The sequence below is a fragment of the Oncorhynchus tshawytscha genome, linkage group LG06 (assembly GCF_018296145.1).
Source record: "Oncorhynchus tshawytscha isolate Ot180627B linkage group LG06, Otsh_v2.0, whole genome shotgun sequence".
NCBI classification, from domain to species: domain Eukaryota; kingdom Metazoa; phylum Chordata; class Actinopteri; order Salmoniformes; family Salmonidae; genus Oncorhynchus; species Oncorhynchus tshawytscha.
The window spans coordinates 61,195,989-61,267,888 of NC_056434.1; the positions used below are offsets into that span (position 1 = coordinate 61,195,989).

Below are 71,900 nucleotides of genomic sequence, written 5' to 3' on the forward strand. Positions count from 1 at the left end.
GTCTTGCCAACTCTTATGGTCATTGTCACAAACAGACCTGGGACCAGGCGTCTTTTGACTAATCAATATAGCTCAATGTCTCAAGTATCAGTCTGTCTTACTTGTATTTGATAGAACCGCTTTCCAATCACAATTTCACAGCTAGAAATGTAAAGTTTTTAAATGAAAAGTTTAAATGAGTTTAGACTGTTTTCATCCCCAGTTTTTTACTGTGCAGTTTGTTACCAACCGCCATAGTAGCAGTTTAGCAGCAGACACTACAACTTTCCTAAGGCTTCATATACCCAGGCATGCTTGAGAGGCTGTGTGCTGAGATAATAAAAGCCCTCCAAAATTGAGATAAATTTTTTTTTAAATATCAACATGCCTCTTCATTGCCAAGGAGCATATTGATATTTGTGCTTTAAATATAAAAACAACATTCCTTTCCCACAAGGTTGCCAATGGACTGAATGTCATTATTGGTCCCCTTTTCAAAACAGGGTTACAAACACAATGACTGAATCACCCACTATCATTCAGGATCTCCTCAATGCCTGCCTAGCCAGGAGATTCATTTCTCTAACCTCATGTACATTTTTTTTGTCCTCATTTCTCTATACAGAGGCTAAATGTCAAGCTTGCCTGACTCCTTCTAGTGACACATCCATTCCAGCAGATAATTACCAAAAGGAAAGTGATGCTTTAGTGTGCCGAGGGGAATTGAATTTACTCTGAAATAAAGAGTTTTTCACTTTCCAATTGACGTTTTAGATACATGTGACTATTTAATTTGATTACCGGTCTTGAACATCTTTGACTTATTAAGGTGTTGAAACCAATTAAGGGCTACATGCTGTTCGTGCTTCCCGATTATAAACTGTGAATACTGCTTAAAGATCCATGAAATAAGAAACAGGCTGAATGTTTTGTTCATTAGTCTGTTGGCCACATAGAGATGCTGTTATTATGAGGCAATCCAGGTAATGATGTTTAATTACAGCAAAAGGCTTTACAAAACGTTGAAGAACCTAAAGCAGTGTAGGATTGTGTTTGGTGTATGTTGTCTGGTCTATGATGATCATGTATGTTAATGAAAGCCACTGTGTGAAATAAAACATTGCTATGAATCAGGGTTTCCCATTTGGCAGCACATGGTCCAAATTTGGCCCTTGGGTGATTTTATTTGGCCCTCCAAGTTTTCTGAGCAAAAAAAAATATATATTTTTTTTTTACATCGTTGTACACCAACAAATCAGCTCCAAGTGATTTTAATTTGTAAATATTTTCCCATGGATAATAGAGAGATACTGTATATGTGATTGTATACAAATGTAAACAAGGTTTGAAATGATTGTGTTTTAGTGAAATATTATAACTGTTTGGGCTTCTTGCGGCCAATTTGCAGTCTAAACATTTTTTTTGTAATTATGTTCCTGGCCACTGACCATCAGCGCAAGAAAAAATCATATTGTCACGTTCTGACCTTAGTTCCTTTTGTTTTGTCTTTATGTTATGTGTGTGCGTTTTAGGTAGAGGTGTGTCTTTTCTGGACTTGGCACCCTGTGTTTTGGGTGGTCACTTTTACTGTCCGCGCCCTGTGTTGTTGGGCTTGTCTAATTTTGTGTGCCTTATGAAAGAGCACTTTTTTCCCAGTGGAACTCTCTGCGCCTGACTCCTTCCTCACCCACCTAGTCCCGTGTGACACATAAGGTGTAGAAAATGTTTAACTGACTGAAAAGGGCTTTTATCCAGTCAGGATCAAAACATTTTGTTTAAATACCCATGTTTATTCAATGTCTTTACAATGCATTATAACCCCATCAAAACGCATTCTACCTGTTGGCTTTATTAATGTTACTGAAAGTTTCAAAAATAGTGGTGGTCAAAAACAAAACTGTACCACCTGCAAACATTGTGACACAAACATTGGATTCAACCTCTCTTTAAACTAGACTGTGTCCTTGTGTCCTGGTGTAAGCCCCACACACGTTGAGTGAGAAGATCTGCTGTGTCACTGGGATAGGTTGGTATCTCTACGGCTGGGAAGACCATGCTCCTCTGCTGGTTATGATTGGAGCGTGCGTTGTCATGGGTCACGCTTCTGATCCAGGATTCCCTCTGTCTGGCCTCAGGTCAGGAGTTGGGCTATGGGGGGGCCTTTAACGCCATGACACAACTATTAACATTGGCTTCTCACTCACAGTAAGTTCCTTACTTGACCTGTACTGTAGCTGAAGATACTTTTATAGAGGCTGGATCAATATAACTCTTTTGGAGACTGTTGTAATCCATACTGACATGTGGAAACAGCAGACCAAAAAACACACACTCCTGTGAAAAGTTCCTCTTTTGCACCATGACCAGACCAACTGCCTGTGAATGTTATGCTGTTTTGTAGATAAGGGCTGCCTTCCACTGTAGGTGACTCAGCTATCCAGAACACGCTGCATCTCCACAGATAATACCACTCAGAAAGGTCAGAAAATAATGGGATAATGGGGAACAACTGTCACTTTTCTCCTAGCATACTTGCAGCAAAGATTCCCTGTCCCCGAAACGTCATTTAAGATATTATAATGACAAAACATGGCAGACAAAATGAGCCCACTTGTTTGAATAAAATAAGAGGTATATTACTCATTATTTATTGACAATTTATATAATTATTAATCCACAAAAGATTTGGCTTTGAATAATTTGAGGCAATATCCTATACGTGCATTCAACACTGTAATAAACCAATGTTCTGAACATGTCAGTTTAAAAAATATATACATTTGACAAACTACTATGAATTCTGAGAAAAAGAAGAAAAGTTCATGGGCCCTAAACTATGTTGGCTGAAATGTTTCTACTATGTTGGCTGAAATGTTTCTACTATGTTGGCTGAAATGTTTCTACTATGTTGGCTGAAATGTTTCTACTATGTTGGCTGAAATGTTTCTACTATGTTGGCTGAAATGTTTCTACTATGTTGGCTGAAATGTTTCTACTATGTTGGCAGAATATGAATTCAATGCACTAGAAACAAAAAAAATGCAATTATAGAGCGAAGAGAAAGGCAGTACTTCAACAATTCATTCACCCTTGTGCACAGTCTGCCTGTGCAGGGACATGCCGAGGTATCCCTCAACAAGGATGCGGCTGATTTACAGAGACACAGTATCATTGCGTCAATGGGATGCTTGTCTTTATGAGTCTGTTTAAATTCTAATGAGGTGTTTTCGCACGTTACTTTTCTTCCCGTTATTCCAATGGCAGTGCTGCTTGGAAATAAATCATGTCAAACGACACTTCTAGAACAGATCATTGTCCTCAAAACTCATCGCCTGATCTTGGCAGAGCTCCCTTTTCTCCCTTTTCCCTATTTTACCTCAAAGGCATCTGTCCTACTGAAAGGATGTACACAACGTGAAAACTTGGGTGATAGCCTTTTTAGGCCTATAGGCCTATTAGCTTACATTCCCGAAATGTCATTAAATTGTGCATTTTTTAAATAATGAAATAAGTGTTCAAATAGTATACACGTATAGGTAAGTATATGAGACTGTATTCATTTGTTGATACATAAGCAAAAGGAAGGACGCAACTTTCTACAATGATTGTCGGCTGTTGTCAATGTAAGCAGTCACAACAGTTGTTCGAATATAATCGGGAAACCAACACAGTTTGTTATTTTAATCGCACTGTGGCTATTATAGCATGCCAGAACAGGTGACTGAAGGGGCGCTGCCAATGCAAGTGAGGAGTCCCCATCCTTCTCTACGAAGTAAATAAATAAACAATGAATCGTCCAGTCTCCTGTGCGCCCAGCCTGGTGCGCCTCATCCCATCTCATGCATGGCTGCCAGTAATGGTCTACTGGGTGTCAGCTTTTATTTGCAGGACACAAAGCAAGTGCCAAGGGCTGCTGCATCGACTCCCCGAGCAGACTCGGCCTCTGGATAAAAGCAAGCAAAATGCTTCAGTCGAGCACAGAAACATAGAAATGTTAGGCTGGAAAGAGGAAGTACAGTGGAGAGGGGAGGGACCGAGGGCAGAGTTCCATGGGGCTGCCGCAGCGCTTCGAACTTCTGCACATGGAGCGGGGGGGAGTTGGAAGAACTTCATATTGCAAACTCAAGGAATAGCAGGTAGAGTAACTTTCACGATGCTTTGTTTAAGTTCAATGTCATTTAAAGTGTTTATTCGTATTTCTAAATGGTAAGAAATGAAATATCGTTACTCTTTAAAAAACGAACTATGTTAAACAGATTGGAAAACATTGTCCTGACGTCTGGGGCAGGTGCGTGAGTGTGAGCGTCTGAAATCCTGTGACGCGAGTGGTGAATGTAACCGAGTTGACTAAATGAAGGAACATTTTAATGTTACATGAATGTTATACAGTTTTGATACGCATTATAATTAATATCGAATGTATTTTCTTTGGAAAATAATGGAATAATGGAATATTTTCCTCCTTTCCCAAACATATTTTAGGAGATCACAGGAATTGCTCACAATTATCTCAACCATATCGAAGCAGTAGGCTATATGTCTTGCCATTGACAATTAATCCTATTATAATTAGGATAAACATAAAAACAAAAAAATACATTTCCTTGGTTTCAAAGTTTCCTATAGACTCGTTTCACGTTTCGTGCCAGATTGCCACCTGTTGCAACTGTGCGCATCCAGAATGAATATCTGAAGTCTACCAACCATTTTACATCATGACATTCAAGCTGGAGTTCTTATTTCAGAAGTCCACTTTCCATTATTACAAATGAAACCAAGTCAATTTAAATAGCATGTATAAAATTGATCTGAACAGTCCTCAATGAAAGCGACAGGAAATAGGCTATAACTGCGTTGCCGAGAGTATGAAAAATGTAATCTGTTTCTATGCCCTTTTCAAAGTTACATGAAAAAGACACACACTTCAAAATTCCTTTTCAAGATACCCAAGACGGTCTGAATTATTGGTTGATCTGATCCGAACCTGACATGTGTGTTGATAGTATTGGTGGGCAGGGCTCAAGTATAGCCTACTGTTAACATGTTGTGAAACTGACATTCAACAAGATCACCATAGAATATTAATTGTAAGAGAAATAATGAGGAAACAACTCCATAATACTTTCCTCACACATTTGTGCGCTGGGACAACATTTTACAAGCTTCAACATGTATGATATGTTATTATTGTTATGTAGAACTATAACCATAAACAATGAAAAAGCCTACTCAAGTCGGCTAATTAAATTTGGATAATATGGAATAATAAGATATCATATTTTCATTACTGCATTGTCTAGATTGTCCTCACAAAACTTCAAAAGCAATGTTGATCTTGTTTTAACTTGATTTTAATTTGTTGTTAACAATGGTATTTCCATTTTGTTGACAGTCCAAACTGCCCTACAAAGGCCAAACGCAGTAACTACGTTTTTTATTTATTTTTTACTGCAAATCTGATTTCAAAATCTTTTTATGTCTAGACAGACAGCAGTTTCTGATATTCCATGATATATTTTAATCAACTGGCTTGTTCTTGTGTCAGGAAACTATACACCACATGAATCAGAAAACACCCTTGGCCATTTCTGAACAACTCAACATTTATGACCAAATTCGTAGTTACTGCGTTTTGCCTTTATAGGGCAGCATAGCCTACCTCCTCATTCAGCATTGACATTTGACAAGGTTAGGCTACTCACCTTTTTTTTTTTTTTAGGGCAGCCAAACACTTGCATTTCAATTTGATAGCAAGGTTTGCTCTTTTCAAGCAAACCACTGCCACCTCAAAGGTTTCTGTTCTACGGAAAAGATGAGAAAACAATGTGAAAACTTGGGCGATGGCCTTATTATGGTAGGAATTTGCTGAGTTACTTTTTGAATGAAACGTTCATTTTAAAAACGAATCCAAAATTAAAAACACAGCAACCTGTACAAATGGACTCACCCTCAAGAAAAAAAAAAGATATATTTCAATTACTATTAGTAAATTAAGCAATGAATTGCAACCCACCCCTTAGCACAATGACATTTGATGTATCTGCTTCTTCCTATTGAGGAGGGTTGGAATGCTGCAAATACACGTTTGTGGACACATCAGCATCCTTGTTATTAGCATACTGAGGAAGGAGACGGAGAAAGAAAGGCTGTTATTAAAATGATTCTCACTGAATACCGGTGTAATGAAGTGTGTCAGATGCAAATGAGGACAATAAGGAAACTCCTTTCAATGCCCCTATACTGTAGCCCCTCTAACCCACAATAGGTGCCAAAACATCAGCTTAGTACGATTATCATCTTTCAATTTATGGCTGCACGTTTCATTAATTGCTAATGAGTATTCTCTCTATAATTTTCAGATTTAAAAAAAAATGAAAACGATGACTGTTTTGAGTGTTATGTTACGTGGTATAATGTAGTAGGGCATGGTTCCCCAAATGGTGGTTTGGGACCCACAGGTGGGTCGTTGCTAAGGCATGAGTGAGTTGTGGCACAAATACTGTTTTGTTTCACACTGGAATGAATGAGGTGGGTCTCAATACACAAAAAGTAATTCATATTCATTTTTACATCTCAGTATCAAAATATATGAAATGAATCAAGCTGATTACATTATTTTTGGGGGGATAAATTAGCAACAACAGTCACTGTTCTTAATTTGTTGTCCAAATGAATGATTTTCTGGAGAAACAAATTATGATTTTCAAGTACCGTCTTTAATCACACTTCTCACAGAAGCAGCATATACTTATAATAGTTTGAGGGGGGAAAAAACATTTCAATAATGATACCTGATATGATATAATTCTTGTTTGACTTTACTTTGAAAAAAAGTTATTAGAAACTCAGCCTAATGTTCTATATCACCCCTCAGATTGTATTGATTTTCATATGAATGTTTTATTCATTCACATAGAGCCCATATTATTCACATATGTTTTATGTTGATATTCCTGACATTTAAGGAGAAATATGTGTTGCCAAATTATAGTTTACATTATAAAATCCTGTCAGTCGGTTTTTACTTCCTCACAGTATCCAAAGTTTGCTGTTGTTGTGCACTTTGGCTGTTTAACGGTTTGACTGTTTCAGTCTCCACCCTGCTCCCTGTCGTGTGTTCGCACCCTCCTCGGCACAGCCCTTCCACCCCACCCGCCATCCATCACACACACACACACACACACACACACACACACACACACACACACACACACACACACACACACACACAAACACACACACACACACACACACACACACACTCCCTTGAGTTAGGACTGGGGGTGTTGTGAACCCACAGCCCTCATCCTGCCTCTCCTCCCCTTACTGAGCGCACTCAGACCCACTGCCATGACTCGTCCTGCCCTTTGTGAGGCACTTTCAGAAAGCAGGTGTTGTCCTTAGTGCCTTGTTTTGTCATATTTGACTAAGGTGGTGTCATTCTGAAATAATGTCTGAATGAAACCATCCACAAAACACAAAATATATTGAGAATTGTCAACAAGAAATGAACTACAACATAACATATCATTAAGATATTCAACTAATTGGGTTTTGTCACAAACACCTGTGGTTTATAATGAACCAGGAAACAAAACGATGATAAAACAAATAAAATAAAATGAATGTAATCTAGCATAACTAAAAGGAATAACAGTGTTACTTTGGGTGAATATACAGCTTCCTGAATGCCTTAACAACTGTGTTGTGGTTAAACATGGGAATGCATTTCTCACTTCTGTGAAAGTCCCCCACCAACACCATCAGTATTTCCCTTCGCACCATCCGCCCAGAAAAAAAGGCACATGAGAATACCACCCCCTCCCGACCTCCAAACTCCAGATGCTAAAGAATGATGGTGCCGGCAGGGCCTCCTAGTCCTGGTATCGACACACCAGCATCTAACACCCACTGTGCTCGCTGCGCCAGCATCTTCTGCACCAATGACCTCTGCCCTTCCTACCCCCTCCCCAACCCACCACCACCTCCCCCACTTGGGTCCTGGGTGTTCGTGGGTTGTCGAACCTCTGACTTGACTCGCCTGTCCGCTGAACATTGGGCGTTGCGACCGCAGCAGGGGCTGCTTGGTGGCTTCCCACTATTTGTTCCAAATGTGTGGAGCCATCTGTCAGTAAAACAGGAAGGCCTAGGTTCCCCTTCTCCCTCGGGCTCGCTTCGCTATTTTAGGGAGCTTCACTTCTCCCTGTGTGGCTGGCTGGGCCGGGAAAGCGGCTCCACCAAGGGCCTTCTTGAAGTGGCGGAGCCGAGGCTGAGGCTGTTGTGCCCATCTGCTGCAGGCTTGAGGTGGATGCATTATTAATGGGGCCACGCGCACTGGTGACTCCTCAGATATGCAGCAGGCCCCTGGCCAGGGGATGTGCTCTTCTTCACTAAATTCCCTCCTCTTGTGCGAAAGAAACTTACTTAGGTGCCCCTTGGCCTTCTCCTTCCTCTATCTCTCTCTCTGTCCCCTGGTTCTCTCTCTTTACTTTCGCTCTCTGATACACTCCCTGTCTGTCTTGGTTCCCTCCCCTCTCTATCTCTGTATCCCCCCTCTCTCCATCTCTGTCTCTATCTCTCTCTCACGGTCCCTCTCTTTATTATCTTTCTCTCTCTCCTCTCTCTTTGTTTCTGATGGTTGCACCTCTCGCACACGTCTTTGCTCGGGTAGTGGCGCGCTCAGCGGTGCATGCTCAGTAAATTAGAGTGAACATGAGCGTCGATCAGCTGGGCACGACAAACAGCCGTATCCTCAGTGACCTTGGGCCACTGAATTTTCTGCTTAATTTTGCAGCAGTCAGTATGCGTTTTTGGATGATTAGGTGGCAGGAAATTAACAATAAATAACAAATGTGGTCTGAAAGCTCCTCATCACCATAGCCCGTCATGCAGGGCCAAGCCACTCTCCCAGCCCATCCTCTCTGTCAGACATGTAATGAAAATGTCTGTAATTCGTTGTAATGTAATGGGACAGCGGTGTGTCTTTCGGTGTGACAAAAGGGATCTTGCCAGGGTGACAGAGTTGTAAAGAGAGAGGTCATAGCTTTCGTCAGTTGTGGCTTTTTATAATGTTGTCTTTTTCAGCCCTGCTGTGCCGTTGATACAATTTAAACACATCTACATCTCTGTCTCTCTCTATCCCATTAGAGTACCTGCACCGAATGGAGACGGAGGAGGCACAGGAGATGTCTCAGACGCCAGGTAAAAGGCACTGTTTTCAGACCTCAGAGTGAGATGCACAGAGCCCAAGTCGAGTGGCACAATTCACAGCACATATAATGGATTATAGATGATTACGGTTCTACCATATGAGCAATAACGAACCATGTTCTGGTGACTAATGGGTGTTTTCTGGTGTTTATCCATGCAGGCAGGGACAGCCCCCCTCCCAATGATGTGTCTGAGGACCAAGACGAGGCCATGCCCGTCCCAGAGGACCTGTCTGCCAGCTCCAATTTACAGCACAACAATAGGGGTGACAAAGGAGGCATGGGTGAGTGACAGTTCCTATAAGTCTGTGCCACATATGTTTAAATGTGCCACTCCCACATCAGTAGGCCTATAACCAGTTATTACACCTAGACCAGTATAGCCATCAAACCTTCACCCGTGTGCTCCAAAACCTAGCAGTTTCCATAGGAACTTCAGAAATATGTATACCGTCACAAGGACAAAAGCAGTAGTATGGTCCATACTACTCATAATGAAAATAAAAAGAACAATTATCATAATATATTAATAAATGCCATATGATGAATACATCTACAATAATTACATGCCTGTTACAGCTGCCTGCACTAGATATACAACAGCAAAAGTTCCACCCTCTTATTCTTTTTTAATGGTAAAATAAACCAAAACTACATTTCATAAAAACAAATGTGTCGGTAACTTAACTATTTTGTGTTAGTAAAATAACAATTTTGTAACGGTATCCCAACCAGTAGTTAGCACATGAACAACAAATCCCTTAGTTCCACTCATTAGTTGCAATCTAGCGCTTAATCGAGCTTAGTCCTTTTGAACATGTAGTCTTGATGCATTTAGGTCATTGGCAGGAACGGTTGGACATTTCTCTCATCCGTCACATGATGTGCAAAACCTTAAGGAATGGCTAATGTGGCCTTGATATGAGGATGTAACTAAATTAAGCCAGGGAATACCATTATCTGATCTACAAGTTAATTGAAACTCGGGACATGACTGGCATGTCAGGGGACACCAGGCAGCATTTACCAGATGAAGTTCTGGAATTCAATTTTTTTGCTTCATGAGAACATCTGTGAACCCCCCATATCATGTTGTATACGTAAAAGTACAACATCTCATACAACCAATATCTATGGTAGGTTTATGGGACGTGTTAGTAGTTGTGATAACTGGGGTACACGATAAGTGTTACTATAATTTGTGGTGTAAAAATGGAACGTCCTTTCATATTAGCTTCCAGATAGCTGTGTGGTGTAGTTTACCCTTGTGCGTCAAGGCTGCATTTAGTCAGAAACAACATGTCGGAGCAGAGGAAACTGAAATAGGATGTGCAAGAGTTTCCTAAGAAGAACTTGCCATCAGGCAGTTTCAACACTCCAGGAGATAAAGACTTCAGGAGCAGAGCCAAGATCGGAGATCAGCATTGCACATCACCAGTGCATCTCACCACCACACAGCCAGCGCACCTGCAAACACACTCACCACTTTCACTTCAACTGTCAAGCTTTTAACTCAGCAGCACACATAAGGAACTCCAACTCTCGCCAGCATGCCATAGTTTACGACATGCGCCAGGAATCTTTTGTAACTGCCCTGCTGACCATGAAGTGCACATTTATCCTCATCAAAAGTCACTTAGTCAATGTGACAACGTCTGTCAGCATTGAGGTGAAATCAGCGTAAAATATTTTGAGGCTTTCACCTCCTGCAGCTGCAGTTCCAAGGTTTATCCATGAGCCACCAATTGATTGACTTTCTGAAGCATTACATGGACTATACTTATTTTGTTTATCATAAATGCTCCTTTTTTAGGGCTTTGTGCAAGTTTGCAGTTGAGCTAGCGCTGGAAGAGGAGGCCATAGGTTCAGTCCAGTCAGGCTGTTCTTTCTCCATATGACTGTCTTTGTGGTTAGCCTATGATTAGTCATTTCACTAGCCGGATTTGACATAACTAGGGAAAACTGCTCAAATGACAAAAATGTTCACTGATGCACAATGGGGACCATGCCATAGGAATTTCAGTCAGACAGTCAACATTTTTTACATACCTAAGAAAAATGAATGACAATTGTCAATCAATTTGGGATTGTGGTTACAGACATTATTCCATATTCCATCAGAAATAAAATGTTATAGTGTCTTCTTTGGCGAGTTAGTTTTTTAAGGATGTGTTGTGTGATTCCTAACCTCTTTATCTGGTCTTATAGTATTTTGAAACACAGGAAGAGGTCCTGAATCAGGAGAGAGGTCTGCAGAAACATAGACAACACTGTGTGTGTGTGTGTGTGTGTGTGTGTGTGTGTGTGTGTGTGTGTGTGTGTGTGTGTGTGTGTGTGTGTGTGTGTGTGTGTGTGTGTGTGTGTGTGTGTGCGTGTGTGCGTGTGTGCGTGTTTGTTTGTAAGTGTTTGTCTTTGAGTGTGGGTGAGTGTAAGTGTTTTTGAGTATGTGTTGCTCTGCACTCCCTAAAGATCTAATCACCACTGTGAGAGGAAGTGGCTGTTATGCTGTATCTATGCAATGCATCACTGGCTCTCTGATAAACCCCAAATGCATCAGGGAGTTATTATTATCTGTTAGGATCATGTGGTACAAAGGCTATTGGCCTGAAGTGCAGGACGCAAGCAGGACTGTGTAACTGAGACAAGGAGGCTGCAACTATAACGGAAGCTCAAGACCTCAAAGCCAGGTTGTTTGTTGCAGTTTTCCATTCACTTTCCAATGCTAACATACTGTAGGTTTGTCCTACACAGCTTCTCTAGTTTCATCCTACACAGCCTTCATCATACGATTCAAAAAGCCCCAAAAGGATTTCCCTTGTGTGGGAAGGACAAGACACATTGTCACAAAAGGTTGCCTGACTGAATGAAATTGTCTGAAAATATTTTTTGTCAGTACAGTCACACAGACACCTAGTTTCCTAAATTGGGGTCGCAAATGACATGTCACAGTATGCCTGTCCGGTGACACAATTTCTCTTTCAGTAGGTATGAGTAATTAGGGCTATCCAGTCTTCACTACAATCCTGTCTATTTCAGACTGAAGTGGTAAGCTTTTGAGTTCCCGAAAAGGCTAGGTTAGAGTTTCGAAAGAGTGGGCAAAAGTACACTTTGTTTTTGGGGCTCCTTATCGAAACCGACACACCCAATGGAATTGTGTTCAGTATGGCGTCTACGTGGATTTACACACATGTGGTTGGTCCCACAGCGGAGTTAGCACACACTGGGCTATTTTCATCAGACACTGAGAAAAGCCGCTCTGTTGCAGGAACCTCCAACAGGCTCTTTTTAACTTCCACACTGCATAACTGAGCCATCATCAATGGCTTGTTATCAGTTACCTGTGTTTCCTTTTTTTGTTGTTGCTAGTTCTGTCAGAGTAGATTGTGCGTTTCAGTGGGTGGTCTCTTTTGTACCTGTGAATCCAATCAATGACACTGGAGCTGTCACTAAGTATATGGTAGCCTACAATGTTGAAAATGATGTCTTTAGTTAAACTTTTTATTTATTTTATTTTTTTGACTTCCAAGCAAAGTAAATAAGCCTAGGGTTTTGTCACAGAAGGTCTCTGGAAAGATACTTCAGTTTCAGTGGTCTACACCAACCCTCATGTTGTCATTCTGGCCCCTCTTTAACCCACCTCCTCATAGCTGAGCTAGACAGCGTTGACATCGGCAAGGCCGAGGGAACGACTGCTGCTGTGCTGCAACTTCTCAGGGACATATGGGGAAGTTGTGACTAAATTGGAGATGGGAAGAAGGGCTTGTACTTTATATCATGCTTGTCACACATCCTGATTTACTCGTTTTGGGAAGCAAGTGTCAAATCTCACAGGAAAGGACCAAACAAAGAGATAGAGCAATAAACCAACAACAGTGAATCACTTAGATCCGACTCTCGATTTCAACGCCAGACATTTAAGTCGAATGAACGATGCATTTTTTACTATGAATAATATCGAACCAAAAGGCAACAGAAAGTCTCAGTGAGATTCTAAAGGGTAATACCACTGCAACAAGAGTACTTTCTGTGAGTGAAATCTTTTTTCTCTCTCATTACCGTAATCACATAGACGTTTAAAAAGAAAATGGTTGTGTTCATGTTGTAGCCAAACAACCCAGTAATCCTCAGGTCTATGATTCTGGCTGACCAGTAGGCCTAACATGCTTGGGGAGATGCAGGCCTTAACTCAGCACCTGTGGTTAGTGATAATATGCTCTTTAAGGTTATCAGTGCCCGGGGTGTTCTCTCTATGTCAGTAGTAATCTGTGCCTTTTCTGCTTTCATCTAGCTAACTTCCTTTGTGCCGGGTGTGAGATTTCTATAAGCATATGGTTTGTGTTTCCCTCATCTCGCCTGCTCGGCAGAAAGACATGTCGTGGTCTATGTGTCCACTCGCAAAGAAAAGTCGCAACAGGCAAACAGACAAAATGTTGTGTGGTGAGGGAGGAGCAGTTTTTTTTTCACAAGCCTGCCCTGGACCTAGAGTATTTCAGCAGTTAGCATAACGTAACTAATTCTAACGTTATTTTGGTCTTTGGTCTGTCCACTATCACCAAGGTGGCGCGTATTATTTGAGTAGTTAGCGTAGTACTGTATACCAAAGGCTGATTTTATCCAGTATCACCAAGATGGTATTCAGTTAATACTGAAGTATCATCTGAGAGCAAAAAAAAGAGTTCACCCAAGTTGCCTTTCCTATCTCACTGGATGAATCATGCATTACGGGAGCTTGTTCCCTAGGAGTGTCAGTGAAAACAAGAGTCCCCACAAAAGACGGTTTCAGTTACACTGTTTTACAATTCCTTGTCTGCGCTTCCCTTTCTGTCACTTCACCATAATGATTGGTATTTCAGTTAGGTAGGCCCTGTGTCTGAAGCTTCTCCTTTTTCCCTATAGATTCCTATATTTCATTATTTCCACTCCTTCCTCTTCGGGTGTACAAACAAGTTAGACACATGAGGAAATCAACCAACATGACATGCAAATCACAGGCTAATAGTTGAGGGATTGTCGAGGCTTTAAGTGGTTAAAAGTAAAGTCCAACAAATTGAGGAACCAGTCACTTGACCTGATATCCCTCCAATACTCAATCAGATGCCTGTCGTCACATTTCCTTTACATCCGCTACTTTTTATAGTTGTGCTTATTGAGATGATAGATGTTGATTAAATTATGGTTAAACAAAATATTTGTTCAAATGGATTGTCATGCCATAGTCTGGTTACAAAGTTAGTGAAAAGAACAGTTCCCACTGGACAGAAAAACTGGTTGAATCAATGTTGTTTCCACATAATTTCAACAAAAAATTGAACGTGAGGATATTGAATCAATGTGGGAAACGAATTGAATTCGCAAGACGTTAGCAGCATAAGGGCATTTCATCTTTTTTTCACCCAACTTTTAACCTAAATCCAATGACATGGTGAATTTCTTTGTTGATTTCACAGTGAATTCATGTTAGTTGACAATTAAACCAAATGTTAATCAAAACTAGATGTTGAACTGACGTCTGTGCCCAGTGGGTGTTACACTTGATGGTGTTACACTTAGAATGCAAGCATTTTTGGATTATCACTGACATTTTTTACATTTACTATTTCTCCCTTACTTGTTTGGTGTGCGAGTGTTAGTGTGTGTGTGTTTGTTTACCGTAGTTTGTTGGACTAGTTTACACCGCTGCCGTCCCTCGTTTCACACAACTTCCTGTGTCTCTGTTTCCTGTTTATCTTGCTGTCATTTTCACAGTGTGTGATGATGAGAGATGCAGTATGAGTTTCCCTATTTCCTTTAGCAAAAAGGTTTTAAAAAATATATATTTATATATTATCCATCTGTTATGTTTGATCTGGAGCACTGATCACAAGAACCCACTGCATGAGTTCACCAAATTTGTTTCAAGGTTTTGCCCTAGTGTGCTCAGCCAATCAAGTTGAATTGAGGATAGCTGCACAGAAAGTGCTGATTTACATGCTCTCACTCTGCAATGAACTTTTGCTATCAGTAAGTTCATTGGAGGTGAGGCATACCACCACAGATACATATTCATAGACTAAAACAACCATTCAAGTAGAGAAACAGACACATGCCCTTAAACTAATAGTCACATATTGACCCATAGACAGTCAAAGATATACATGTACTCCAATAGTAACATAGTAATGTACTCATATTTCTACACAGTAATGTAGGCTATAGTCCCCCAGAAACATGCTCCTATTCTAAACAGTGGCCCACTGCCCTCTTTTCCAGCCTGTAACATTAAAGTTGAGGCTCGCAGTGACGAGGAGAATGGGCTCGCCTTTGACATGATGATGAATGGCGAGGAGGAGGAGGAGGAGTGTGCGGAAGACTTGCGCGTGCTCGATGCCTCGGGGGCCAAAGTGAACGGCTCCCATGCAGGCGGCCCCGACAGCAAGGGCCCCTACTCCTCGGCCGGGGGTATTCGCCTGCCCAACGGGAAGCTCAAGTGTGATATCTGTGGGATAGTTTGCATTGGCCCCAATGTGCTGATGGTGCACAAGCGAAGCCACACTGGTAAGCCATCTGCGATACCCATCGCCCTTACTTTGCACCCACGCTCACTGGTAGGTAGCCTTACAGCGAGATCATGTGTATGTGGAGTGGAGAAGCTGAGATGGATTCTGTCAGTGTCTTTATCTTCACTTCAGACACTGAGAGCAATAGACAGAGCACTGTTAGGGTAAATCTTTGCTCAAAAGTTTTACTCCAAAGTTGTCCGCAAAGCATAGGCTACAACACAAGTCATTGGGTTTTCACACTATTTTACAGAAATGAATTACATGCTTATCACCTAATAAGTATGTTTTTGTATATTGGAGAGCTAAGCACCACTAAGTAGGATACCATGCTACAGTGCTAGGTATCCACCAATTGTGTTGAATTCTGTAAGATAAGGACCTGGAGGTGCTAACTGTTACCATGTACTTTCTCAGTAAGTGAGGTGCAATGAAGCAGTTGAATACTCATTTGGTAAAAACGAGTTAATTGATGATGGAAGCGCTTAACATGAGGAGATCAATTCCATTTAGTTGATGTGGATAATATAGAGCTTTCATTGGTTTGTAGTGGTCAAATGGGTTTCAGAGGTGTATTTTCACATAGTTACTGTGCAACAGTCAATATATTGGTCTGTAATGTTGGCAACAGGAGTTTTAGAGTAAAATATGGAAGTATTAGTTAATGTCATGTGTCATGTGTAGTATCTAGATATTCTGTATGGGTGACTTTTGAGTGACTCATTCTCTGAGTGTCCTTTTAAATTATTACAAGAGAGAAAATGCTTGTGGTCGGTCTATTTGTTGTGTGATAAAATAAAAAAGTAAGATGAATATAGTCCCTAACATGACCTTAAATCACAGTTGAAAAACAGGATATCAGCAGCAATGAAAAGGAATCTTCACAAAATGGCAATTATCCAAGTATTACAACTTTTTCAAAATTCAAAATTGATATTCTATTGAAATGAACCCAAACCAGTGGGGGGGAACACTTTTTAAAAAGGCACTTAACTGCCAAGCTTTAGAAACTAATGAAACCCAAAATGGAAGAAAGGAACACTAGACTAAATGTAAATGCAAAAGAACGTATAATAAAATATATAATGAAGTGCCTCCTATTTAAATAGAAAATATTCTGTGGTGAGTCTGCTCCTGAAATGCATTTTTAATGAGTTTCCTTTTTTCTATATTTTTGCTGCTTCACTGGTGAGTCTTATTTTATGGGGGCCTTTTGAGAAAAAAAAGCCATATTAAAACCTTCTCACAGAATGCCACAACACACGGAGAGGATGGATATTGGTTTATTCCAGAACCACTGATCAGGAAGACTGGCTCTCAACACAAAGTGTTTCCTTCGCTTTATTCAAATTAGCTTGAATTTGCATTGTGATGGGCCGCTCTTATTTTAGAGCCAAAGAAGAGGGGGAAAAAATTAGATTTTCAGATCAAATTGACCCAGGCACTGGTGCATTACGAAACTGGCAGCCTTAGTCTGAAAGGCTCTTGTTCGATCAGAGTGGTACTCGGCTCTGAGGTGCAGGGCCAGGGAGAGCACGGAGAAATGGAGTGTCACTCCGCTTTCAAACCCTCCTAGGCTGGTTGATTGGGTTGTGCTCCGAGTTCCTCCATCATCCACTGTGTTCAAGTACTCGGGATTCTTTTAGTACAGTGACCCCGAATTCACATCTACAGTGGCGCTATTTGGGATGCTTTAGTTCCTGCATCCACGTAGCAAAATTCAGACAATGGCTTTATACCTAGCCTATTATTGTCTGAGGAGTATCTGTTCGCGTTGAGCTGAGCTGACATTGGTGTATCTAAAAGCAAACTAGAAACTCCCAATGGTTGATAAACTGATACAAACTACAAATTGGTCCATCTCATGCTGTAGGATGACAAAAAAGAAAGCCCATTCGTACATTCACCTTACACTGTCAACACTCTGCATTAACCCTTGTTTATCTAAAACAAATAGAATTCCATTCATATAGGCCAACTCTTACAAATAAAATACTCATTTGCTATATTATTGTAATTTTGTGTCTGAGCTCACAACACAAGATTTTGCTGAAAATGTTCCTATTTAATGTTAGCACCTACATAACTTACAGATGCCTATACTCCAGTTGTGTGTTTGTGAGATTACAAAAGTGTGCTTGTTAGTGAAAAATATCCAAACACTCATTGGCAATCTGCCAATTACATTTAAAGTGTTGATACTGTAGATGAGTGGCAGCTGTACCTGTGTGAGGGCCCTCACAGCGTGCTGTGTGGTGTTTCTTGTCCTCAGGAGAACGTCCGTTCCAGTGCAGCCAGTGTGGTGCTTCTTTCACCCAGAAAGGCAATCTGCTGCGCCACATCAAGCTCCACTCAGGAGAGAAGCCCTTCAAGTGTCACCTGTGCAACTACGCCTGTCGCAGGAGAGATGCCCTCAGCGGTCACCTGCGTACCCACTCTGGTGAGTTAGGAGGGTAGGAGTAGTGGTCAGTGTGCTGTGGAAATGGGCTGTGTTCATTAGGGCATGCATTTTTAAAACCATTTTGCAACAGAAAATGAATTTCTCTTATTGGACAAGTCAATGTAGTCCCTCCCTGTTTCAGTCAGTTTTCTTCTATTTAGGGCCAAATTAACACGGCCATGGTAATTACCAGGTGGAATTGTGAGAGAACACCTACAGTGTACTCTGTGAGATGGATATCTTGTCTTATTGTGGAGTGGGAGACATATCTGTCATCTGCAAAGAAATGATTGTAAAACCATTACATTTATCATGTGAATGAAACATGTGCCTGGGTGTATTGGGGAATGAAAAACAACCCCGTCATAACTCAAAATACAACATACAGTACACACCACTCCACAATATGGACAGTACTATGGAGCCGCTCACATGCACTTGAACACCGCTCTCAATAAATTGCTGTCAGTACTCACAGCTCTAGCAATGTCACATCTTACAGTTGGAAAGCCCCACAAGTGTGCCTACTGTGGGCGGAGCTACAAGCAGCGTAGCTCTCTGGAGGAACACAAGGAGCGGTGCCACAACTACCTCCAGTGTATGGGGCTGCAGAACAGCATCTATACAGGTTAGTGTCTGTCTCTCACCTCCGCCCACGCTGTTGACCTACTGTGCACTGTAGTTGACTCAGGACTCTCTCTGGTAGCAACGTTAATGAACCAACAATGTTGCAATTAGAACAATGCTCCTAGCAGGTCAGGACAACATTTTATGACATGTATCTGCACGATAAATGCTGTATCTCTATCAGTAAGGCTTCCATAATGCATTGGACAAGGGCTTTTGGCTGTTTCTGTTGACTCATAACCCAGTTATTCTAAAAGGGGGAAATTTTTAAAAAAATGATTCAGTAAAGAATACATTTTCTTGGATGCCGGATCTTTAGGTTTTACTACTTCATTCTGTGAATCAACAAACCATAAATAAGAGTCTGACGTCTTTTCCCTTGTAATCTTTTCAGTTCGTGTTTTGTAAAAATAAATAAAAATGAATGGACAGTTCTGCTTAAATCTAATAATAATTTCCTGAATGTGGAACACGGCTTAAAGTTAAATATAGTGAGAGAATGTGGCTTTTGCTCACGTTAAAATACCTCTTATACAAATGATCCATTGAAGGTGGATGTACATGTAACCTACTGATCTGACAACATTAGGAAGTGGGCCGAGAGAGCAGAGGTTTGTATTATTATAAGAGGGAATTATTATCAGAAAGGTTTATCACTCTCCTTTGCTTAGTCAGTGTGTGCCTTCAGAAAGTATTGACACTCCTTGAATTTTTTCACATTTTGTTGTTTTACAGCCTGAATTTAAAATGGATTAAATTGAGATTTTGTGTCACAGGCCTACACACAATACCCCATAATGTCAAAGTGGACATTTTAGAAATGTTTACAAATTAATAAAAAATGAAAAGCTGAAATGTCTTGAGCCAATCATTTGGAAGGTGTATCAATACACCCAGTCGCTACAAAGATACAGGCATCCTTCCTAGCTCAGTTGCTGGGGAAGAAGGAAACCGCTCAGGCCCTTTGAAACAGTTGCAGAATTTAATGGCTGTGATATACTATTCTTCAGATATACAGTTCGACATATTCTATACATATACTGTCCATATTATCTATACATCCCATCGGACACACATATACAATGCATTCGAAAAGTATTCAGACCCCTTGACTTTTTCCACATTTTTTTACGTTACAACCTTATTCTAAATTTGATTAAATTAATGTTTTTCCTCATCAATCTACAAACAATACCCCATAATGACAAAATGAAAACCGTTTTTTAAAACATTTTTGTAAATGTATTGAATAGATGGAAGCCACTCCTCAGTAAAAGGCACATGATGGGCCGGTTTGGAGTTTCCCAAAAAGCACCTAAAGGACTCCCATACCATGAGAAACAAGATGCTCTGGTCTGGTGAAACCAAGATTGAACTCTTTGACCTGAATGCCAAGCGTCATATCTGGAGTAAACTTGGCACCATCCCTACGGTGAAGCATGGTGGTGGCAGCATCATGCGCTCAGGACCTCAGGCTGGAGCGAAGGTTCCTCTTCCAACAGGACAACAACCCTAAGCACACAGCCAAGACAATGCAGGAGTTGCTTCGGGACAAGTCTCTGAATGTCCTTGAGGGGCCCAGCCAGAGCCCGGACTTGAACCCAATCGAACATCTCTGGAGAGACCTGTAAATAGCTAGCAGCAACCCTCACCATCCAACCTGACAGAGCTTGAGAGGATCTGAAGAGAAGAATGGGTGAAACTCCCCAAATCAAATCAAATTGTATTAGTCACATGCGCCGAATACAACAGGTATTACAGTGACATGCTTAATTACGAGCCCCTAACCGACAGTGCAGTTTCAAAAAATACGGACAAGAATAAGAGATAAAAGTAACAAATAATTGAAGAGGAGCAGTAAAAAAGAACAATATATACAGGGGGTGCCAGTACAGAGTCAAATACAGGAGTGCCAAGCTTGAAGTGTCATAACCAAGAAAACCCGAGGCTGTAATCGCTGCCAAAAGGGCTTCTACAAAGTACTGAGTAAAGGTTGTGAATACTTATGTAAATGTGATATTCCCGTTTTTTGTTGTGGGGTATGTCCTTTGTCATTATGGGGTATTGTGTGTAGATTGATGAGGATTTAAAAAAAAATGTAATCAATTTTAGATGAAGCTGAAGCATAACAAACTGTGGAAAAAGTGAAGGGGTCTGAATACTTTCCGAATGCAATAAATGTATTCAGTATATACAGTACCAGTCAAAAGTTTGGACACACTTACTCATTCTGGGGATTTTCTTTATTTTTACTATTTTATACATTGTAGAATAATAGTGAAGACATCAAAACTATGAAATGACACATATGGAATCATGTACTAACCAAAAAAAGTGTTAAACAAACCTAAATATAGATTTTAGATTCTTCAAAGTGGCCACCCTTTGCCTTGATGACAGCTTTGCACACTCTTGGCATTCTCTAAACCAGCTTTATGAGGTAGTCACCTGGAATGCATTTCAATTAACAGGTGTGATTTCTTAAAAGTTGATTTTGGGAATTCATCAGTTGTGTTGTGACAAGGTAGGGGTGGTATACAGAAGATAGCCCTATTTGGTAAATGAACAAGTCCATATTATGGCAAGAGCAGCTCAACCCTGGAATGAGTAGGTGTATCCAAACTTTTGACTGGTACTATATGTATATTTATACTCTTACTTTTTAGATTTGTGTGTATTGTTGTGTATTAGATATTACTGAACTTTTGGATCTAGGAACACAAGATTTTGCTACACCCGCAATAACATCTGCTAGATATGTGTATGCGACCAATAAAATTGGATTTGATAGGAGAAAACAGAGGATGGACTAACAACATTGTAGTTACACCACAATACTAACCTAAATGACAGAGTGAAAAGATGGAAGCCTGTACAAAATAAAAATACTCCAAAACATGCATTTTGTTTGCAATAAAGCACTAAAGTAAAACAAATAAATGTGGCAAAGAAATCAACGTTATGTCCTAAATATACAACGCTTTATATTTGGGGCAAATCCAACACATTATATCACTGAGTATCACTCTTCAAATGTTCAAGCATTGTGGTGGCTGCATCAGGTTATGGGTATGCTTGTCATCTGCAAGGGAGGTTTTAAGGATGAAAATAAACCAATAAGAGCTAAGCACAGGCAAAATCCCAGAGGAAAACCTGGATTAGTCTGCTTTCCAACAGACACTGGGAGACAAATTCACCTTTCAGCAGGACAATGACCTAAAACGCAAGGCCAAATATACACTGGAGTTGTTAACCAAGGTGACATTGAATGTTCCTGAGTTACCTAGTTACAGTTTTGACTTAAATCGGCTTGAAAATCTACAGCAAGACTTGAAAATGTCTGTCTAGCAATGATCAACAACCAACTTGAGAGAGCTCTAAGAATTTTTCTAAGTTGTAAATATTGTAGGAACCGGGTGTGCAAAGCTCTTAGAGTCTTCCCCAGAAAGACTCAAATCTGTAATTGCTGCCAAATGTGATTCTAACATGTGTTGACTCAAGGGTGTGAATACTTACAGTTGAAGTCGGAAGTTTACATACACCTTAGCCAAATACATTTAAACTCAGTTTTTCGCAATTCCTGACATTTAATCCTAGTAAAAATTCCCTGTCTTAGGTCAGTTAGGATCACAACTTTATTTTAAGAATATGAAATGTCAGAATAATAGTAGAAAGAATGATTTATTTCAGGTTGTATTTCTTTCATCACATTCCCAGTGGGTCAGAAGTTTACATACACTCAATGAGTATTTGGAAGCTTTGCCTTTACATTTTTTAACTTGGGTCAAACTTTTCGGGTAGCCTTCCACAAGCTTCCCACAATAAGTTGGGTGAATTTTGGCCCATTCCTCCCGACAGAGCTAGTGTAACTGAGTCAGGTTTGTAGGCCTCCTTGCTCGTACACGCTTTTTCAGTTCTGCCCACAAATTTTCTATAGGATTGAGGTCAGGGCTTTGTGATGGCCACTCCAATACCTTGACTTTGTTGTCCTTAAGCTATTTAGCCACAACTTTGGAAGTATGCTTGGGGTCATTGTCCATTTGGAAGACCCATTTGCGACAAAGGTTTAACTTCCTGACTGATGTCTTGAGATGTTGCTTCAATACATCCCCATAATTTTCTGTCCTCATGATGCCATCTATTTTGTGAAGTGCATCAGTCCCTCCTGCAGCAAAGCACCCCGACAACTGGATGCTGCCACCCCCGTGCTTCACAGTTGGGATGGTGTTCTTCGGCTTGCAAGCGTTCCCCAAACATAACAATGGTCATTATGGCCAAACAGTTCTATTTTTGTTTCATCAGACCAGAGGTCATTTCTCCAAAAAAGTACGATCTTTGTCCCCATGTGCAGTTTCAAACTGTAGTCTGGTGTTTTTATGGCAGTTTTGGAGCAGTGGCTTCTTCCTTGCCGAGCGGCCTTTAAGGTTATGTCGGTGTAGGACTCGTTTTACTGTGGATATAGATACTTTGTACCTGTTTCCTCCAGCATCTTCACAGGGTCCTTTGCTGTTGTTCTGGGATTGATTTGCACTTTTCGCACCGAATTACGTTCATCTCTAGGAGACAAAACGCGTCTCCTTCCTGAGCGGTATGACGGCTGCGTGGTCCCATGGTGTTTTTCTTGCAGACTATTATTTGTACAGATGAACATGGTCCCTTCAGGCATTTGGAAATTGCTCACAAGGATGAACCAGACTTGTGGAGGTCTACAATTTTTTCTGAGTTTTTAGCTGATTTCTTTTGATTTTCCCATGATGTTAAGCAAAGAGGCACTGAGTTTGTCAGTAGGCCTTGAAATACATAATATGTCTGTAAAGGATTTTTGGAAAAATTACTTGTGTCATGCACAAAGTAGATGTCCTAACCGACTTGCCCAAACTATAGTTCATTAACAAGAAATTTGTGGAGTGGTTGAAAAACAAGTTTTACTTGCTCCAAACTAAGTGTATGTAAACTTCCGACTTCAACTGTATGTAAATTTGATATTTCTGTTTATAATTTTCAATACATTCGCAAAAAAATCACTTTGTCATTATGGGTAACTCTGTGTAGATGGGTGAGAGCAAAAAAATCGCTATAATCAATTTTGAATTCAGGCTGTAACACAATAAAACGTAGAATAAGTCAAAGGGGACAGATACTTTCTGAAGGTACTGTACACCAACTGTCTCTCAATAAAAGCATCCTCATCATTGCGCCCTGTAAGAAATCAACTTTCAGGGATGCTTAAGCCAATATTAGCAAGATCCTGTTATACAATAATCCTACATTTGATCGGGTCAGATTTTACTACTTTGATTCTGAAACCTACTTTTCTGTCTTGCTTTCCAGTAGTAAAGGAAGAAAGCAACCAGAATGAGCAGAGGGAAGACTTAAGCCAGACGGGATCTGAGAGAGTCTTGGTGCTAGAAAGACTAGCTAATAATGTAGCCAAACGTAAGAGCACTATGCCACAGAAGTTTGTAGGTAAGGGATAAAGTCTGCTTCCTTTGTATACCAACAAACATTGCTTTAACTGCAAAGCACACGACTTCGGTTCCTAATGTGAGAATTGCGTATTTCAGTTTGATGCATTCTGATTTGCCACAATTGCGCTGCAGAATATGCTATTTAATAAAACAACACATATTCAGCATGATCACCCTTGTGCCTGGAATCTGTTATCATTAGAACAATGTTTGAGCTTTATTTAAGTTGATCAATCATAATATTTCCATTGAATTCAACTTTAACGCTTTGTGTATTATACATTTATTTGAAGATGACTCTTACTTAAATTAAATTAAGTAAATATATTAATAAAAATATGCTGACAAAACATGTAAAAAATTACAACAAATAAAACAAAGTAATCAGCCATGAGACACGAAGGAGAACAATGTAAATGTATGAACAATGTAAAGAATGGAAAACTCGAAATAAGGAGAATCACCAATCAATATCAGTAAAATTGTGACCAATCCATTTTGGGGCGGCAGGTAGCCTAGTGATTAGAGCATTGGACTAGTAACCGAAAGGTTGCAAGATCAAATCCCCAAGCTGACAAGGTAAAAATCTGTCGTTCTGTCCCTGAACAAGGCAGTTAACCCACTGTTCCTAGGCTGTCATTGAAAATAAGAATTTGTTCTTAACTGACTTGCCTAGTTAGATAAAGCTAAAAAAAAAAAAACTTTGACACCTAGAACTACAGAGAAACATTAGTGTTTGATATAAGGGATCTGAGGATTTTCTATTTGAATTGTAACATTAATCTGTTTTCCCTTTCTAATCCTCAGGTGGGAAGCGTCTCTCCGACCTCTCCTTCGAGGGCAACCCCGGGGAACTGATGCAGCCTCATGTCATCGACCAGGCCATCAACAGCGCCATCAGCTACCTGGGTGCCGAGTCCCTGCGACCTCTCATCCAGACCTCCCCAACCTCCTCTGAAGTGGGGGTCATTGGCTCCATGTACCCCCTCCACAAGCTACCTCCAGAGGGACAAGGGGCGGGGGGCCACGGCCTGTCAGCCAAGGACAGCGCAGCTGAGAATTTGCTGCTGCTCGCCAAGTCCAAATCAGCCTCCAGCGAGAGGGACGGCTCCCCCAACCACAGTGGCCAGGATTCCACTGACACGGAGAGCAACAATGAAGAGAGGGCAGGTGGCGGGGCATCGGGCCTCATCTACCTGAACAACCACATCACGCCTGTGGTGCGTAATGGCGTGTTGCCCCTGGCAAAGGAGGAACAGCAGCGGCAGTACGAGGCCATGCGGGCCAGCATCGAGATGGCCTCAGAGGGGTTCAAGGTGCTGAGTGGAGAGGGGGAGCAGTTGAGGGCATATTGCTGTGAACACTGCCGCATCCTCTTCCTAGACCACGTGATGTACACCATCCACATGGGCTGCCACGGCTTCCGAGACCCCTTTGAGTGTAACCTCTGTGGCCACCGCAGTCAGGACCGATACGAGTTTTCCTCACACATGACCCGAGGGGAGCATTGCTACTGAGTGGCCCACTGAACACACACTACCACACGAACACACACACGCTCACACAGACATACCCCCACACACACTTGCTTATTTGAAAGTGGCGATTTTTATACATTGTCAAGAAATTGCATGTTTGAAAAACAAAGAACAAGACTAGTTTATGTTAACTTCACATGTTCAGGAGGAAAAGGCAAACAATTCCGCTTTTTAGAAAACAAAAGGTGGTAAAATAACTGTTCAGTGAACAAAACAAACAACTTAAAAAATGATTGTGCTTCAGCAGTAAGTATCATGTGTCACATACGGTATAGTTTTAAGTCTTTGATCTACCCTTTGATGTCTGTATACATCAAATAAATGTCTCTGTTTTCTGATAGCCTACCTGGAGAAATATCTGATAGCCTACCTGGAGAAATATCTGATAGCCTACCTGGAGAAATATCTGATAGCCTACCTGGAGAAATATCTGATAGCCTACCTGGAGAAAAATCTGATAGCCTACCTGGAGAAATATCTGTATATTTTATTCTAAAGAATACAAACATACAATAAAGTTGTTTTTTAAATGGCAAGGTATTGCTTGACATTTACGTAAGGGATAATCAACAAGAGGCTATGCGTTCTATGGAAAATAATGAAAGATGTGGAAAGTGTGTTCCACAACGCGGCAGAGGAGTGGAACTAAACCTTCCACTGAGTTGCATTATTATCCAGAGAACGCATAGAGCACCAAGTTGAATATCTCTTTCATACCATCGCTGTAATTTAGCACATTTGACACAAGACGTGTTACTTTGCAGGTAGAAATGTGTTTGACATTCACTGTAGATTTTACTATAACTACAGCAGTTGCTGTGGTAACTAAACAAACAGACTTTTAAATTTAACCAGGCAAGTTAGTTAAGAACCAATTCTTATTTACAATGACTGCCTACACCGACCAAACCCAGACGACGCTGGGCCAATCGTGCACCGCCCTATGGAACTCAAAATCATGGCCGGTTGTGATACAGCCTGGATTCGAACCAGGGTGTCTGTAATTAGACCCCTGCGCCACTCAGGAGCCCATGCCTGTTTAGCTAACCAAACCATCAGTCCTAGCTTGCTATTATGAAAATTGGGAATTCAACAATACCAACATTGTTTTCAATTTGACTTTTGCTTTCAAAATGAGCTCAAACAAAACATGCAAGAATGAACTATAGAATGAACTACATCCATAAGCAGTATATATAATATACCGTGCATTATTTAACCAATAATATATATGGTCAAAATACCACAACCCCCGAGGTGCCTTATTGCTATTACAAACTGCTTACCAACATAATTAGAACAGTAAAAATAAATATTTGGTCATACCCGTGATGTACCATGGCTTTCAGCCAATGAGCATTCAGGGCTCGAACCACCCAGTTTATAAAGGCAATTAAAAACTGGGTGGTTCGAATGTTGATTGGCTGACAGCTGTGGTATATCAGTCTGTATACCACGGGTATGACAAAACATTTATATTTTCTGCTCTCATTATGTTGGTAACCAGTTTATAATAGCAATAAAGCACCTCGGGGGTTTGTGGTATATGGCCAATTTACTATACCACGGCTAAGGGCTGTATCCAGGCATCCCGTGTTGCATTGTGCTTAAGAACAGCCCTTAGCCGTGGTATATTGGCCATATACTGTACCACGCCCCCTCTGGCCTTATTGCTTAAATAATGCACGCTCTAGAATGCCCTTCAAGCCAATCAGAAATGAGAATTCAACAATGCCATGGTATAAAGTTTTGTATTCATTATTTATGCTGTGTACACATGCATGTGTTTCTTTTTGTAATTTATTAGTTGGTGTTAGGGTTTCCTATGTTTGATTTGTTCAGTTCAAACATTCCCTACCATTAATCAAATGTGATAGATGGATTTGAGTTGAATAAATGAATGACTGAACTCGAGTGTTATTTACTGAAATATATTTTTGTTTGATATAAAGTATGGATGGTATTCAGTTTTGTCCCAGCTTTTGAGAAAATGTTACTCTCAATTTGAACTGAACTTTTAAAGTAACTTTACTCATACTGTATATCATGCTTGAAAATATCAATAAAGGATATTTTACATACCCCAAAATAATACTGATATTTGGTATTTTTTCATAGTAAGATTCACCAGTGGCAGGTAAAATAGAGGATGCATTGTATTTTCCCGCTGGACTCATGTCCATAGCAAACGTTTCACACTATTCCATTTCTACACGTGGATATTTGAATGAAAATTAATTGTAGTTATTAAAAGCAATTCAGAATCATCAGGGTGCAACATCTGGTACATTTATACATTTAAAGCAAATAATATTGATCTGACAATATACCGTGGAATAGAGAGCTGTGTTTGCTCTGTACATTTCACTCATTGAGAATAGCCTATAGGCAAAACTAGACGGGCAGTACATGACCCGAAACACTTGAGTGAGCAAACCTCTCAATACTTTCATTACTGCCATGATAACCAAATGGATAAATACATTTATAGAAATATGAAATGTAATTGCACTTTCTCAAACGTTCCTAAATCGGTAAGTTCACAACGTGCCAGTCATTCAAAATGTCGCCACTACTTGTCACGGAAAAAAAGACTGAATGATTGACATTCATATTCCAGGTGAAAATATATATATATTTTTTCCAACGCAAAAACATTGCAGCCAACTTGAATTAATGCTGAATAAATGAATGCTTATTGTATTTAAACTACGCGTATGATACTTTTCATGACTTCTAACTCCAACATGGGCTTGCTAAAGGGTCCTGACTATATCAGGTTAAAATAGAAATAGATGAATGATATAATGAAACCACATGAACACCAAGCAGCGGTACACTAGGGCTTGAAGGACAGAGGATTTGATTAGGTAATTTACTGTAGTTCAAAAAGATCTAGCAATAGAGGAGTAAGGCTCAGAATTCAGGAAAATATCTACAAGGCAGGGCACTGAACACTGGACATGATCACCTGAGAGAAAAGAGTGCTTACACACAGAACCAGACAGAATGACTGCCGGGGTTGGGGGGAGGGGATGCTAACACACAGAACCAGACAGAATGACTGCCGAGGTTGGGGGAGGGGATGCTAACACACAGAACCAGACAGAATGACTGCCGGGGTTGGGGGGATGCTAACACACAGAACCAGACAGAATGACTGCCAGGGGGGGTGTTAACACCCAGAACCAGACAGAATGACTGCCGGGGTTGGGGGGAGATGCTAACACCCAGAACCAGACAGAATGACTGCCGGGGTTGGGGGGGGCTAACACACAGAGGACCAGAGAAAGGAATGCCAGGCCAGAGAGAAGATGTGGGTGAATGCTACATATAGCACAGAGATAACCTAGAAGAGTGAAATACATGACCAGGGGGGGACACAGAACAAGAGAGTGGACAACTAGCTAGCACACTGAGGATGAGGCAGTGGAGCATGAGGCTAGGGCCAGGGCTCAGAGGACCAAGCCTAGCTTCCTGGAGAGAGAGGCGAGGCCCAGCAGAGGAGCTCATCAGGGCTGTGCAGCGACAACGGTGTCCTTCCAGATGGCTACTATTTGATTCTGCAGAAATGGGAAGCAGCTGTGGGCAGCACCGAGGCTCCCTCCACGCTTCACTGGGACCTAACAGGGGAGGGAGGACATTTGCATAAAAGGGATAATCTGGCCAACACACTCCCCCCCTGCCAGAATCCCAAATGTCACTTCCCCTTTCGGACAGTTTACTGAAATAGGCCTACTCTACCATTTAAGAATCAGTGAACTATTCCATTAGGGAGGATCCTATTTGACCATGCCAGATTATGTCCAGAGTAAAAGATCATGGAAAAAGCATCACAATTTAACATGCCCACAAGTCATATCTGTTAATCTTAGGAATTGTTGGGAAAGCGTTTATCCATGGACTGCAAATGTCATACTGGTCCTCACGGGTTTAGATTACATGCGCAGACCGTGGGCGACCGTGATCGTAGCTTAAACTGGGACAAATAAAAGGGCATAATACTGTGAAACATGGATTTATGGGCCTATTTGGCCGTCAGCAACTAAAATAATACATAAGACATGTTTATCGCCAGTGTATCATCTTATATCCTCTTGACAGGGATCATTTTCCTTTGTAGCCTAGTACTGTTCAACTTCAATTCAAAGCCAAAACTCAACCCAACATTCCTAGACATATAACATAAGGTGTTAAAGATACATGACGGTAGAAGATGACATTATTCTTGGTGTCAAGTGGCTGGATCTGCCAGCGCCTGAGGAATTCTGTGCATCTGGCCCGGTCCAGCTGCGGGGAGCCCCGCTGTTCTGACAAGCTTCCACCAGCCCTCTGGGATATGCTCAGTACTTGCATTGCTGGCTAATTTTACAAAGTTTCAACACTGAAGCCAGCCCCAGAACTCTGAAATATTAATCAGCGACTTGACAAAAAGATGAAAAATACATGAAATACTTTTTTCATGGTCTTCCAGTTTTTCAAAGATTGTTTCATGAAAATTACATTACAATTTCATTTCATGTGTGCACAATCTATAATCGTCTACTCCTCGACCAGTGGCAGTCTATGTCCAGAAAGGCGTTCAACTGAAAAGGAGATCAACTACATTCAAAATCTCTGTTGACTCCTTGTGCATCTGGAGGACCAAGAATTGGCAGAGAAGGAAAAAAGTTGTGGCTTTCAGGAGAGGACAGTCTTGCATTTGGTGAAACCTGACTAAATAGCTTTGTGAGATCAGCAGGATACCAAAAGTACTTGTTTTGGGATAATTCAAATATGGATTCTTACACAAACATTAAATGAGTTTTCCTGTTTTGTCAAGTACCAGTTTAATAGCACATAGTCACTGTGGCAGGAAGAGAGGCAATACAAGGCAGATCTGTGGGCAAGCCTTAACATGAGACCAGGATACTCTCAGCGTTAACCAACTTCCCCAGCCATGGTTGGCACATCCATTAGTTAAAGGCCCCTTACGGTTATCTTTTTTTACAATGAAAATGGTAAAAAAAGGAGAAAAAAAATGCTTCTTACCAAAGACCAATTTCTTAAGCAAGAATTTAGCTAGGTCTGTCTGGGAGTTGTCTGAGTGAGAAGCCTAGTTGCATGAGCCTAATGGAAGGGATCAGTAACCTGAAAACTAGCTGTTATTGGTAGAGAGGTTTGAAACACTCTTTGTTATTCATCTATTAAAACTTTTTGGGCGACTGACCAGACTCACATAGAAATATGCGTTATAGATTTGTCATTCTAATTTAAAGTCTAAGAAGCGGTAGATCTGTTCTGTGCTACATTTCTATGCCTCTCATTCTTAAGTTTCATTTCTTCGTCTTTTACTTTCAGTTTTGTACACCAGCTTTAAACAGCTGAAAATAAATATTTTTTCCAAAACCAAAAATAGTCACAGTGGTTTAGATGCCACAACAATTCTCTACACTATACTTGTTTTGTCACAAACAGAAATTAGGCAAAGTATTAGAATTTTTACAACCAGCAAATGGCGAGGCGATTTCTGCATAGTTTACCTTTATCTTATACCGCCTGGTGATCTCGCCAGCAGGCCAAAACTCCACCAAACCAGGCTCAAATTTCAGGTGGTCTTCTCAAACAGCCTCAACACTAAAAGGGCATTATCATCATCTTCACAGTATTACTCCAACCCCTTAGTGTGGAAATATATATAAAACACAGTAAATAGACCAAGAGTTTCAAACCGCTCTGCCAATAACAGCTAGTTTTCCCCTCCCCACTCAGACCACTCCCTGACAGTCCTAGCTAAATTATTACTTTAGAAATTGCTATGTGATAAGCTATTTTTTTAAATATTTTTTTAACCATTTTAATTTAAAACAAATCACAGTAAGGTACTTCATTTTTACCCAGAAATGACTTGATAGAGATAAAAATAGCTGCATTGGACCTTAAACAAACCGAGTTGATGAGAAACTGATAGCTGATGTAGGCCTATATTCATCTACTTCGGATAAACAGGTAGCAAATGGAGTGAAAAGGGAACATATGGCCACATGGCCCCATAACCCACCCTCAGAAAAATGCTTTGCCACATTTCCTCTCTGTGTACAAAAGGAAAAGCTGTTAGCAATGCATTACCATAGAAAAAAATTCAGCAACTTTTAAGAACATATTACTTAGACCAAAATCTTATTTAGTGAATCCAAGTGTAAAAAAACTAATAACATATATTTGTGAATAGATATACTGTGCCATGGATCAGTAAGTGAAAAATCAAGTTAACACTCAGAAATAATATTTTAAAAAGCCTCATCTTATGGTAGTCTGTCGCAGGAAAACTAACATTTAAATGAAAGGTCATTTACTGAACAAAACAAATTAAATATATCCCCAACAGCAGTAAATGTTAAATATAGGCTGATATTTGCAATGTGAGTCTATACTGCTGCCCAGATCAACGACCACAACCAAAAGTCTTGTTCCACCCCTCATAGAGCTCCAGGTCTTTGGCTGAGACGCTGGGCCTTACTGTCCTCAGGGCCTCCTGGAAGTCACAGTGGAGGATGGGCCGCACCTGGTCGGGGGTGATGGTGGCGATGTCACGGAGCTGGATGCTCCGGATGGGGCCAAGCGCTGCCTCCCGAAACAACAGAAAAGCCCTCCGTCCCTGTGACCACGGTCTCCAGCTCGTCCTCTCCCAGCTGGCTCTTCTCGCGGGCCATGAGGTGAGAGACTATCTGCCGTCGGGCTGCTGCCTCGGGGAGGGGGATGTAGAGACGCTTGGCAAGGCGGCACCGGGCCGCTTCGTCTATCTCCTGAGGGCGGTTGGTGGCCCCCACCACCAGGACGCTGTCGTCGGCTGAGGTGGCTGCCCCGTCCAGCTGAACCAGGAACTCTGTCTTTATCCGTTGGGATGAGTCGTGCTCACCGTCCGTATGCTGGGACAGAAGAGTCGATCTCGTCGATGAAGATAACAGCTGGCTGATGGCAGCGGACGATGGCGAAGAGTGCTCTAACCATCTTCTCTCCCTCCCCCACCCACTTCGAGGTGAGAGCACTGATGCTGAAGAAGGTGGCCCCTGACTGGCAAGCAATGCACTTCCCGATCAGAGTTTTTCCTGTGCCCGGGGCCCGAATAGAAGGATGCCTTTGGATGGACCACGGAGGCCAGTGAAGATGTCAGGCCGGAGCATAGGCCACACCACAATCTCCTTTATCATGGCCTTTGCAAACTTCAGGGCAGCGATGTCGTCCCAGGCTACGGGCGGTCCATCGTCCATAATTTCACTGATGATAAGCTCGATGATCTTGGGCTCAAACTTTTTCAGATGCTCGTCTACTGGCTGAGTCTCCTGAGCATTGCTGCTACCGACAACACTCTCTTTGTCCTCTGGCCTCGACATGGGGGACACAAATTTGGAAAATGTCCCGTGGTCTGTTGGCCCCCAATGACTTCTTAGTGGCACCCCCGATGGCAGCTGCCATCGCAGGGGACTGCTGGGCTCTCTGGGACTGGTGGGGGTGTTTTTTCTGCTGATCAACAATAAACTGCTCCCTTGCCGTTTTGAAGTTTGTGCCACCACTGCATGGGTCTTGCCTTGCCTGTCCTCCAGATGCCCCCCCTCTGCCATTCTCTTCACCAGAGTTGTAAAACGTCTTCCTCTTGGAGGTGTTAGAGTTTAAGACAGACTGGTGACCTGCAGGGGCTGGGTTTGGTTGTGGTGGAGCTGAGGAGTGCTGGCAAAACAGAGACTGAGCCCATGCTGAGGGGGGGCCAGCAGAGGAAGGGGGGTAGCTGGGGACTCCCTGAGCACCTCTTGGTCTTTCTGCTGTAGCACTATGTAAAATGCTGAAAGTGCTGTTGCCCTCAGGCTTGGGCCATGATGGGGGTCCCAATGCTTTGAATGGAGTCTCTGCAGCTTCGAGTCCAGTGGAAGGAAGAGACAGGGCGCTGCCTCTGTTCTCTTGTCCAACGAAGATGTTAACATCTGCAGGTGCCAAAAGGGACTTTCCACCCCGTCCCAGCCCGAAGCATCTTCCGCACGCAAGGCAGCTCCAGCACACCCGCAGTTGTCAGGGACGATTCCCATTTGTCGCTGTGGTTCCTCTGACTGCAGGCCAGGTTCAGTACGCTCTCTGCATAGTTGTTAAGCCCCGTGCGAGGTTCTTCCGAGTCCAGCACTGCAGCATAGCGCTCCGAGTAGGTCCTGAGCAGGCTGCCCGTGCCGGCCTGAGAGAGCTGGGCGCTCGCCCATGCATATTGTATGGCAAGGATGTGCACCCGATAGGCGTCTGCCGTCTGTTCAGGTGTGCAGGTGCCAGATGAAATGTCAAAGGATCTCCTCTGCCACTCGCCCAGGTGTGCACCACTCATGCCTGGCGTGCTCCCGCCTGTTTGAGGAATGGGGGACAGGAGTCATTAAAAATGCATGACACAAGAAGCAGCCAAGCAAACAACACACACACACACACACACACACACATTTGATAAATTCCATGAGTCTTAAAAAAAAAGACATCACCACATTATAACACTTATTCAATGTAAGTAATGTCTAGACTTACAAGTAGCTAAACTTACATAGCCAGCTATGACATATTGTGATGATGAATATACCGATAAGTGAAAGATAACGTAGTGTCAAATATGTACCCCTTAGCATTGGCTCCAGCCAAATTACTGTTGTCATTTCTCACTCACGCTGAGCATATTCTCATAACAAAGCCTTGATAAATGCTGCGCGACTGAAACAAAACGACTTGCAACACAATTTACATTTAGGATGCTCATTGTCTCAGGAAAGAGGGATGCGCTAGCCCGGGTTTCCCCCGAACCAGCGCCAAATTCGAGCTAGTGCCAATGCCATGGAAACGGGGCTCCATTGTTGGCTAACGTTAGCTCACTGTTCCTAGACTGTTTAGCTAACTACTGTAGTACCAGCTAAACTACTGTAGTGCCGGCTAAACTACTGTAGTACCGGCTAAACTACTGTAGTACCGGCTAAGATAGCAAGATCCAAGTTAGCCAGTTGACTTAGCTACTAACCGACTGTAACTGTCGTGTTAGACATATCTCGACTTACCACAGATAAGTAACAAACAGTTGTAGATTGGAAAATAGAGAGCATAACTTTTTGCACCACGGAAAAGTTGTTATATCAATATCACATTCGCAGCTGGAAGTACAAAAAATGATTCCCGCGCCAACTCTTTGAACTCAACCCTATGTTATCTTTTGGCACGTCAGGTGACCTTTCTTCTTCTTCTTTTTCTTCTTCTTCATTAATTATTTTTATGTCTTCTTCTTCAATGATATCATGGCGGACCGCAAACAAACTTTAAAGTGCATGCTGCCATCTATTGTGCTGGAATGTATTCTGCCCAATTCTATACTATTTTTTTTAAATATATATTTTTATTTAACCTTTATTTAACTAGGGAAGTCAGTTAAAAAAAGGTTTTATTTACAATGACGGCCAAACCCAGACAATGCTGGGCCAATTGTGCGCCGCCCTATCGGACTCCCAATCATGGCCAGATGTGATACAGTCTGGATTCAAACCAGGGACTGTAGTGACACCTCTTGCACTGAGATGCAGTGCCTTAGACCGCTGCACCACACATACTGCCATGAAAATACATTTCTAAACCAAATAAATCCCTACCAACTCCCCAACCCCCTAACCCCATTAAACTTGATCTAAATCATGCTGAAAAACTCCACCCTTGTTCAGCATGTCAACAGCCATATCAACAGTAACATCTGTTACCCCCAATATCACTTTTGCCATCTCCACAATAACCTTCAACCTGGCATTTCTGCTTTCCACAACCCAAATCTTATTGATAACCTTACAAATAAAAGCTATGAAGTCAACTTTGGCACCGCACGTTCATGAACGCAAGATTTCGGAACCATGCCAGGACCATCAGAAGCACCAGCCCCAACAGTAGGTCCACTTACTACAGGAACATCCTTATAAGCTCCATCAGTCCGCGCTGTATTTCTACCAATCTGTTTGACAGCCTCTGCATATAATACATCATGACTGATCCTATATCTCTGAGCCTCTCTAGCGTCTCTCTGCACCTGTCATCCACCAAATGCTACACTGAGTTCTCCCCACAATTACAGCACTTAACCTTCACATTGCTTCAACATTCACCGTAATCATGGCACATATTTTCTTTCCTTTACAATGAGCAGCTACATGTCCCATTCTTTGACATCTAAAACATTGCAGTGCATATGGGACAAATTCTCTAACATTGAAACTAAGGAATCCTATATGTACTTTTCCAGGAAAAATTCCTCAAACCTCAGCATCCCTGATAAGCTTTCACTTCTTTGACCCTCTTTCCTACTGATCAACCTTTAGGACTCAATCACTCTGCCTCCCTTCAAATTTTCTTTAACATCATCTATGGACATAGATATTGGAACCCCAGTGATGACTCCCCCCAATATACCATGGGGGTCCTGAGTGGCACAGCAGTCTAAGGCACTGCATCTCAGGGCTAGAGGTGTCACTACAGATGCCCTGGTTTGAATCCAGGCTGTATCACAACCGGCTGTGATTGGGAGTCCCATAGGGCAGCACACAATTGGCCCATCGTCTGGGTTTGACCGTTGTAGGCCGTCATTGTAAATAAGAATTTGTTCTTAACTGACTTGCCTAGTTAGATATAAATAAAACTTGGTTTTACATGGTTTTATTGGCAGACTCCATCCAAAAAGGTGTATTGCCACCACCAACTGGGTGGGGTAAAATACTTGAATGAAAATAAAATAAATAAATAATAATAAATAAATAAAGCTAAACAAAAATCAATGTAATCTTTCACTTACTAAAATGTACTTAGATACCTACACAGGCTCTGGGGCCTGAGAGGGGGAAGCATCTTCAGAAAATTAAATCTAGAATTGGCTTCCTATTTCGCTACAAATCATCCTTCACTCATTGCTGCCAAACATACCCTCGTAAAACTGACTATCCTACCAATCCTCAACTTCGGCGATGTAATTTACAAAATAGCCTCCAACACTCTACTAAACAAATTGGATGTAGTCTATCACAGTGCCATCCATTTTGTCACCAAAGCCCCATATACTACCTGTATGCTCTCGTTGGCTGGCCCTCGCTTCATACTTGTCGCCAAACCCACTGGCTCCAGGTCATTTTCAAGTCTTTTCTAGGTAAAGCCCGGCCTTATCTCAGTTCACTGGTCACCATAGCAGCACCCACCCGCAGCACGCGCTCCAGCAGGTATATTTCACTGGTCAACCCCAAAGCCAATTCCTACTTTGGCCGCCTCTCCTTCCAGTTCTCTGCTGCCAATGACTGGAACAAACTGCAAAAATCACTGAAGCTGGAGAGTCTTATCTCCCTCTCTAACTTCAAGCACCAGCTGTTAGAGCAGCTCACAGATCATTACACCTGTACATAGCCCACCTGTAAATAGCTCATCCAACTACCTCATCCCCATACTGTTATTTATTTATTTTGCTCCTTTGCACCCCAGTACTAGCACATTCATCTTCTGCACATCTATCACTCCAGTGATTAATTGCTATATCGTAATTACCTTGCCACTATGGCCTATTTATTGCCTTACCTCCCTTATCTTACCTCATTTGCACACACTGTATATATACATACTTTTTTCCTTACTGTATTACGGACTGTATGTTTGTTTATTCCATGTCTAACTCTGTGTTGTTGTATGTGTCAAACTGCTTTGCTTTATATTGGCCAGGTCGCAGTTGTAAAGGAGAACTTGTTCTCAACTAGCCTACCTGGTTAAATAAAGGTTAAATAAATCAAATAAAAAAAGACAGTATTGTCTGCAATGTTTCAGCTGTGAAATCTTGGAGATCAAAGAACCTTTTAGACACTTTCACAATGATTTCCAGTTTCTTAGATTTTTTGTTCAATTGTCCTGTACAAATAATCACTAGAGCAATAAACGCAACAAAATCAACCTTCTTCACAACTAATATTTCAGGATCATCGACTGACTGACATCCACAGACTGTTGGGCATCGTCCACTGCCATAGCAGTGTGTTTCCAGCTACTCTTCTGGACTGTGAGTTCATTACGCTTCGTAAAGAAATTGCCCTACCAACTAACCCTACACCCATTAAAAAACCTCTCCACTATTCCACTACTTGGCCCGAACTGATGCTACACCAGGCCGCAGCCTGGGAGGACAGGACACTATCACTCAGCACAGCTTGTAACTCTTCTGCAGTAAAATCTTGTACACCAAAGTACATCTCTGCAGCTGCACCAACACAGCTGCTATCTGTGATTTGTTCCTGCTGAGGCAGGTAGCCTAGTGGTTAAGAGTATTGGGCCAGTAACTTAAAGGTCACTGGTTCGAATTGCTGCAACACAACCATAAGCTTGGCATACGTCAGGTGATGTCACTCCTACGCAACACTCGTTTCTCAATCATGCAGGGATTTGTAGATCTATGTAGCTATACGTAGGGCTAGATGGGACTTATGTTTACACCTCCTGTGAACACTTGTGTAAGGGAGGTAAGGCACTATAGTCTAGGGTACAATTCGAACTGGGCCTAACCCTGAGCCCTCCCCTCTCAAATCAAGTGCATGACGCCATCTGGTGGTGAAGATATGGCTAATACCAGAAAACTGCTACTGTACTTTGGAAATTAAAATATGTTCCGTTTAATTAGGGATAGTCTTGGCAAGTCCAGAAAATCCAGTCCAATAAGTTCAGTTCAAGTTCAGTCAGTCCAGGCCAATTAGTCCAGTCAAGTATACTCCAGTCCAGTCTAGTCAGTCAAGTCTATATACGGTACCAGTCAATAGTTTGGACACACCTACTCATTCAAAAGGTTTTTCTTTATTTTTACTATTTTCTACATTGTAGAATAATAGTGAAGACATCAAAACTATGAAATAATACAAGTGGAATCACATAGTAAGCAAAAAAGTGTTAAACAAATCAAAATATATTTTATATTTGAGGTTCTTCAGGGTAGTCACCCTTTGCCTTGATGACAACTATGCAAACTTTTGGGATTCTCTCAACCAGCTTCATGAGGTAGACACCTATAATGCATTTCAATTAACAGGTGTGCCTTGTTAAAAGTTAATTTGTGGAATTTATTTTCTTCTTAATGCGTTTGAGCCAATCAGTTGTGTTGTGACAAGCTAGGGGTGGTATACAGAAGACAGCCCTATTTGGTAAAAGACTAAGTCCATATTATGGAAAGAACAGCTCAAATAAGCAAAGAGAAATGACAGTCCATCATTAGTTTAAGAAATGAAGGTCAGTCAAGGTGTAACATTTGAAGAACTTTGAAAGTTTCTTCAAGTGCAATCGCAAAAACCATCAAGCGCTATGATGAAACTGGCTTTCATGAGGACCGCCATAAGAAAGGAAGACCCAGAGTTACCTCTGCTGCAGAGGATTAGTTCATTAGAGTTACCAGTTTCAGAAATTGCAGCCTTCATGGTCGAATTGCTGCAAAGAAACCACTACTAAAAGACACAGATAAAAGGAAGAGACTTGCTTTTGCCAAGAAACACGAGCATTGGACATTAGACCGGTGGAAATCTGTCCTTTGATCTGATGAGTCAAATTAGAAATGTTTGGTTCCGCTGTGTCTTTGAGAGACGCATACAGTAGTAGGTGTGGTTCCCACTGTGAAGCATGGCGGATATGATAGTGTGGGGGTGCTTTGCTGGTGATACTGTCAATTATTTATTTAGAATTCAAGGCACACTTAACCATGGCTACCACAACATTCTGTAGTGATATACTATCCCATCTGGTTTGCGCTTGGTAGGACTACATTTGTTTTTCAACAGGACAATGACCCACAACACACCTCCAGGCCGTGTAAGGGCTATTTGACCTAGAAGGAGAGTGATGGTGCCGCATCAGATGACCTGGCCTCCACAATCACCTGACCTCAATCCAATTGAGATGGTTTGGGATGAGTTGGACTGCAGAGTGAAGTAAAAGCAGCCAACAAGTGCTCAGCATATGTGAGAATTCCTTCAAGACTGTTGGAAAAGCATTCCTGAAGCTGGTTGAGAGAATGCCAAGAGTGTGCAAAGCTGTCATCAAGGCAAATGGTGGCTATATTTTGATTTGTTTAACACTTTCTTGGCTACTACATGATTCCATGTGTTATTTCATAGTTTTTATGTCTTCACTATTATTATACAATGTAGAAAATAGTCAAAATAAAGAAAAACACTAGGCGTGTCCAAACTTTTGACTGGTACTGTATGTCCAAACAGTGTTGGACCCCGGACATTGCTCTGCATTGCATTTAACTTTATAATGTTATGTCTCATTATTTAATTAATATAATCTGCTGGGTATTGAATAGGAGGCAAGTTCATCTGACCATTATGAGGCCCATGCTTTCAAGAGAATGAGATACATTCAATCTGGACATTTGTTCAGGGGTTACATCTGTATCAATTTCAAACAATCAAAATAGAGGTTTCTCTTTGACCAAAAATAAATGTTTCTCTACCAAAACCTCTGGCCCTTAAATCTCTGCCCTTACCCTTTAAAATATATTATATGCTTTCTGGGATATACAGTTACATCAATATTTTCGTTATACACAAATTGAAATTGAAATTAAAAGTTACCTTATTGCTTTTTGCTCTACAGAAGGTATTTAATCTGATAACCTCAAGTGAGGTACCAGAATAGAAAGACTACATCAACCACAATCCATTGCAGGTCATGTTTATCCACGTTCCATGTGACGACAGATGATGGATGACAGCTGTGGGCCAAGAATAAAAGGACCGTTGATCTGCAACATAACATTATGGATATCTTCTGTTTGGTCGTTTTGTCATCAAATTGAACAGCTGAAATCTTAGCAAAGTAGCAGTTTACATAGTTAACCAGTCAAACAAAACATTCTGAAGAAAAATATCCAGCTACCAGGGTAATCGACAGCAATATACTGCTTTGACAGCTAAGCTAGCTAGTTAGCACACCAGATAGGTTCTCGACCAGACGTGTGACCAAGTAGTCACACCCTAATCTGGGGCAACATGAGTGAAATGTAGACCAGAGTAATGCAACATGTAGTAGGACTTTTGTCATCGTGAAAGACATTCATTTTTTTCAGAATCTGGACATGGCTGCCTCATCATGCTACAGCCGCCCGCGAGATAGCGCTTGCCAGCCAGTCTGCTAAATCAACTAGCTACATCGGAGCTTGAAAACAATTCGTTTTTTTTGTTGTTTTTGCACATATAATATTGTGGTATTATGAATTCACCCATGTATACATTTGTCGCCCGAGACGACAACAGTACTATTTATGCTGAAGTTTCCAAAATTCTCGTCGCTACTGGACAATGGAAGAGACTGAAAAAGGATAATCCCCGATTCAACTTGATGTTGGGCGAACGGAACAGACTGCCATTTGGACGGCTTGGTAAGCGTTAACACTTTTGGCATACGCAGTAAATGGTCTTACATTGCATTGAATGCGTTTTGTTGCAGTGTCAGTATTCTTGTTCTCGCCCTCGAGCTAAACCCATGAATTGTGTCGCATGAAACCGCTGATGTAGACCTCTGATGGAGGCCCATAGGCTGATACACATCACAAGTGCTAATCTGGCACTCACTGCAATGCGCCCAGTCTCCTTGGGAGTCAAACCAAGACCTCTACATTATGCAAAAGTAAAAAGAAAGTTACTCCCTTAAACCACTGATTAATTTTCCAGAATGATTCATTTGTGGCCCACCCCTGTCTCAGTTTATGATCAAGAGTTTGGCCTTGACTATCCTGGAGCTTATTGTCTATTGCTACTTTGTTACAAAATTATAACCATATTTTGGTGATATCACTGTATCCACATGCATCCTTGGTCACTGAATGCCACAAGTAGGCTATATTGGACACTGAAATGCCGTGTTTGACATCGGAGAGGGAGGACCTAAACAAATTCTTGTTTACACCGCCCTATTGTAATCACTTTCAACCTTTTTTTTTCTGCATGTGTTTGTTTCTCCTCCACAGGTCATGAGCCTGGACTGATGCAACTGGTGAATTATTACAGAGGAGCAGACAAGTTGTGCCGCAAAGCATCTTTAGTCAAGTAGGCATTTTCAAACCTTGAGTTGAAAAGGTTCCAGTGTAATAATTTTCACTTTGATGCTGTAATTTTCACTAAATCCTGCTGATACTGTAAATATCATCAATATCCGCTTACTTTGTATTGTGCAGGTTAATCAAGACTAGCCCGGAGCTTCCAGATCCCGGCAACTGGTTGCCTGAATCGTATATCATCTATCCTACTAACCTCAACACTCCCATTGCGCCTGCAAAGAATGGCATAAGCCACCTGAAAAGTAACCCCAAGACTGATGAAAGAGAAGTTTTCCTGGCCTCTTATCACTCAAAGAAGGAAAGCGGAGAGGGAACAGTGTGGATCGCCAAGTCATCTGCTGGAGCAAAAGGTACCAAACAGTCATCATGTCTAGAGGCTCATATTTCTACTACTGCTAGATTCTGTAGTCATTTGGTATTATGGGACTGGTGTGTTATAGTATTGCTGCCTAAAGAAGCTCTCTTTTTAAGCTAATGCATGCCTCATATTTTTTGAAGTTTCCTTTTGACTACCCAGGGAGTTACAAACACTTTGTTGGCAAAATATCTATTCCAAGGATTGTATACAAAGATGAGGCTTGGGTTGGTTTTCTTGTTCCAGGTGCTGGGATTTTGATATCCCACGATGCAAATCAATTGCTGGAGTTCATTGATAATCAAGGGCAGGTTCATGTCATTCAGAAGTACCTAGAAAGACCACTACTGTTGCAACCTGGCAACCGTAAATTTGACATCAGGTAAGCAGCTGATACTAATACCTTTGAGTGATAGCACATCTAGTGTGTTTATTACACATTTATTACCAACAAAGACCATATAGGCTTCTAATACACAATTCAAGCTGTCTGAGGAACAACAAAATAAGAAATGTTATCGCTGGTGTTTTTCCCAGTAATCTGACTCTGCGGGTTTGCTGTTGTGTTCTTAGGAGCTGGGTGCTCGTGGACCATCAGTACAACATCTACCTTTACCGGGAGGGTGTGCTGCGGACGGCCTCGGAGCCCTACGACAGCTCCAACTTCCAGGACGTGACCAGCCACCTGACCAACCACTGCATCCAAAAAGAGCACTCGCAGAACTATGGCCGCTACGAGGAGGGCAACGAGATGTTCTTCGACGAGTTCCGGCAGTACCTGCTGAGCACCCACAACATAGTGCTGGAGACCAACATTTTACCTCAGATAAAGCAGATTATAAGGTAGCTACTTCTCCGGTGCTGTTTTTTTACATTGTTGAAGGAGATGGAAAAATACAGTTTTGTTCAATGACCTTAAACGTGGCCTTTCCATTAACATTGCAAAGTTCTACAAATAGTTATTTATAGGTATTTGCTTCACAGCTAGGCTATACTATACTTAGACTCCTGACAATGGTTGTTCTGTTTGGTCTCCTAGGAGCTGTCTGACATGCATTGAACCTGCCATCAGCACTAAGCACTTGTCCTATCAGAGCTTCCAGCTCTTCGGCTTTGACTTCATGGTGGATGAGAGCTTCAAGGTGTGGCTGATAGAGATCAATGGAGCTCCGGCCTGCGCACAGTCAGTCCTATTTTATATTCTTCTCCCAGTGGTCATAAAAACGTAGCAGGTAGTAATAGGCTATAAAACTGTGTCTCTTATTGTCCTGTTTATCCTCTTGCCTGCACTCGGTTGGGTCATCCTCTCTACATCCGTTAGACTGTTATTCATTGCATTTTATTCATAGAATCTTTGTTGATTTAAATGATTTGAGACCTGTGCATGGTGTGTGCTCTACTCCGACTGACCGGCAGTTGTTTGTTCATTCACGCCAAGAGGTTTGGGCTGAAATGTTAATTCCTTTGAAAATGTTTTCCATTGTTCAAGGCTTAGAGTGCTTTAATAACTTTTCATGTTAGGATTTAATGGATGTTTTATTTTAAGATCTCTGACTTCCCGGTGAATCTGAATGTGCTTGAGTGTAAAATTGTCCTTTGAATTGATTTTCCATGCTAGATAAAGTTTCTGGACTCTTGACCATTAATTCCTCCCTATATAATCTGTCTGATTTAACTGGCATGGCATCTTATTAATTGCGCTGTTAACTCTCCCTCCTCTAGGAAACTCTACCCGGAGCTATGCCAAGGTATCGTGGACGTGGCCATCTCCACTGTCTTCACACTGAACAACGATTCCGAACCACGATCATCTTCCTCCTCCCCTGCTCCCTACTCCTCCTCCCCCTCATTTTCTGCTCTCACCTCATCCTCTTGTTCCTCTCCGAAACTGAGAGGACCTCTCCACGTGGGCCCATTCACCCGATTGTAAGTGTAACCCCCCGCTTCAGAAGTTCCACCCTCCGCTCCTCACTTCTAGGCTTTTCTGAGAGGTCCCACAGGTCTGGAAACTTGCCACCTCATTGGTTCTTGTTTGGCAAGTCTCAAAGTGGTTTGCCCTTGTGATTGACTGAAGATTGAATGTGGGACCTTCTCTCATGTGATACCAGATTTTCCTCTCTCATACACCACAATGGAAGGGCATTCCAGAGGAAAGCCTGGGCAGACATGCAGAATATGAATGTGGAGACTTGGTGAATGTTTGGGTGATGATGATGATGAATGGGCGACAGACTGATGACCGGTTTGGGGGTCCCAGAGCAATGAGAGAAGCCCTTGTGTTCCAGTGCTGCCACTGAGGCTCCCCTAGACTGTGTATGGATGACCTCTGAAGATGGAGGGGATGCTTTACTTATTATACAGACTAGTGCCTTACATCTCCACCCATACCCACTTAAAGATGCAACCTGACGAATTAGCACAGCATTTCTGCTACTGTGTGTTACGTGAGCCAGTGTATTGTCGGTCAGGCAAGTGTGTGTATGTGCGATGTAGATTTTTATTTTCTCTCTGGGTTTGTAGATCTTTGGGTTTATCCACAAAGTTAGCATTCCTACATCTTTGTTTCATATCATGGTTATTCACAAAGCCCCGGAGAGTTTTGTGTACTGCAGTTTAAAAAAGTATTAAAGCAAAAAATAGGAGGCATCCAGTTTCTATTTTATTGCTATGTAAATTGTATTATAGCTATTTGATAGCTATTATTCTGCGCATGCCGTGTAGTTTTAGGTCTTCGATTTGAGACTTTTTTTTTCCCAAGTTAATTTAGCCAGTGTTAATTCCCCCTTGTATAAGAGAAGATTCATAGATTACTTATATTTCTGTCAACAAAGAGTATTTGTAGAATGACGAGCTAAACCTTCCCTGTCCAACTGAGACTAGATTTGCAACTTTTTCTAACATTTCAAACTATTTTGAACCTTCTATGGTTCTGCCAGTAAAACTGTTAGAATTAGAATCAGTCACTTTTATTCTCCCAAGTACATTTACATATAGGCCTACTTGGAATTTGATTCGGTGAAATGGTGCTGCCACAGTAAACAGAATCAACAAACAGAATATAAATGATAAACATATACAGATGGAATATATTGACAAGGAATTTACGAATCCACGTACACTGTACACAGTTACGCACAGGGGACCTCCGCTACAGCTGTAAATCAGTTTGTCATCTTAACAGGGACTGCATGTTGGTGTGGATGCATGTCAGTGTCTTATCTCCTAATGCAAGTAGGCCTACACTCCCCTTTTGCCTCTAGTACTGAGAGTTCTTAGCCAAGCACTTCCTTTAAAATGGTCTCTTTATACTTTTTACCTTCCCAATAGGTCCATGAGACGCACCTGTTTGTCAAGAACTGCAATGCATTTTGACACCAGATGTTTTGAAATAGATTTGCCTAGTTTTGTGTAGTTCTGCACCAATTGCTTTTGCAGAAATGTTTGTTTAGTGTGTGTGTGTGTGTGTTGGTGATGCTTGCTCAAAGAAAATGTGTTTCTTGTTAGTTTTTGCTTGTTTATTTAAAACATGTAGTGAACTTGAATTAAACGTAGTAGCTTCAACTCCAGAATTGACTTAATGTCAATGCAAGTTTAAAAAAAAAAAATTAAGCGGCAATCCATAGCAGTGAAACGGCCACGTCCATTTGCGATCTTACAACAACAGACGAACACTGTTTCCCCCCTCGGACATCATTGCATGCGCGATAGAACAGCAGTACTGAGTTTTAATTTTTTTTTTACAACAATGCTGGATGCTCCTTTCTTCAAAACAATAACAAATGCGCCTGGGGCGGATCTCAGATTTAAGTGTATTTATTTTTTAAGTAGTTTAAGACTATAAACACAGTCAGTTAGGTTTTTAACACAGCTTCCATCATGTTAAGTGAACTTGTGATACCTGCCTGCTAGAAAGTTGTTTTCCCTGCCCTTGTCTGTTTCTGTGTTTACACTGTGATATTCAATGTAGAACACCTGACCACATTTAGTTTACAGATGCTTTGTAGCATTATCACCCACAGTTATCCCATAGATTAAGTTACCTTGTCCTATGTTAAACTTTGTTTTTAAGTATGAGTTAGTCCCTTAACCACCAACTCCTTTCTTCAATATCACACATTTTCAAATATTTTTAGTTGAGGAAATGCTTCAACGTATTTTGAGTGAAACACTACTTAAGGGACAACATTGAGACATTTAATCACTGTCTTTTTTTTAATGTTTAAAGATTGCTATGAAGTATGGTGTGAATGACTGCTTGAATAGTATCTGTTTGATATGCACATGGTCAAAGCATACAATGTTTATGAATTATAATCTATTTGTGGTTAAATGTTCGGTTAGTTTGTATCTCAGAGGGGCACAAAAAAAAGGTGTTGGTTTCTAGATTGTTTTGCAAAATAAAAAAGACAAACTGTATTATTCAACACATTGCTTGGGAAAACAACCAAAGGAAATGATCAGTATTATTATTATACAAATTGGGGAAATGTCTTTCCATCAAAGGGAAGGGGTGCCTTAGTGGGAATTGCCTCTTGATGTTTGGAAGAAGCAATAGACCTCCTGCATATAAATGCACCTTTCATTTGTTTGATTGTAAAGATGTGAATTTGCCTATTGCTATTTAGCATATGTGACTTTTAATTGTTCAATCTTTTGTAATGTCTGGTTGTACTCATGCAGAGTTTCTTTGCACTGAACGTTTCCCATTTTTAATTACCTGCTTGGTGGGTTATGAATTCTTATCAATGAGAACTTGTTTGTATGTCTAAAATCAATCCCCCCTCAGTATTACTTCCCCAACTATGAAATCTGTGGGTTTGATGTATTTCAAGGTCTTTATAGTGCAATCTGTATCTTTGAGTGTATCATGGCCATGGGAGACAAAGAAGTTAGATTGCAACTTTAAATCAATCATTATCAAACATTTTCACTAAACCAAGGCAGCCAAGAATAAATAAATCGGTTGACACAACAGCAACATTGGCACATTGAAATGTTAACCTCTTCCCCCAGTCAAAATGATTTAACTGTATTTAGTCAGATGAATGCCTGTTTCTTTTAGCTAATGTTTATCAAACTTTTGCATGAAAACTGTCACATTTATCATGGAGAATAAAATGTATCGTTGATCTGAGTCTCCTGACTTCTCTTGTGGCGTAAACTGATAAGACCCAGGGATTTACACTAGATATGACATGAAAGAAAATCATATAGATGTTATAAATGATTGCCAGCATTGACTTTATCCAACTAAATGGCAGTCATGATGACTGCAATTGATCAACACAAAGGGCGAGTTCGACATTGCAGCCGACTTTAAAGACGAGTCGAGATTGACAGATCTCCAAATGTCCTTGCATCGTAAATAACTACTCTGTTGCGTTCCTTTGCCAAATTTTACAATTCCTGGATAGGTGTTTTAAGTATCGGCTAACCACAAATGTTAGCAATCTGTCAGTTAATGACAGACGTGTTGGTCAAGTTCCCCTGATCAGATGTTGGATGCATCAACCAATGGTTGTGTGCCACGTCAGACTGACAGATTTCTATAAGATGATGTGGTTGGCTTATGTAAAATACCTATCCAGACATTGTAAGATCTGGCAGGCGACGGCTGGGAAGAGAAACACGCCCGTAGTCAGTCAGTCAGTCAGTCAGTCAGTCAGTCAGTCAGTCAGAATTTATCACGGTTTTGATGCTTTCGAACACGGCCACAATCAATACATAGAGCAACTGAGATCTGATATCTATAGACCTCTAGCTGTTTGGTTACAGTGGACATTATCTTTTATGCTGAAACTGATTTAGACATAGCATTACACTTTAGATGCTGTTTGGTAATTCCTTTTTCTCACTTCTATGAATAGTCAACCAAACTAATACAATTACATTCAACAAGACGGTTTGATTTTGTTTGATAGCTCTGAAAATTGGATGCTGTCCCTTTAAAGGAATTGACCTTTCACTCACTTCCTATTACAACGATTGTACTTCCTGTGTAACTATGCGCATGTGGTAAACAAGAATAAGCATGGATTTTGCGAGTAAGTGGAGTAGTTTACTGACAAGTCCAAGCCTTAAACATTTAACAGAAGCAGGCTACGGCATACCGAAGGAAAAACAACATGCCGCTGTTCAGGACCTAACGAAGGCTCATATTGAGTCGTTTGACCAAGCAGTTTCAGAAGGACTGTGTCGTGCTGTACAGGTAGGCGAACTTTCACGTGGGACAGTCAGTGCTGTGTCAGCCGTGCCTCCCCAAGCCACAATGTTGGCCAAACGTATCTTTTTAATATGTCTTGTGTCCAGTGGTGCGTTTAGGATTTTTAAAATGCTCCATTATTGAAAGAAATCAATATTTTGCTCCATGAAGTAATCAAAGTTTATTTGTCACGTGAGCCGAATACAACAACCTTACAGTGAAATGCTTACAGGCTTTAACCAATAGTGCAAAAAAAAGGTGTTAGGTTAATAAGGAAAATAAATAAAACAGTAAAGACAGGCTATATATAGGCACCGGTTAGTTGGGCTAATTGAGGTAGTATGTACATGTAGATATGGTTAAAGTGACTATGCATATATGATGAACAGAGAGTAGCAGTAGCGTTAAAGAGGGGTTGGCGGGTGGTGGGACACAATGCAGATAGCCCGGGTAGCCACTGTGCGGGAGCACTGGTTGGTAGTCCCAGTTGAGCTAGACTTGGCACTCCGGTACCGCTTGCCATGCGGTAGTAGAGAGAACAGTCTGTGGCTGGGGTCTTTGACACATTTTTGGACCTTCCTCTGACACCGCCTAGAGGTCCTGGATGGCAGGCAGCTTAGCCCCAGTGATGTACTTGTTTGTATGCACTACCCTCTGTAGTGCCTTGCGGTCAGAGGCCGAGCAATGGCCGTACCAGGCAGTGATGCAACGCTCTTGGCATTGCAGCTGTAGAAGTCGTCTGCAAACTTAATGATGGTGTTGGAGTCGTGCTTGGCCATGCAGTCGTGGGTGAACAGGGAGTACAGGAGGGGACTGAGCACGGACACCTGTGGAGCTCCAGTGTTGAGTATCAGCGTTGCAGATGTGTTGCTACCTACCCTCACTACCTGGGGGTGGCCCATCAGGAAGTCCAGAATCCAGTTGCAGAGGGAGGTGTATAGTCCCCAGATCCTTAGCTTAGTGATGAGCTTTGAGGGTACTATGGTGTTGAACGCTGAGTCAATGAATAGCATTCTCACATAATTGTTCCTTTTGTCCAGGTGGGAAAGGGCAGTGTGGAGTGCAATAGAGATTGCATTATCTGTGGATCTGTTTGGGCGATATGTAAATTGGAGTGGGTCTAGGGTTTCTGGGATAATGGTGTTGATGTGAGCCATTACCAACCTTTCAAAGCACTTCATGGCTTTGGACGTGAGTGTTACGGGTCTGTAGTCATTTAGGCTGGTTGCCTTTGTGTTCCTGGGCACAGGGACTGTGGTGGTCTGCTTGAAACATGTTGGTATTACAGACTCAATCAGGGACATGCTGAAAATGTCAGTGAAGACACCTGACAGTTGGTCAGCACATGCCCGGAGAACACGTCCTGGTAATCTCTGGCCCCGCAGCCTTGTGTATGTTGACCTGTTTAAAGATATTACCCACGTTGGCTACGGAGAGCGTGATCACACAGTCGTCCGGAACAGCTAAATGCTCTCATGCATGCCTCAGTCTTGCTTGCGTCGAAGCCAGCAAAGAAGTGATTTAGCTCGTCTGGTAGGCTCGTGTCACTGGGCAGCTCGCAGCTGTGCTTCCCTTTGTAGTCTGTAATAGTTTGCAAGCCCTGCCACATCCGACGAGCGTCGGTGCCGGTGTAGTATGATTCAATCTTAGCCCTGTATTGACGCTTTGCCTGTTTGATGGTTCGTTGCAGGGCATAGCTGGATTTCTTGTAAGCTTCCGGGTTAGAGTCCTGGTTGGGGTATTTACGTACAGTCACTTTGGGGACGACGTCCTCGATGCACTTATTGATTAAGCCAGTGACTGATGTGGTGTACTCCTCAATGCCATCGGAGGAATCCCGGAACATGTTCCAGTCTGTGATAGCAAAACAGTCCTGTAGCTTAGCATCTGCTTCATCTGACCACTTTTTTTTTTATAGACTGAGTCACTGGTGCATCCTGCTTTAATTTTCGCTTGTAAGCGGGAATCAGGAGGATAGAGTTGTGGTCGGATTTACCAAATGGAGGGCGAGGGAGTGCTTTGTATGCGTCTCTGTGTGTGGAGTACAGGTGATCTAGAAATTTTTTCCCCCTCTGGTTGCACATTTAACATGTTGGTAGAACTTATTTAAGTTTCCCTGTATTAAAGTCTCTGGCCACTAGGAGCGCCGCCTCTGGGTGAGTGGTTTCCTGTTTGCTTATTTCCATATACAGCTCACTGAGTGCGGTCTTAGTGCCAGCATCTGTCTGTGGTGGTAAATAAACAGCCACGAAAAGTATAGCTGAAAACTCTCTAGGCACCCCTCATCTTACCTGAGTTTGCTGTTCTATCTTGCCAGTGCAGAGTATATCCCGCTAGCTGAATATCCATGTCGTCATCCAGCCACGATTCCGTGAAACATAGGATATTACAGTTTTTCATGTCCCGTTGGTAGGATATTCGTGATTGTACCTCGTCTAATTTATTGTCCAATGATTGCACGTTGGCGGGTAGTATTGATGGTAACGGCAGCTTTCCCAGTCGCCTTCTCCGGGTCCTGACCAGGCATCCGTCTCTTTGTCCTCTGTACCTGCGTCGCTTCATCTTGCAAATAACGGGGTTGACGGTCCTTTGGGGTGTTTGGAGAATGTCTTGTGCGTCGTCTTTGTTGTAGAAAAAAATCTTTGTCTAATCCTAGGTCAGTGATCGCTGTCCTGATATCCAGAAGCTATTTTTTGCCGTAAGATACGGTTGCAGAAACATTACGTACAAAATAAGTTGCAAATAACGCGAAAAACCCCCACATAATAGCACAATTGGTTAGGAGACCGTAAAACTGCCATTTCTTCTGGCGCCATTTTGTTAATCCAACAACTTGTACACCACCATCTTGTCTATTTCAAATCTTGTCATTAATTAAGACAGGGGTGTCATGACATGCGGCACTTTGGGGAAGACCCACCTGTTTCAATCAATGAGAGATTTGAAATTGACATGGTCAAGGTTGGTTGAAAATGATGTGCTACACAACCGTACCTAACCTGTAATTCACAGTAATGGATACCAACATTTTTTGGTTGTTACACCAGATAATGTGAGTTAATCTGTAACGATGCAGCAACCTGGTTGTAGTTGATATCTGTCATGCAAAACCATGGGTTTGGAGAGTTCATGTAAAAATGTTTGTTCCATTTCTCCTTTTCAGGCCATCCGTCCCTTGGAGTTTATGTTTAAAAATGACCGGATCAGCCTGGCATTTGTGGAGGCCACCATCTTTAAACCAGTGGTGGGCAAAGGAAGCATCTGCCGGGACTTGAGGGTGTTCCCAGCAGAGTGCAGAGGGAGGCGCTGCTCCTACCGGGGGAAGCTTGTGGTAAGCGTGCCTGCAAACCCAACACCTGTACCATATGGATTGTACTGTTTATGTTGGTCAAGAACGAGGTCTTTCTACAATCTATCACAAGACTTGCCCATTGTGATGAATTTAAGTTTTGTGCTGTGATTCTTCACAGGCAGATGTCAGCTGGTCCGTGAATGGGGTTCCCAAAGGCATCATCAAGCAGTCTCTGGGCCAGTTGCCCATCATGGTGAAGTCTAGGCTGTGTAACCTACATGGGCTCCCTCCCAAAGAGCTCATTGAGCACCATGAGGAAGCTGAGGTAGGAGAATGGCACGCTCCCCCTGGGTGGCCACCCTAATCAGGTTATGTACCCAATGCATATATGTCCGGTAAATTAAAATGCTGCCGGTCAAATGTCCTGCGCTACATCTGCATAACGGAAAACCCTGATCTGTGGGAACCAGTCAATCTGATCATTTATGCTTCGACGCAAAAATCAAGGCACATTTTTCTGCTTTTACACTTACATTTTACAGTTTGCAATGCGTCTTTACATTTCTTTAGATTCAATCTCTCTTTCTCTCCATCCTCATTGAAACAGGAAATGGGTGGTTATTTTATTGTGAATGGGAACGAGAAGGTTATTCGCATGCTGATCATGCCAAGGAGGAACTACCCTATCGCTATGTCAAGGCCGAAGTGGAAGAACAGAGGCCAGGGATACACTCAGTATGGTACGCAAGGCAGTTAATGTACAGAATGTGGAGGGTGTTAATGTACAAGCCGAACATTGCATTGTTGGAGCAGTTGAGTCCCATGGCCTACTATAAGTAGCCTAACATTTGATTATCGCAGTCCGATCTCCTTGATGCAGACATAAGCTACAGCTATTCTTTGTCTGTCTCCCCAGGTGTCTCAATGCACTGTGTGAAGGAGGAGCACACCGCTATCAATATGAACCTGCATTACCTGGACAATGGGACTGTGATGCTCAACTTCATATACCAGAAAGAGCTCTTCTTCCTCCCCCTGGGCTTTGCACTAAAGGTGAGATGGAGCAGTGATATTTGGAATAGGAACTTGCATGTGACATTAAAGTCTGTCCACTAGGTTTTTATGCACGCGACACATAAGAATGTTATGAGAATTGGGCCATATGGCCTATACTGTATGAAATTACAGTATATATTTAACATTTTAACCACATTGACTTTCTGTTTTGGCCAGGCTCTAGTGGACTTCACAGACTTCCAGATTTACCAGGAACTGATCAAAGGTCGTGAGGCGAACTCCTTCTACAAGAGCTGTGTGTCTGAGATGCTGCGACTCGTCATGGAGGAGGGATGCATCACCCGCGGTAAGGTGCTCAACTACCTGGGCGAGCGCTTCCGGGTCAAGATGAACCTGCCAGAGTGGTACACCCATGAACAGTGTGCCAACTACCTGCTAGAGTAAGTGTGTGTTATTAAAAACTTCACCATGCTCAAAGTGATATTCAATGTCTGCTTTATTATTTTTTTTACCCATCTACCAATAGGTGCACTTCTTTGCGAGGCATTGGAAAACCTCCCTGGTCTTTACAGTTGAATCTGTGTTTGAAATTCACGGCTCGACTGAGGGACCTTACAATTATCTGTATGTGTGGGGTACAGAGATGAGGTAGTCATTCAAAAAGTAATGCAGTCCATGCAACTTATGTGACTTGTTAAGCAAATCTTTACTCTTGAACTTATTTAGGCTTGCCATAAAAAAGGGGTTGAATTCTTATTGACTCAAGACATTTCAGCTTTTCATTTTTAATTGCATTCTAAAGACATTGACCGGGTCAGCTCTAGCAGGGCAGAAATTTGGTGAACTGAATTGTTGGAAAGGTGCCATCCTGTGACCGTGCCACGTTGAAAGTCACTGAGCTCTTCAGTACGTGCCATTCTACCTCCAATGTTGGTCTATGGCGATTGCATGGTGGTGTGCTCGATTGTTATACACCTGTCCGCCACTGGTGTAGCTGAAATAGCTGAATACACTCATTTGAAGTTGTGTCCACATACTTTTGGCCATGTAGTGAATGCCTATAGCAGACACTTATTATGATGACTTAGTCATGAGTGGGTCTTTTTTTTTGTTGGTGTATGGGTGGTCCTTGGAATCTAACCAACTATCCTGACGTTGCAAGCACCATGCTCTACCAACACACACACACTCTTTATGGAATGTCGTGTCTCTCTCTGTTCAGCCAGTGCATCTGTATCCACCTGAAGTCGGACGTGGAGAAGTTCTACCTGCTGTGTCTGATGACGCGCAAGCTATTCACGTTTGCCAAGCAGGAGTGCATGGAGGAGAACCCGGACAGTCTGATGTGTCAGGAGGTGCTCACGCCAGGACGGCTCTACCTAATGTTTCTCAAGGTCAGTTCAGACATCAGGACAGCCCTGCGCTGGACTACTGAGAAATGATGAACAGTTCTGGATCTGACGTATTGGTGAATCAAAAGCAATTTATTGTCAAGATACTACAACATTGTGGGGCAACAGAAGTTGTGTTTGGCATGGGTAATGTAAGGCCATGTCAGGCCAGAATGCTAGCAGTGAAACCTTGACTGTAAGGCCTTGGTATTAAAATCGTACTCTAGTTGTCCTCCATGTCATATAATTCCTCTGTAGGATGTGTTTTAACCATTTGCAATGTGATGATAGGAGAAGATGGCTGCCTGGATGGTGTCTGTGAAACTGTCTATGGACAAGAGGGCCCATAGGCTGACTGGTGGGGTGAGCTCTGATAATCTGGTGAAGATGTTCAACATGGGCTCTGATGTTACCCATCCCTTTGAGTATCTGCTAGCCACTGGGAATCTCACTTCAAAGACTGGTATGCTGTGATACAAAACATTCTACTTATTTGTCATTACAACGTATCCACTGTTCTATTTTTCTAAATTTTTCTCTATTTTACTTGGAGTTATGCAGATATACATGACGTGTATAAGTTACCTAGAAGCACATGCTGGTCCTGAGATTCTGTTCCTCTTCCCTCCTGCCGTCAGGTCTGGGCATGCTCCAGAACACGGGACTGTGTGTAGTGGCCGACAAGCTCAACTTCATCCGCTACCTGTCCCACTTCCGCTGTGTGCACAGAGGTGCAGCCTTTGCCAAGATGAGGACCACCTCTGTACGTCGTCTGCTGCCCGAGTCCTGGGGCTTCCTGTGCCCCGTGCACACCCCCGACGGAGAGCCCTGCGGCCTCATGAACCACATGACGGCCCACTGTGAAATCATAGCCCCGGCCCTACCCACCACCACCCTCCCTGCCCTGCTCTGCTCCCTCGGTGAGTACAGACAAACCTGGGAATTGTGAATGTGTAGCTAGCTGCCTCACTATGGCGTCCTCCATGTTGTAGCCTGTGTTGGAGATCAGAGACTATGCTGTTGGTTCCAATGGGGTAGTTGTACATGAAAAACACTGAACATGTGTCCAAAGTAAAACACAAAGGCCTGGGATTGAACGTGACAGGATATCCAAGGTTACGTCACTCACTGCGATTAGCATGCAGCTGGAACCTATTGGGTCCTAAGGTTTATTCGTACATACTGTGTGTCGATGTGTGAAAATGCTCAGTCGTTTATATGCGGTTGTGTTGTCCCATCGTTCTCCTCCAGGTGTGACTCCTGTGGATGGTTCTCCTGGCAGGGCCTACACTGACTGCTATCCTGTGCTCCTGGATGGTGCCATGGTGGGTTGGGTAGAGACTGATCTGGCCCCCTTCCTCGCAGACTCCCTCCGCAGGTTCAAGGTAAGGCAGGGCGTCTCCCAACCATCTGCAGTTATAACATGGGTTTGATCATCACTCACTTATGTAATGGGTTAATTCATTGCACATGAATAGTGGCAGCTAGTTAGGTTTTTCTGCCTCTTACTCATTCTAGTTCATGCCACTCTCTTGCAGGTGTTGAAGGAGAAGAAGATCCCTCCCTGGACTGAGATAGTTCTGGTTCCCCAGACCAGCAAGGCCAGCATGTACCCAGGCCTGTACCTCTTCACCACCCCCTGCCGCATGGTGCGGCCTGTCCACAACCTGGCCCTGGGCAAGCAGGAACTGATCGGCACCTTTGAACAGGTACTACAGTCGCAAGCTGCTTAAAATGTCTCAATTCCTGGGCATCCTTAGTAAACCCCCTAGTTACTAATCGTAGCCTCTGGGACAAGGAGGGATGCTAGATCAAACTAGTTTTCAAGCAGTGATTTGTTGTTTTGTCAACTCTAGGGCAGTCATTACAGTAATTGTTGGAAGTTGTTTCTTGAGTTTGGTTGGTAGTGTCATGTCAGTACCTAGTTACTTGTAGATGGTTAGTCTGACCGTGGCTTCAGAAAGTATTCATACCACTTGACTTATTACACATTTTGTTGTAATAAAAAATAAAAAATCACCCAGGACCTCTGAGACTATCACAGTGTAGGTGCATTTATACGGAGAATTGATTACACACAGGTGGATTGTATTTATCATCATTAGTCATTTAGGTCAACATTGGATCATTCAGAGATCCTCACTGAACTTCTGGAGAGAGTTTGCTGCACTGAAAGTAAAGGGGCTGAATAATTTTGCACGCCCAATTTTTCAGTTTTTGATTTGTTAAAAAAGTTTGAAATATCCAATAAATGTTGTTCCACTTCATGATTGTGTCCCACTTGTTGTTGATTCTTCACAAAAAAATACAGTTTTTATATCTTTGTTTGAAGCCTGAAATGTGGCAAAAGGTCGCAAAGTTCAAGGGGGCCGAATACTTTCGCATGGCACTGTATCTACCAATAGGTGCCCTTTGCGCGGCATTGCAAAACTTTCCTGTTCTTTGTTGTTGAATGTTTGAAATTCACTGCTCGACTGAGGGTCCTTACAATTATTTGTAGGTGTGGGGTACAGCGATGAGGTAGTCATTCAAACAGCCATGCAGTCCATGCAACTTATTATGTGATTTGTTACGCAGATTTTTACTCCTGAACTTATTTAGGCTTGTCATAACAAAGGGGTTGAATACTTATTGACTCAAGACATTTCAGCTATTTCATTTTTAATTAATTTGTAAACATTTCTGTAGGCTAGTGACATCTAAATGTACTCCATTTTTAAATTCAGGTTGCAACACAACAAAATGTGCTAAAAGTAAAGGGTTGTGAATACTTTCTGAAGGACTGTATATGTTTTAGTCCTAATTCCTTAGAGGCTTGTGGTATGGTGTGGCCGCTCCTTCCGACTCAACTTAACTTAATTATTTTAAGCAATAAGGCCCAAGGTGGTGTGGTATGGCCAATATACCACAGCTAAGGGCTGTCCTTATGCAGGACGCAACGTGGAGAGCCTGGATACAGCCCTTAACCATGGGATATTGGCAATATACCACAAACCTCGAGGTGCCTTATTGCTATTATAAGCTGGTTACAAATGTAATTAGAGCATTTAAGAAACGTTTTGGCACACCTGTGGTATACGGTCTGATGTACCTCAGCATTCAGCCAATCAGCATCCAGGGCTGAAACTACCCAGTTAATAATCTCAATTATACACCCAAATCTACAGTATGCTGTGATGTTTGCTTCTTGTGTGGACAGTTCGAGACAGTACCTTATTCTGTTCGAGTACACAGAAACATTTGTGAATTAAGCTTCTCTCTCCTGTTTGACAGCTCTACATCAACGTGGGCATCAGTGAGGATGAGATCGAGCCGGGTGTGACCACCCACCAGGAGCTCTTCCTCCACAGCATGCTGAGCGTGGTGGCTAACTTTATCCCTTACTCGGACCACAACCAGAGTCCCAGGAACATGTACCAGTGCCAGATGGGTAAGGGTACACCAAGTTTTCAGAAGCAGGCATCTCTGGTGTTTTCTGAGTTCAGATACCTTTTTTTTTTTGTGTGTTTTTTTCAGCTAATTCCTATACAGAGAACACTACATGTGAAAAAATGTGCTTTATTCTTCTAAAATGCCTGACTTTAAAAAAATGATCCCATAGATGTTGGTGTAACTCATCTTCTCCTCCACAGGTAAACAGACCATGGGCTTCCCCCTCCACTCGTTCCAGGACCGCTCAGACAACAAGCTGTACCGCCTTCAGACCCCTCAGAGCCCTCTGGTCAGGCCTGTCATGTACGACCACTACAACATGGACAACTACCCCATCGGCACCAACGCCATTGTCGCTGTGATCTCCTACACTGGCTACGATATGGAGGACGCCATGGTGAGACAGCTAGCTCTACATAAATTCACTTTTTATTTACCCATTGGCTGATTTCACTGTACCAGGTGTGTGTAGAATACATGTATACGGTGTGTGTGTATTCGTATGTGTTCTATTTTAATTCCGTTTGCGCCTAGATCCTGAACAAGTCGTCATGGGAGAGGGGCTTTGGTCATGGCTGTGTTTACAAGACTGAGCTGGTGGACCTGGCACAGAAGATGAAGGGCGAGGACAACCTGGTGTTTGGGGTCAAACCCGGTGACCCCAAGGTAATGGACAAACTGGACGCTGATGGGCTGCCCTCCATCGGCGCAGTGCTACAACATGGAGACCCCTTCTACAGCTACATCAACCTCAACACCGGACAGACCTTTGTCAACTTTTACAAGTGAGTTATCCAGTTTGGCCTAATGTTCTTTCCATTGTCATACCATAGTGTTGACTATTTCTCTACTCTATGATGATGAGTTGGCCAGATGCAGCAGCTAATGCAATTTTATAACCTGCTGTCTTTCCCTCGCTTTCGTAGGAGTCAAGAAAGCTGTGTAGTAGACAACATCAAGGTGTGCAGCAATGACGTGGGCTCGGGCCGCTTCAAGCGCGTCTGCATCACCGTGCGAGTGCCCCGTAACCCCACCATCGGGGACAAGTTCGCCAGCCGCCACGGGCAGAAGGGTATCCTGAGCCGCCTGTGGCCTGCCGAGGACATGCCCTTCACAGAGAGCGGGATGACCCCCGACATTCTGTTCAACCCTCACGGCTTCCCCTCCCGCATGACCATCGGCATGCTCATCGAGAGCATGGCCGGCAAGTCGGGCGCCCTCCACGGCCTGTGCCATGACGCCACTCCCTTCACTTTCTCCGAGGAGAACTCGGCACTGGAGCATTTTGGGGATATGTTGCGCGCTGCCGGCTACAACCACTATGGCACCGAGCGCCTCTACAGCGGCCTCAGCGGCCTGGAGCTAGAGGCGGACATCTTCATCGGTGTGGTCTACTACCAGAGGCTGCGTCACATGGTCTCCGACAAGTTCCAGGTGAGGACCACTGGCGCGCGGGACAAGGTGACCAACCAGCCGGTGGGCGGAAGGAACATCCAGGGGGGCATCCGCTTCGGGGAGATGGAGCGCGATGCCCTGCTGGCCCACGGGACCTCCTTCCTGCTCCACGACCGCCTCTTCAACTGCTCTGATCGCTCTGTGGCACAGGTGTGTGTGGACTGTGGTAGCCTACTGTCCCCTCTACTGGAGAAACCACCACCCTACTGGTCGGCCACACGCCACCGCAAGACTGTCTGCCTCCTCTGCGGCAAGAGTGACTCCATCGATACGGTGTCTGTGCCATACGTCTTCCGCTACTTTGTTGCCGAGCTGGCGGCGATGAACATCAAAATCAAATTGGACGTGAAGTGAATTCAATGTGAAGTTTGTTCAGTCTACCTACCAGCCACAGACAGTGCTATATTGTGCACAGGAAGTTTGTCTTCTCCCGTGTGTGACTGGCAGTGTTCAGATATTAGGCCTTATGTTTTGTATTAAACGCTTTATCTCCAAATATATCTGTCACATGTAAAAGTAAAAAATATGATTGCAAAGAACTTACTGGAATTTACACAATTACCTGAACTACAAAGCCATACTGCTCACCAGAATGGCCAAGTGCTTGAGGTTTACCCTCTTGTTGTCCAGAATGGTCTCTACCTATCATAAGTTATGGCTAAATTGAGACTTGGGTCAAGGATGGATAGAACTTTCCAAAAATGTTCAGAAGTTACAAAGATATTGTACAGTAACTGTCTAACATACACAATATTGCTTTGTAAATCAGTATATTTAGAGTGAAATCCTTTAAGAAAATACATTGTGATGGTGTACATTGCGCATGAGACAGTCGATTGTGACTACTAGGTAATAAAAGGTTTGTCAATGACTAACTACACTTTACTCTTCAGACTGACAATCGATACACATTCAAGTTGTTCCTGTCATAACCAGCACTTTGAAGGAGACAATGTTGTTCACAGGGCTTTAGCTTCTTGTGTCCTGTTTCTTATACCTACCAGAAGATGATGGTGGGAGGAGCTGTAGGACAGGCTCATTATAATGGCTGGAATGGAATCAATGGAACGAAGCGTTGTTTCTATTGGTTTGATTCCGTTCCAGCCATTTACAATGAGCCGCTCCTCCCACCAGCCCACTGCTATCTACTTCCCCCAACAGATAAAGTAGTCAGATGTATAATATTTTTTATTTTAAGAGTAGACAATGAACAATGCAATAGGCCACGTCATGTGGTATGTAAACGCAATTATTACACCCTTTCACCCACATTGAAGATGAAAGAAAAGCAGCTGATTTGATTTTCACAATTCCCTTTTTACAAGAAACCCATGTCATTAATGCAGGCCTTTGGAAACAATCTTCATTTACAGTACATTTGGAAAGTATTCAGACCCCTTGACTATTTCCACATTTTGTTACATTAAAGCCTTATTCTAACATTGATTAAAATTTGTTTTCCCCCCTCAATCTACACACAATACCCCATAATAAACAAAGCAAAAACAGTTTTTATTTTATTTTTACATTTGCAAATGTATTAAAAATAAAAACGTAATCACATTTACATAAGTATTCAAACTATGTACTCAGTACTTTGTTGAAGCGCCTTTGGCAGAGATTACAGATTTGAGTCTTGGGTATAACGGTACAAGCTTGGCACACCTGTATTTGGGGAGTTTCTCGCATTCTTTTCTGCCGATCCTCGCAAGCTCTGTCAGGTTGGATGGGGAGCGTCGCTGCACCTGGAGCAGGTTTTCAAGAATCTCTGTACTTTGCTCCGTTCATCATTCCCTCGATCCTGACAAGTCTCCCAGCCCCTGAAAAACATCCCCACAGCAGGATGCCACCACCACCATGCTTCACCGTAGGGATGGTATTGGCCAGATGATGAGCGGTGCCCAGTTTCCTCTAGACGTGATGCTTGGCATTCAGGCCAAAGAGTTCAAACTTGGTTTCATCAGACTTGGGCTGTGGCGGTCACGAAATTGTCAGCCCGTGACTGTTAACATACACATTTAGCATCTCCTGGCTTCCACACAGCCTACAAGCCACTGAAGCAGACCTTTGGAACATCTACAGTATAATAAATCCATGTAATATAGCCTACATCTTTACAATAAATCCATGATTTATTTTGGACAGGTCTAAAGAAGCATGACACACCTATGAAGAAAATGTAGTCTGTTTCAGAAGTGTACTCTGAGTTGTCCTAATGTGGCTATGCCAAATGGCTGTGGGCTACACTAGTTCATTCAGAATTCCATGGCATTATTTATATTACTTTATAGTATGAAGAATACAATTGAACAAAGCTGAATAAAATAAATTCTACAAACTACACTGCTCAAAAAAATAAAGGGAACACTAAAATAACACATCCTAGATCTAAATGACTGAAATATTTTTATTAAATACATTTTTCTTTACATAGTTGAATGTGCTGACAACAAAATCACATCAAAATGATCAATGGAAATCAAATTTATTAACCTATGGAGGTCTGGATTTGGAGTCCCACTCAAAAATTAAAGTGGAAAACCACACTACAGGCTGATCCAACTTTGATGTAATGTCCTTAAAACAAGTCAAAATGAGGCTCATTAGTGTGTGTGGCCTCCACGTGCCTGTATGACCTCCCTACAACGCCTGGGCATGCTCCTGATGAGGTGGTGGATGGTCTCCTGAGGGATCTCCTCCCAGACCTGGACTAAAGCATCCGCCAACCCCTGGACAGTCTGTGGTGTAACGTGGCGTTGGTGGATGGAGTGAGACATGATATCCCAGATGTGCTCAATTGGATTCAGGTCTGGGGAACGGGCGGGCCAGTCCATAGCATCAATGCCTTCCTCTTGCAGAAACTGCTGATACACTCCAGCCACATGAGGTCTAGCATTGTCTTGCATTAGGAGGGACCCAGGGCCAACCGCACCAGCATATGGTCTCACAAGGGGTCTGAGGATCTCATCTCGGTACCTAATGGCAGTCAGGCTACCTCTGGCGAGCACATGGAGGGCTGTGCGGCCCCCCAAAGAATTGCCACCCCACACCATGACTGACCCACCGCCAAACCGGTCATGCTGGAGGATGTTGCAGGCAGCAGAACGTTCTCCACGGCGTCTCCAGACTGTCACGTCTGTCACATGTGCTCAGTGTGAATCTGCTTTCATCTGTGAAGAGCACAGGGCGCCAGTGGCGAATTAGCCAATCTTGGTGATGAGCTGCACTACTTGAGCCACTTGTGTGGGTTGTAGACTCCGTCTCATGCTACCACTAGAGTGAAAGCACCACCAGCATTCAAAAGTGACCAAAACATCAGCCAGGAAGCATAGGAACTGAGAAGTGGTCTGTAGTCACCACCTGCAGAACCACTCCTTTATTGGGGGTGTCTTGCTAATTGCCTATAATTTCCACCTGTTGTCTATTCCATTTACACAACAGCATGTGAAATGTATTGTCAATCAGTGTTGCTTCCTAAGTGGACAGTTTGATTTCACAGAAGTGTGATTGACTTGGAGTTACATTGTGTTGTTTAAGTGTTCCCTTTATTTTTTTGAGCAGTGTATTTGAGGGAGTGCGCTCATGCGGCTATTCTGTGTTGAGCGGTTAAAGAAATAGGTCATCCTATATCTAGATGATTAATTTAGAGTTACTAATGTAACTTTAGTTGATCTACAAACATTGGGCTATATGTTTAAAAAAAAAAAAACATTTTAAGGATGCAAAAGCTCGCTTGCAAGGCTCTGCTTTGTTTTCAATAACCCTTTTTTCTGCCCAATTTCATGGTATCCAATTGGTAGTAGTTACAGTCTTGTCTCATCGCTGCAACTCCCGTACGGACTCTGGAGAGGCGAAGGTTGAGAGCCATGAGTCCTCCGAAACACAACCCAGCCGAGCCACACTGCACATCCAACCCGGAAGCCAGCCGCACCAATGTGTCGGAGGAAACACCATACACCTGGTGACCTGGTCAGCATGCGCTGCACCCGGCCCGCCACAGGAGTCGCTAGTGTGCGATGAGACAAGGATATCCCTGCCGGCCAAGCCCTCCCTAACCCGGACACCGCTGGGCCAATCGTGCGTCGCCCCATGGAACTCCCGGTCGCGGCCGGCTGCGACAGGGCCTTGGCTCAAACCTAGAATCTCTGGTGGCACAGCTAGCACTGCAATGCAGTGCTTTAGACCACTGCACCAATCAGGAAACCCCCTGCTTTGTTTTTTGTGCAGGCTGAACACACATCATTAGTCTGGCATTCACAATTTGACAAGCACTTGATAATGCCTCGAATTTCACAACGGCATCCCCTTTTGAGGTTGTAATGCACCCTAAAAAAAATCCATGCTTTTGTTGTGCCCTTCTCCCTGAGTGCTGCATGCTCTCCATCATGATCAGGTCTTTCTAACAGGCTACAAGTGAAGACAGACATATCGGGACACAACTGCGCATGTCCTTATTAGAGGTCGACCGATTAATCAGAATGGCTGATTAATTAGGGCCGATTTCAAGTTTTCATAACAATCGGAAATTGGTCGATTTTGCAGATTTTATTTTTTACACCTTTATTTGATCTTTATTTAACTAGGCAAGTTGGTTAAGAACACATTCTTATTTTCAATGACGGCCTAGGAATGGTGGGTTAACTGCCTTTTTCAGTGGCAGAACGACAACGACAGATTTTTACCTTGTCAGCTCAGGGATTCAATCTTGCAACCTTATGGTTAACTAGTCCAACGCTCAAACCACATGCCTCACGAGGAGCCCGCCTGTTACGCGAATGCAGTAAGAAGCCAAGGTGAGTTGCTAGCTAGCCTTAAACTTAATCAATCATAATCACTAGTTATAACTACACATGGTTGATGATATTACTAGTTTATCTAGCGTGTCCTGTGTTTCATATTATCGATGCAGTGCGCATTCGCGAAAAAGGACTGTAGTTGCTCCAACGTGTACCTAACCATAAACATCAATGCCTTTCTTAAAATCAATACACAGAAGTATATATTTTTAAACCTGCATATTTAGCTAAAAGAAACCCAGGTTAGCCGGCAATATTAACTCGGTGAAATTGTCACTTCTCTTGCGTTCATTGCACGCAGAGTCAGGGTATATGCAACAGTTTGGGCCGCCTGGCTCATTGCGAACTAATTTGCCAAAACTTTACGTAATTATGACATAGCATTGAAGGTTGTGCAATGTAACAAGAATATTTAGACTTATGGATGCCACCTGTTAGATAAAATACGGAACGGTTCCGTATTTCACTGAAAGAAATGTTTTGTTTTCGAGATGATAGTTTCCGGATTCGACCATATTAATGACCTAAAGCTCGTATTTCTGTGTGTTATTATGTTATAATTAAGTCTATGATTTGATAGAGCAGTCTGACTGAGCGATGGTGGGCACCAGCAGGCTCATAAGCATTCATTCAAACAGCAATTTTGTGTGTTTTGCCAGCAGCTCTGCTGTTTATGAATTCAAGCCTATCAACTCCCAAGATTAGGCTGGTGTAACGATGTGAAATGGCTAGCTAGTTAGCGGGGTGCGCGCTAATAGTGTTTCAAACATCACTCGCTCTGAGACTTGGAGTAGTTGTTCCCCTTGCTCTGCATGGGTAAAGCTGGTTCGAGGGTGGCTGTTGTCGTTGTGGTGCTGGTTCGAGCCCAGGGAGGAGCGAGGAGAGGGACGGAAGTTATACTGTTACACTGGCAATACTAAAGTGCCTATAAGAACATCCAATAGTCAAAGGTTAATGAAATACAAATGGTATAGAGGGAAGTAGTCCTATAATAACTACAACCTAAAACTTCTTACCTGGGAATATTGAAGACTCATGTTAAAAGGAACCACCAGCTTTCAAATGTTCTCATGTTCTGAGCAAGGAACTTAAACGTTAGCTGTCTTACATGGCACATATTGCACTTTTACTTTCTTCTCCAACACTTTGTTTTTGCGTTATTTAAACCAAATTGAACATGTTTCATTATTTATTTGAGGCTAAATTGATTTTATTGATGTATTATATTAAGTTAAAATAAGTGTTCATTCAGTATTGTTGTAATTGTCATTATTACAAATAAATGTTTTTTAAAAATCGGCCGATTAATCGGTATCGGCTTTTTTTGTCCTCCAATAATCGATATCGGTATCAGCATTGAAAAATCATAATCGGTCGACCTCTAGTCCTTATCCAACTCCAAGGTGCATATTGAAGATATTGGAAGAACTGTCCACATTTACTTTTCATCAGCCAACAAGATGAGTAGGCATAACGAACCGCGAAAGCACTAGCCTATGACAATCTACTATCACCCATAGTACAAAAGTCAACCTATTCTGTGCGAGAAATAAATATTCCAAACATAGTCTGGGACACTTCACATAAGTACAGCAATGTGCACATGGCAGTAGGCTATAAGCGGGAATATTCCATTAGTGGGAAAACACCATTATCAAAAGTGAGCGCCAATTTTTTATGGGGATAGTAGATTTTTATGGGGAAAATTATTTTCCCCAAACTTGAAACACAAGCTGCTTATGTATGCTAGTTAGGCTCTAAACCCCTTGTAAAGCAGGTTAATGTGCTCAATTTTAATAGGTGATACAAACCTTATAAAAACGTATAGGCCTATGGGCTCGGCTACATGAGGTGTGTGACTATGATTTGAAAAAGTATTTTTTTTTAAAGGCTGTTTCCTATGCTGGGCATCATTCACAAGTGATAACATATTTTTTATTTAACCAGGCTAGTCAATTAAAACCAAATTCTAATTTACAATGATGACCTAGGAACTGCCTTGTTCAGGGGCAGAATGACAAATTTTTACCTTGTCAGTTCGGGGATTCGATCTAGCAACTTTTTGGTTACTGGTCCAATGCTCAAACCACTAGGCTACCCGCTGCCCCTTCACAAATGATAGACTAATATTGTCACCCATCAGACTATTCTTGATTTAATCTTGTCTTTACATATACTAAATAATATATGTGTGAAATTGGTTTTGATTTAGAATGGACCATTATCATGCACCTGTCTCGAAACAGGGGCAGGGGGGAAATATGCACTTAAATAGCAGATGGAGAACGCTTTTCCAGTGATTTTTCATGCCAGCCAGGTTGGCTATACTCCTGTTGTAAAGATAAGCAATGTGCTTAAAATGAGCAACGTTGAGAAATAAATATAGTAAGCCTAATCTATAGAAAGCTGATGGAATCCTCCTATGTAGTAGAGGCCATCACTGTTTTCTCACACAATTGCATAGCCTATAGAAACATTGACCTCATGGGCTCTCGTGAACTGTTTGAAACTATTTGCATTGATGTCAGAGTGATTAGAGGGACAATAGAGTGCTGAGTGCCGGGCAGTTAGCACGTTTGGTAGGCTACTAATGACCATAAACTGCATCAGAGTTTGGAGAAGCCTAATTACCCGGAGAAATTTGACTCCCTTCATGACTCATGACCGCCGGTGTTGCGGTAATAAGGTCACCACAACAGGATTACCTTGGCGTGACGATTTGATAACGTTTTGATTAACGTGTAATTCTCTCTTGGTCAACGAGGTTTTATCAATATATTTCCCTAGTTCTACTCTCCAAAATGTTAATTAGGAACAGAGAAGACTACGAGGCTCCTGCACGTCATCTCTTGTTGACACGGTCAGCGACAGAACCGTTCACCTGCGCGAGCAAAAATGTGCCCAACTCGTGACGAATCCATGCCCTGTATCGAAATGAAATTAATAAAGTGTTGAACTTCTTCCGTACCCGTTCTCTGTCTTCGCTAGCCACTGACTACACTTTAGCTAGCTAGTTAGAGGACTAGATCAACAAATATTTTTGTATTACTTAGCCTAGATAATTGTACTGTATGTCGACTTTGGTGTCTATTTCAGGGATGAGCATAAGAGCATTAAAAGGGGGAGAAGACCACTAGAAGTCTGGTCATGTGGAGAAGACCACTAGAAGTCTGGCCACTGGAGAGGTGCAGCTATGGTGAGGGCCAATTTACTGGTTTGGTCAGGACCAGCATGAGGGTTAAAGTTTATACTGTGTCGGTGAGTGTAGCTATTAAGTTAAGTTTCAGCATCTTAGCAATACAATGTGTTCTATACAGCTGTCCACATTCCACAAGGAAAGAGCCACTTAATCAATGATATAACCATCAAGCAGATTACCCCGGATACCAGACTTCGATTACGCAATAGGGCCCAAGGTGGTGTGGTATGGCCAATACACCACTGCTAAGTGGGATATTGGCAATATACCACAAACCCCCGAGGTGCCTTATTGCTATTCTATTGCTACTGGTTGCCAATGTAAATCGAGCAGTAAAAATAAATGTTTTATCATACCCGTGGTATACGGTCTGATATACCACAGCTGGCAGCCAATCAGGGCTCGAACTACCCAGTTTATAATGAGTGATAACTCAGTTTTAGAATGTTGTCATTGATGAGAATTCATCTAAAAATCTTTTGACATCCACAATTGACTTTGTTTAGACATCCAGCCTGTATAGTAGTTTCATGACCAGAAACAAATATTCAAAAGGCAAAGTATTTATTTATTTGGAGTGGTACATGCATTCACACAGTCTTGATTTATATGATCCTTCCCATATGATATATCAAGTGTTAAAATCACAAGTTGTCAATTAGGTTAAGGAAAAACTGCACTTGTCCTCATGAAAATGACAGTTTATTAAATATTCTACATCTGTAACGGCATCAATCAAATCAAACTTCATATATGTAGCACATTTCTTACAACAAATGTATTTCAAGGTGTTTAAAGTCACGCATTGAAAGGCATGTGGCACATTCCTCTGGCCAGGTCTCTATAGGTGACCAGGGGATTCTCTTTACCAAATGCGAAGGCCTCCGTGGAGCTCATAAGTGCAGCCATGCAGCTTCATTTGGCGGTTCACAATATCAGCGGTACGGATATAGTATGCGAGTGGAGGGAGCCAGCCGTGCCCAACCAGTTGCAGTCAGTGGAGGACCCGTACCCGGGCACCTGGGGCATGGAAGAATTTCTGGCTGGCATGGCGCTGTCGGTGGAACAGCAGGAGGCTATACGGCAGGCAACAGTTGGACAGCTCACCAACACCAACTGGCACACCATGAGGAGAGGGAGGTTGACGGCCAGCAATTTTGGAGCAGTGGTTAGGGCCAAGTTCGTTACTCCGTTGCTGCTAAAAAGGGTCCTCAGATCTGTAAAGTGGGGCACAGATAACGAAGAGGAGGGCATCAAGGCATTCAAAATGGCTACAGAGATGGATGTGCAGGAGTCAGGCCTTTTGGTTCACGGGGTCTGGGATCCTGGGTGCCTTACCGGATCGTCTGCTGGGCACCACAGTAGTGATAGAGGTCAAGTGTCCCTATGGTGCAAGGGACCTTACCATTGAAGAGGCAGTGAGGCAGACTCATATTGCTCCTCCTGTCAGTACCTGTTTTCAGGGAAGCCAGTGGTCCAAAAATATTCCACATAGTTCATACACACACACACTAGGCTCTCAGAATAGGTTATATTACATAGAGGCTTTGCTCAAAGCAGCCAACTAAAGTAATGTAATTAACTTTATCATGGGCACAATGGGAATTTATATATGTGATGTTCTAATTATTTCTTACCCCGTGTGTCTTACTTTCTGAAGGCCCCAGTCATCCCAGACATTGTTGAAAAACAAGTTAACAATGATTAAAGATCATACACAAACAATAGGCTCCTAGAATAGGTTATATTACATTCAAGTTTTGCTCCAAGCAGCCAACTACAGTAATGTTGTTAACCTAAGTTCAATTACAAAGGCTGGTCGGAGTGCATCTCCTCAGTTTCATTCAGTATTACAACACAATTCACATTGCATTTCATCAATGGGAATTTATATCTTTGATGTTTAAATTATTTCTTATCCCCAGAGTGAGAGAGTACGTCACCTCCAGCAGATATCCTTGCCGAGGGTGGCGTTGATCATGCACTGCTTCTCGTGGGGTGTGCCTGATGTTCCGCATGTCACGCCTCATGTCTTAAACATGGGGGGGGGGGGCATAAAGTCAAAATTCTACAAATTCCATGTTTTACTAAATATTGTTTCATATTTCAGTTACTGACCTGTCCATCCACAGGCTCAATGTGCTGTAGTCTCCACAACTGAACGCTCCCTCTCGAATCACACTGGTGTAGCACATGGTGATGTATGAAACTTACTCCTCAGCCTTAAGTGTCCGCTTGCGTTGCCTCATTAGCTAGCTTTTCAAGTGGCGCTGACTGGGAAGACGCTTAAGGAGGGCATTCACGGCAGAGGTCCCAAGTTTGCACCAGATATGGGCCAAATCGGGAGGAAGTGGTCCTTCACAGTGATGCCTAGTGACTCGGATGTACAGTTGCACTCAGCTAAATGTTGCTGTTGAGTGAGTTTGAGGGGTGAATGTAGCACATGGGGATGTGTGAAACTTACTCTGCAGCCTTAAGTGTTCTGGTCGCTGTCACCTCATTAGCAATGTTCCCTCCAATTTTTTGGAGCACTGAGCAAATTTTAAGTCTCATGATCAGAAACTTGAATGCTGTGAGAATTTTGTGCCACCTCCGGCGCTTGTTTGCAGTGAACACTGAGGCTGTAACCTTACAGTTTTAGACAGTAGCCAATAGGCTATTGTGGCTATTTGAGCAAAATATAGGCCTACCAACAAAAAAAACAAGGAGCAAATCCCGTAACATTTTCACATAGAAATAGCTTTTGATTTCTATGATATAGCCTACAGTAGCCTATATGTGGTGTTCAATGCAAGCCTACATTGCATGAGACGTTTTTTACATTATGAAGGGCTTGACATTAATTCATTATTTTTTTTACTTGGTCTGTAACACCACGGGCCAAATAGGTGACTGTAAAATTGCATTGTGTTTGATGATGCAAGAAACCACTTTACAAAAAACAAAAAGGTACATCTTTTTTTCCTTTATTTAACTAGGCAAGTCAGTTAAGAACAAATTCTTATTTACAACGGCGCTGGGCAAATTGTGCGCCACCCTATGGGACTCCCAATCACGGGCGGATGAGATACAGCCTGGATTCAAACCAGGGACTGTAGTGACGCCTCTTGCACTGAGATGCAGTGCCTTAGACCGCTGCGTGTGGCAGTCCTGGAGGAGGTGTGTGGCCACGCATGCACAGTTTAGAGGGAACATTGCTCACAAGCTAGCTTTTGAGGTTTCGCGATTGCCTAGGATGCAAGTGTGTTGGTGAAGCAGAGGTCCCGAGTTTACGCCAGGTATGGGCCGAATCGGTAGGTAGTGGTACTTGCTAAGCAAGCAATGTGACGTCCTTTACACTGACACAGGATGTCGACACCCAATCTTAAGTCATGAGAACCATACAAACACTGCACAGATATACAGTATCTACAAATTCATTGATGCATCACATTTGAGTAACTGACCTGTCAATCCACAGGCTTGATCTGCTGTAGTCTCTACAATGGGACGCTTGCGCTCGGATCACACTGCCACAGGATATCCATGCACCTGATGGTCTGAGGGATGTACTCTTGTTGGACTGGAAAACAAAGAGACAATTGGTCAGTGCTGGGTCTTTTTCAATGCTGTATAAACATCTTTATCTGGATAGAAAATGCATTGTTTATCATAAATATGCATTGTCACCTTGGACAATGTGACAAGTGGTCCCTCAACACCCAATCCTCATGCCTCATTGTTTGTTCTTGTTTCCCAATCAACTGTCTGCATCTTCTTCTTCTGCCATGGCAGCTACAGACCTGAGTGTTGTCACTGGATTTCCGGTCCACCCATCTGAAAGACAAAAAAAACAATGATAAAATGATTACTAAAATAGTAACATCTATATTAAAATACCATAACCCACAGACTTGACTATAGTAATGGTAAAATAGACTGGACTTGCTTTTGATCTGCTCATCAAAAATCCTACTATGTTGATGGGACATTTCTGCTGGGATGGAAGAATTGTCTGGAATACTATTTGCCCAAAGAGGTGAAGTATTACGAGGAGCTATATGACTGTACTTCTGACAGCCATGAGATCACTGAGGAGGACCAACAGTGATACGGGGATAGCCTTAAAAGGGACTGACATGCAGGGATGTAACATCAGGATTTTGGGCACTGGCCAGCAGACCACAATTTCTACACTGTGGTCCTAAATCTGTGGCATGCAATGTTTTTAAAGGCTAGTTTGGCACATTGTCTACTAGCCTAGTCTGAAAAGTACTAGCCTTGGGTTAGCTTAATTTCTATCCCTGCTGACATTTCTAACTGACTTCACAGGCCATTTGATTAGTCCTATACAACAGATGCACTCGTGGAACAAAACTGTTTGTGTTTTGTTTGGGGAAATATTTTAGCCCACAAGTTCTTTGTGAGCTAGCTAGTCAACTTTAGCTAATGTAGCTAACTATCCAACTAAGGTGCCTAACTAGCTAGCCCACCTGGCGATATTTAGTTAGCTAGCTAGTTAACATTAGCTCAGCGTTCATGTAGTGACACTTTTCTAATTGGTGACATGCTAGCTGATAAACTATCCTTGCCACGGTGCCAGCCTAACGTTAGCTAGCAAGTCTGACTACACGAATGGTGAGTAGCTTGGATGAAAAGGTGCCCATTGTAAACAGCCAGCTCCTCAGTCTCAGTTGCTAATATATGCATATTATTATTAGTATTGGATAGAAAACACTCTAAAGTTTCCAAAATGGTCAAAATATTGTCTGTGAGTATAACAGAACTGATATTGCAGGCGAAACCCTGAGGAAAATCAAACCAGGAAGTGGCTTCTATTTTGAAAACTCCATGTTTCATAGCCTCCCTTTGCTCCATTTAAAGGG

The 71,900-nt window shown here is 42.3% G+C and overlaps 3 protein-coding genes, 1 long non-coding RNA gene and 1 pseudogene across 9 annotated transcripts; 3 read left to right on the forward strand and 2 right to left on the reverse strand.

Annotated features, from left to right (window-relative positions):
* Positions 1–1,808: 1,808 nt before the first annotated feature.
* On the reverse strand, positions 1,809–15,127 carry LOC112252824. Its single transcript, XR_002953894.2, has 4 exons — positions 14,838–15,127; positions 5,993–6,098; positions 5,682–5,780; positions 1,809–2,139 (listed from the first exon to the last, which is right to left on the reverse strand). It is a non-coding gene; the product is annotated as an uncharacterized LOC112252824 (long non-coding RNA).
* On the forward strand, positions 3,797–26,248 carry LOC112252822 (DNA-binding protein Ikaros-like). Of its 6 annotated transcripts, none has more exons than XM_024424456.2 (8): positions 3,797–4,115; positions 9,127–9,180; positions 9,350–9,472; positions 15,438–15,722; positions 17,997–18,164; positions 18,667–18,792; positions 24,123–24,257; positions 25,067–26,248. In XM_024424456.2, exons 1-8 carry the CDS (start codon positions 3,836–3,838, stop codon positions 25,774–25,776), a joined length of 1,881 nt encoding a protein of 626 aa, XP_024280224.2. In that variant the 5' UTR covers positions 3,797–3,835; the 3' UTR covers positions 25,777–26,248. The 6 variants fall into 6 exon arrangements, with proteins under 6 accessions (XP_024280224.2, XP_024280225.2, XP_024280227.2 ...); XM_024424457.2 differs by having other exon boundaries at positions 24,126–24,257; XM_024424459.2 differs by lacking the exon at positions 15,438–15,722 and having other exon boundaries at positions 3,800–4,115.
* Positions 26,249–29,016: 2,768 nt separating this feature from the next.
* Positions 29,017–35,053, reverse strand: LOC112252825 (annotated as a pseudogene).
* Positions 35,054–40,518: 5,465 nt separating this feature from the next.
* Positions 40,519–47,380, forward strand: LOC112252826 (tubulin--tyrosine ligase). Its single transcript, XM_024424462.2, has 7 exons — positions 40,519–41,218; positions 41,807–41,885; positions 42,014–42,246; positions 42,498–42,633; positions 42,825–43,094; positions 43,291–43,434; positions 43,974–47,380. The coding sequence occupies exons 1-7, from the start codon at positions 41,050–41,052 to the stop codon at positions 44,179–44,181; spliced, it is 1,239 nt and encodes a 412-aa protein (XP_024280230.1). The 5' UTR covers positions 40,519–41,049; the 3' UTR covers positions 44,182–47,380.
* A 463-nt stretch (positions 47,381–47,843) lies between these two features.
* Positions 47,844–59,920, forward strand: polr1b (RNA polymerase I subunit B). The gene is made up of 15 exons (XM_024424464.1): positions 47,844–48,459; positions 51,617–51,784; positions 51,924–52,070; positions 52,353–52,485; positions 52,662–52,798; positions 52,979–53,202; positions 53,985–54,156; positions 54,445–54,616; positions 54,792–55,073; positions 55,405–55,538; positions 55,692–55,862; positions 57,427–57,583; positions 57,786–57,982; positions 58,120–58,370; positions 58,512–59,920. The coding sequence occupies exons 1-15, from the start codon at positions 48,283–48,285 to the stop codon at positions 59,392–59,394; spliced, it is 3,405 nt and encodes a 1,134-aa protein (XP_024280232.1). The 5' UTR covers positions 47,844–48,282; the 3' UTR covers positions 59,395–59,920.
* Positions 59,921–71,900: the final 11,980 nt, after the last annotated feature.

Excerpts from the sequence above, each read along its gene's own strand:
- LOC112252826 (XM_024424462.2), top strand. The coding sequence starts at position 41,050 with ATGAATTCACCCATGTATACATTTGTCGCCCGAGACGACAACAGTACT. Across the intron at positions 41,219-41,806 it reads ACTGCCATTTGGACGGCTTG|GTCATGAGCCTGGACTGATG; the intron begins GTAAGCGTTAAC and ends TCTCCTCCACAG. Across the intron at positions 43,435-43,973 it reads GGAGCTCCGGCCTGCGCACA|GAAACTCTACCCGGAGCTAT; the intron begins GTCAGTCCTATT and ends TCCCTCCTCTAG.
- polr1b (XM_024424464.1), top strand. The coding sequence starts at position 48,283 with ATGGATTTTGCGAGTAAGTGGAGTAGTTTACTGACAAGTCCAAGCCTT. Across the intron at positions 55,539-55,691 it reads ACTCCCTCCGCAGGTTCAAG|GTGTTGAAGGAGAAGAAGAT; the intron begins GTAAGGCAGGGC and ends ACTCTCTTGCAG. Across the intron at positions 57,584-57,785 it reads CATGTACCAGTGCCAGATGG|GTAAACAGACCATGGGCTTC; the intron begins GTAAGGGTACAC and ends TCTCCTCCACAG.
- LOC112252822 (XM_024424456.2), top strand. The coding sequence starts at position 3,836 with ATGGTCTACTGGGTGTCAGCTTTTATTTGCAGGACACAAAGCAAGTGC. Across the intron at positions 9,473-15,437 it reads GGGTGACAAAGGAGGCATGG|CCTGTAACATTAAAGTTGAG; the intron begins GTGAGTGACAGT and ends CCTCTTTTCCAG. Across the intron at positions 18,793-24,122 it reads GCAGAACAGCATCTATACAG|TAGTAAAGGAAGAAAGCAAC; the intron begins GTTAGTGTCTGT and ends CTTGCTTTCCAG.